General features: G+C 44.5%; 1 protein-coding gene across 3 annotated transcripts; it reads left to right on the top strand.

Moving 5' to 3' along the window:
- Nucleotides 1-17985: 17985 nt before the first annotated feature.
- On the top strand, nt 17986-66153 carry Chd1l (chromodomain helicase DNA binding protein 1 like). Of its 3 annotated transcripts, XM_029537424.1 has the most exons (24): nt 17986-18120; nt 23025-23137; nt 23907-24013; nt 24535-24649; nt 25593-25624; nt 29871-29952; nt 33576-33738; nt 36447-36602; nt 37114-37206; nt 37749-37845; nt 39896-39969; nt 41028-41138; nt 44308-44422; nt 45078-45191; nt 45295-45448; nt 46969-47140; nt 54473-54621; nt 56031-56194; nt 56693-56895; nt 57907-58005; nt 60326-60396; nt 63488-63602; nt 64350-64458; nt 65802-66153. In XM_029537424.1, exons 1-24 carry the CDS (start codon nt 18012-18014, stop codon nt 65878-65880), a joined length of 2796 nt encoding a protein of 931 aa, XP_029393284.1. In that variant the 5' UTR covers nt 17986-18011; the 3' UTR covers nt 65881-66153. The 3 variants fall into 3 exon arrangements, with proteins under 3 accessions (XP_029393284.1, XP_021051660.1, XP_029393285.1); XM_021196001.2 differs by lacking the exon at nt 45078-45191; XM_029537425.1 differs by lacking the exons at nt 17986-18120; nt 29871-29952; nt 45078-45191 and having other exon boundaries at nt 33583-33738.
- The last annotated feature ends 5535 nt before the right edge of the window (nt 66154-71688 follow it).

Genomic DNA, 71688 nt, shown 5'->3' with positions numbered 1-71688 from the left:
GTTCTGAGTTGCCATTTGGTTGCTGGCAACCTGAACCCAGGTCTCCTGCAAGAGCAGCCGGTGTTTTCAACTTCTGAGTCATCTCCCTGGCTCCCAGTATGCTTTCTTAGTTCCTAATTCTTTTTTGCTAAGTCTGCATTTTGCTTACCTACATTCGGTAACTGCACCCCTGAGGAGGCCACTTCTTGTAAGTTGGTCCGAGTCTTGACTGAAGGATAGCAGTGGAAGCCAGCTGCCCCACATGTAAACCGATTGTGCTATGACCCTGACTTACCATTGGGAAACTTATTTGCTACAATAGTAAGGTTTGTAACAGTTTTGAGTAATTCAGGGGTCACATACACAGTACAATACCTATTGCATGTCTGCCATGTTGTAGGTACCTAGTTCCACAGTGACGGGGGAGGGAAAATTCGTAAGTAAAGGACACAGGAAGATAAGTCATGGACACTGAAAAAGCAAGAAAGTAATCTTTCAACAAACCCAAAAGGAGATAGCCACACAAACATAATTCAAACCCTAACGAGAATAAAAGGAACAATCACTTTTCCTTAATAGCTCTTAACATCAATGGACTCAATTCCCCCCAAAAGACATAAACTAACATACTGGATACATAAACAGGCCCCAGCGTGTTGCTGCATAAAGGAAACCCATCTCAGTGACAAAGGCAGACAGTACCTCAGAGTAAACAGTTGGAAAACAATTTTTCAAGAAAATGGTCCCAAGAAATGATCCAAGCTGGAGTAGCCATTCTAATATCGAATAAAATCAACTCTCAACCAAAAGTTACCAAAAAAAGATAAGGAAGGACACTTCGTACTCGTCAAAGGAAAAATCTAGCAAGATGAACTCTAAATTCTGAACATCTATGCTCCAGATGCAAGGGCACCCACATTCATGAAAGAAACTTTACTAAGGCTCAAAGCACACATCACACCCCACACAATAACAGTGGGAGACTTCAACACCCCACTCTCAGCAATGGACAGATCATGGAGACAGAAACTAAACAGAGACACAGTGAAACTAACAGAAGTTATGAACCAAATGGATCTAACAGATATTTGTAGAACATTTCATCCTAAAGCAAAAGAATATACCTTTCTCTGCACCTCATGGTACCTTCTCCAAAACTGACCATATAATTGATCACAAAACAGGCCTCAACAGATACAAGAAAACTGAAATAATCCCATGCCCCTTTTAGATCACCACGGACTAAGGCTGGTCTTAAATACCAACAGGAACAACAGAAAGCACACATACACCTGGAAGCTGAACAACGCTCTACTCAATGATAACTTGGTCAAGGAAGAAATAAGGAAAGAAATTAAAGGCCTTTTAGAATGTAATGAAAATGAAGACACATCATATCAAAACTTACGGGACACAATGAAAGCAGTGGTAGGAAGAAAACTCATAGCTCTAAGTGCCTCCAAAAAGAAACCGAAGAGAGCTTACACTAGCAGCTTGACAGCACACCCGAAAACTCTAGAACAAAAAGAAGCAAATACACCCAAGAGGAGTAGAAGGCAGGAAATAATCAAACTCAGGGCTGAAATCAACCAAGTGGAAACAAAAAGAACTATACAGAGAATCAACAAAACCAGGAGCTGGTTCTTTGAGAAAATCAACAAGATAGATAAACCCTTAGCCAGACTAACCAGAGGGCACAGAGACAAAATCCAAATTAATAAAATCAGAAATGGAAAGGGAGACATAACAATGAAGTATATCTTAAAATAACTATTGTTTGTTGAATATCAAGAGGTGAAAATATTAAAATCATGTTCTACAAACATTATGGAAATATTATTGATAATTTTTCTCACTGCCTGAAAGTAGCATTTTCTTAATATTTAACTTCAAAGAGTTTTTTGCTATCTTGAAATTTTAAAAATATACTTACTGATAAAATAACTTCTCTCCTAGAAACACTGATAATATTTTTTAAGCGAACTGACTGTTAGATAATGTACACAGATATATAATGTGTGTTAAATACTCTCTCACTATGACAAGTGGTATCATATAAGGGCTTTTGAATATATCTCTTAATGATTCACTTTTAATATTTTATGCTCTTTTACTATACTTAACTCCCAAAGAATATTCTGTATGTTTTGAAACAATTTAGTATTCAACATTAGATATAATATCCTCAGTTATGGGTAGCATTAAATATTCATTAATGATATTTTTAGGGTATGAAAGGATATGAATATAAAAGTTGAACAAATATTTTATCTATTATTTGATTATCAAAATACTCATTATTATTAATATGTTTGATGTATAAAATGCATTTAAATAATATAAAAATTAGAAAAAAGAGAGTTCAAAGTGCTCTCTTTGAGGCAGATAATCTAAAGTTATTGATTAAACTTATTTTTTTCCCTCTCAGGTAAGAATTCTATTCAAGAGTGGCAAAATGAAGATACTTCCAGAAATTCAAACAGAGCAAATGTTCACTCAGGCAAACCCTGGTACACTCTGAACCCTCCCGTCCGTGCTTGAAGAAGAGACATGGCAGCTTTGTTTTGTTTCGCTTTGTTCTTCTTTCCCACAGGATCATGAGCCCATTGTTCACATCTTAGTTACAGGAACAGCACCACTCCCTAAATTCACCAAGCTGTTCCAGCGATCTCAAAGGACTGCAGCCTGCATGAAAGAATAGTTAGAGAACCCCAGCAAGGTTGAAGCATATTGATTATCATTGCAACTCCTGCTCTGGGAGACTAATGTCAGGCCCCTTCACTTCCTGATCCTGGTTGCTACACAAGGGGAGCAGTTCTTCAAGCTATCCATCATTTCTCCAGAATGAGCTCGGGTCGCAGAGAGAAGTGGAGGCAGCAATGCAAATGTGCAGCTTATTAAAAGTGGGTCACACAAAGCCGTCAGGAAACCATTTACTGGCAAAGCTCTTGCCCTTCTCTCTTCTGTTTGGCAGTCAGCAAAGGGATCCGAGTAATCAGTCTCCCAAGGATGTTGCTGAAGGACTCATTCTGTTAGCTTGTCCAGGGAACTAAGCACCAAGAGAATGCAGAGCAGCCATCGGCCAGCAGAGTGATGGGGTCTATGGGCTGCTCTTTCTCCTGGCCATCTGCCCTCATGGTAGCTTCCTCTGTCCCTTTCTTCTTCCTCTTTCTCTCCTCGATTAAACCTATTTTTAAAAGATGAATACTCAGGATGGAGAGATGGCTTAGCGGTTAAGAGCACTGACTGCTCTTCCAGAGGTCCTGAGTTCAAATCCTAGCAACCATATGGTGGCTTAAAACCATCTGTAGTAACATCTGATGCCCTCTTCTGATGTGTCTGAAGACAGCTACAGTGTAGTCACATATATAAAATAAATAAATAAATCATTTTTTTTTTTTTTTAGAAAAAGATGAGAAGTCTATGGCTGAAATTTTTATTTTTTAAGTGTATTTTTATATTATGAGATGAACAATAGGAACTTTTATTGGAAATGGCTTATATTTTAGGTTTTTATTTTTTCATGTTGTGTGGTGTGAATATTTACATGTAAGTTCGTGTGTGTGTGTGTGTGTGTCTGTATGTGTGTATCTGTGTATGTGCTGGCACTTGGGTGTGTGTGCATGTGGAGTGGGAGATTCACCTCTCCTGATCAGTGCTAGGGAAACTGGCGTGGAAAAGCAGGGAATCCAAGGCGGCCAAACACTTGAGTGGAATTAGCACGGCATGGCTCATTTTCATTATTGTAGTTCTTTAATAACAGAGCTAGGAAGTTACAGTTCAGCAGAGAAACCAAGGTTATATAAACACAACAATGTTATCTGTCTTTAGGAAGAGTCTGAGGTACAGGAACAGCCTTTACCCTGACTATTCTCTAGAACCTGATGGACGCTGCAGGCATTCCTGTGTTCCTCCTTATGTTTGTTGCTATTCCAAATTCCCGGAGAAATATCAACATCCGAGGATCCATACCCATCACAAATACATTATATCCTCAATTCAAACCCCAACGGCAGAGGCCTGAGGCGAATGCTGACAATCACCCTTGGTTACTCTTCTACCTTATCCAATGGGGCAGGGTCTCTCAGTGGAACCCCAGTTTGCTGGTATGGCTAGTGTTGCTAATCGCTTTCTCTGGGCATAACATCTCTGCCTTCCGTGGTTGGAAATACAGGCAGGCCACCATGCCATCCTGGCATCTACATGGCTTCCGGTCCTCTGACTTTTTGCCAAGGGTTTAACCGCTAAACCATCTCCCCAGCCATTTAAAGTTGTTTTAAAGGCATGGTGTTTTTATTTTGGAGCTGGTATTGTTTTGTTACAGAGTTAAGGGGAGCAGCCTGTTCCCAGACAAGGGGCCTTGGAGGACACTTTGATACAAACACGTTTGAGTCTCAAATGGGAGTTGGGGACCATGTTTTTGGAGGAAGATAGCTTTTTAGTTTAATAATATATATTACTATAAATAATATATTATAACAAGTATTATATTTGGCCCTTAAATTGCTCATGCATTCTTATGCTGTATTCTTATCCCTATTACTATTTATTCAATTACTTGGTGCCATAAAGAACACTCTGCACTGTTTTCGACTCTATCAGGAATGACAGCTAAATGCCTTAATGGAGCATGCCCAGTCAGTTTCTGCTAGATGTCTGTAAGCCTCCAATTTGATGATGTTAACTGTCTTCCATTATTTGCACTCTACTTAAGAGCCTTTCCCTACTGAAAACCCCAGTTAAATGATTTAATGGGCCTTCCCCAGTTGATTTCTGCTAGAAATTTTGAGCATGGGATTCGACAATGATTTACTATCTTTATACCTCTCACTTACTCGTCATTCTTTCCCTTCAGCCTGCTATTGTGAAATTTGGAATTAGAATGCCCCCCATGGGCTCATGTGTTTGAATATTTGGTCTGTAGTTGGTAGAACAGTTTTGGGAGGGATTAAGTGGTGTGACCTGTTTGAAGGAGGTGTGTCACTGGGGGTGGCCTCAAGTTTCACAAAGCCCAGCTCTAGATCCAGTCTCATTCTCTCTCTGTCTCTCTCTGTCTCTCTGTCTGTCTCTCTATCTCTCTGTCTGTCTCTCTGTCTCTCTGTCTCTCTGTCTCTCTCTGTCTCTGTCTCTGTCTCTGTCTCTGTCTCTCTCTCTCTCTCTCTCTCTCTCTCTCATTCTGCTTTATGCTTGTGGATCAGATGTAAGGTCTCGGCTACTGCTCTAGTGCCATACCTACCTGCCTGCTGCCATGTTCCAATTAAATGCTTTCTTATATAAGTTGCCTTGGTCATGCTCTTCCCAACAATAGAACAGTAGCTACATCAGTTATGTATTTGAGAAACTCATTCAAAACCAAAACATCTATCACATATCAATCTATCATTTATCATATCAAAACCAAAATGACTATCATAAATCATTCTTCAGACCACTCAGAACATAACTGGCAGAGTCTCATTTATGAGATGCCAAAGATCTTTAAATGTTACCCCGTAATTGCAGTTTTAGACACTTAAGACATTTACCTTCCTAATTCTTGCGGTGAACATGCGGGGCACCAGGTGTCTATGGGTACACCTCTGCTTCTTCATCACCAGCTTCACCATCGCCCCCAAGCGGCCCCTTACATTTTTAGAAAACATTTTATTTATTTTATGTATGTGAGTGCTCTGTCTGCATGTACACCTGCATGCTATCTGATCACACTATAGATGGTTATGAGCCACCATGTGGGTGCTGGGGATTGAACTCACTATCTCGGGGGGAATAGTCAGTGCTCTTAATCACTGAGCTAGATTTCCAGCACCCTCCCACTTTTTATGAGTTACTTCTTTAAATCAGACAGAGAATCTTATAGATGTACAGATATTCTAAATTTGCTACATTGTGCCATGTATATAATTTAGAATCAACCTCTCTTTACAAAAAAATAAAAACAGTAAGTAGGCAAGAGAGATATTGAAGAGTATTATAGAAGATTATACTTTCGATGAAAAGGGCAAATATTTTAAGTAAATATACATTTTACATAGGATTTTTGTCTTAAAAGTTAGAAATAAAAACAGTTCCCCCCAAAGTATAAAGCCAATTCACAGGAAATCCAAGTTATACAAGGTTTATAGAGGATGAAACTTAAAGATAAAATATGGTTAATGATTAAAGGATATTAACGTTCCTAAGGTTATATTGATCTATTCATGGTAACGTTTACAAAAACTGACTTAAAGATATAAAAATGTATACCCAGTAAAGATAATTTCTTGTGTTTTTGCTAAATGTGTTAGGCTTTTTGGCCACTTGAGAAAACAGTCCAAGAGCAACAACAACAAACAAATAAAGATTTTTTTAAATCAAAGCTTTATTTAAATATTACATACAAGTTAAAGTACAAACTGATAGGAAAATCTGCTAAAGATTACAGGCTTACCCCATGGAGATGAGTCACTCAAAAAGGATAGCCGATAGACTGACCCTTGATCTCTGGGATCAATCAAGACCCAGGGAACTACGGAGCCTCTCTGGTAAGTCACATGTCCTATTAGCCAGGAAGGCCATGGAGTCTCCAAAGACTGGACTTACATCAGTACACAAAGTATAGGGAGAATTGTCGATAGAGGGGGAAATAAATGCCTCTGAATTGTGGTCCTAACTCACCTACGCATGATCCAACAAGTACCTAAGAGTCTGTAACTACTTGAGAGTGCTAAGAATACTTAAGTACTTGAGAGTGACCCTCAAAAGTCTCTACTTAACTGACTTTTCAAAAGTTCATCTGTGGCCATCTATATGGTCCTAACCCCTACCCAAACAACCAAACGATAGCTGTCTTTCAGGTAACCACCTTTAGTCAATTGAAAGAGACAATCTGTCAAAGTCCATAAAGTTATTACCTGGATTCACTCGTCCAAAATTAAACCCCGTTCTTCAAAATCCACTCAAAAACCAACCAACCAACCAACCAACCAACCAACCAGCCAGCCAGCCAACCAGCCAACCAAAAACAAATAAAGACCTACAGAACCAACAGAGCAGTTAAACACACGTTCTCTGCAGAAGTCACTCTCCCAAAAAGTGTGTTGCTTGGGACCCTCTGTTGCCGACTAACTTTTAGTCTCCGCGGCAGCCTCGGCTGGTTTCCACTAAATGGTGCAAGTGTCTAATCTGATGCACCACTGTCTTCCTGCCACTTGCTGTAGACTCAATAAACTCCTGCCAATCCCCCATCCACAGCCATCACAGAAAACACCACCACACGTGACTCTAGGACTTTCATCTATACCAACCAGAAAGTGTAAGAAAAGATGAGGCTCGTTGACAATAGCAAGCAAAACTAAAAAGTTCCTGTAGATATTCCAAAAACAAATAGTCAAAAACTATATGAGGAAAATGGAAACTCTGAAAGTCACAGAATAGGATATACTTATTGCATTTCCAATCAGGAACTTTAAACTGTGAAGATAATCAAGTCTCCCTTTCTTCTAACATTACTTGGTAATGTCAAGTTAGCCTTATTAAAATTCCAGTGGGATTTTTAAAACGTACCTTAATGATTATCAAATTTATACTGAAGATTTGATAAAAATGTATTAAAATATTTTTTAAGCAAAAACTGAAAAAAAAAGTGTCTTAAAAGAAATCACACCATTATAATGTTTGAAACAGTGTGATATTGGTGTGGAGAAAGTAAAGCAGATATAAAACTATTGACAACATACTCATACCTAAGGGAGTTGAGACAGCAGTAAAGGTGCTTTAAGTTTCTGGGATATAAGATGACTGCTCCCTACTAGGGAAATAAATTAGATTTTGATTTTATAAAAAATAAAAACAAACCTGAAATACAAATGTTTAAAGCAAAAGCCCTAGATAAATTAACTAAGAAAATACTGATGTAATAAAAATCTTTTATTACTAAAAGATAAAAACTATAAAAAGATTAAAAATAGAAATAACTATGAAAACATTTTTATACATAGAAATCCAAACTTCTACACATAAGAAACGCTTAATAAGGGATAAATCAAAGCAATATCGCAATTTTCTACATGGAAACATTGATAACATATTCACCAAAGGAATGAGATCTAAAATGTTTGATCATAACAAGAAACAAAGTATGTGGATAACCATTTTTTTAAAACAAAAAAAGTTTGGCCAACCAGTTTATCAAATGGTTTTCAATTAGATAAGTAGCCAAAGAAATTTTATACCATGAGATATGTTTCCCTCATAAGCCTGCAAAACAAAAGGTTAGTTTATTCAGAGCTGGAGAAGTGAACCAGAACGCTCCTGCACCGTAAGTGGAGAGAAATGGGTGTTTTCCTGGAGAACATCTTGCCAGCTTATATCCCAAGTGTAAGCTCCGTCTGCCCATAGATTCCTTTGCAAGATCCCTGCAGAAACAGCTGCATGTACCTGTGAGCAAAACTACATATGGAAACTTGCGAGTGAGCTAGAGTTTAGATGCAATTGTCAGACCACAAGGACTCTATCACTAAGTCAACATTTTTCATTAATTTTAATCACTTCTGAAATGAGACATAGAGCCCAATGAGATGGCTCAGTGCAGTAGAGGCTCTCACAGACAAGCCTGACAACCTGAGATCAATTGATCGCTGGGACACATGTGGTAGATGGTGAGAACAGATTCCTGTAAGCTGTCCTCTTACCTCCACATGCACTGTGGCATGTGCACATAAATCAATCAATCAAAACCAAAACCCAACAGCCTTGTAAATGAGGAGGAGGGTATTACCTACTGGAAGTGAATATATGAGCTGGCATGTACCCAGATTGGCATTAGCAGTGAAAATTTTGAGACTGTTCCCTATATACTCAACATGGGAAAGGACTCTATTATTGTGTGATAACCATACTAATTTCAGAGTTATATGTATATGCATTTATACCTTTTTAGTGAGGTGAATTTCTACTGGCAAAGGAAAGTTCTGTCAGCACAGCCCTTATTGCTTTGGATAGTTTTTCATCTAAGTTAGCATATTTAAAACGTCAACTCATGCTACAGTAAAACTACTGCATCCAGCATGGCTCCAGAGATAGACCTGACAGAGGATGATGAAGGAATGAGGAATCAACAGACAAATGGACATAGAACAGCTGGGTTTCAGTCGACTGGGCTTTCTCATGGAGAAAGCTCACCATGTTTGTTATATAGAGTTAAATAGAAAGGTTACTGCCTGCTGCACACAAGGAGGCGGGACTTGTGATACACAGTTGGATGGAGCAGACAGGTGTATCGAGCTAATCTTGTGGGAGCAGTTTCTGTGAGGTAGCAGTTGTCAAGCCATAAATATCCAGAGGGAGGAATCTCTGTGAGCTTTTTCTGCAGGCATGGTTAACATCCATACATGGACAATAAGGGAAGGTTTTGCCATTTCCCTGAGTCTAGCCCAAGGAAGGCTCTGCCATTTTCCCACGGGTCTGAGGCTAGGGGTCTTGACATGATTGTGCCTACGTCAACAGCACATACTGACTCAAGACTTCATTCACTCACTCCATTCCTCTGCTCCCTATATACAACATATCCATCCATTCACAGTACAAAGAAAAAATCCACAGGCTCTTCCCACCGGAAAACACTTGAAGTCATCAAAGTCACATAGGTGAGGGCTTTGGTACTCAACCATATTACAGAGGAGAACGTGGACACTTGAAAATAAGTAATGTGCCAAATCTGGCTATCCATGACCACATTGGTACGTGTGCATGCGTGCATGTGTGTGTGTGTCTTCTTCAGTGTTCACACCTATAGGCTATAAAAATAGGGGAACTACTATCTCTGTGGACCACCCCCCCCCCCAGCTAATGAGATTCCCATTGAACCTCAACAATAAGGTTTAACTTTCTTTTCTTTCTTTCTTTTTTTTTTTGGTTTTTCGAGACAGGGTTTCTCTGTATAGCCCTAGCTGTTCTGGAACTCACTTTGTAGACCAGGCTGGCCTTGAACTCAGAAATCTGCCTGCCTCTGCCTCCCGAGTGCTGAAGGTTTAACTTTCAATTTCATTGTCTTCACTGGTGAAATTCAGACACTGTGATTCTCAGCTAAAGTCTTTGGGTTCTTCACAATACCCTTGGTCATTCAAATTCACTTTTAGTTTCTTGTAAAACAAATGTTCACCTGATATGATAGATAACATTATTTCTCATTTAAATGACTATGTCACATGGGCTTTTTGAAGCCTTTTCTAATTATTGAAACTGCCTGATTATAAAGATTATTGTACACAGTATTTCTGGACAGTTTGGGAGTGAATTGGGGGTATCCCTGGGCTCGACATTCTAGTTGTGTCTTAGGAACGTAAGCACATATGAACCAGGTGTGTCCATTTTTGAACCTACAACTCAGGCTCTATGGAGTGAAGGCATAGGACATCTCGGGGTTCCTGCTGATTAGGAAAAAGAAGGCTGGAAGAGTCCTTAGGGTTGTAGTCTTGGTTAGAGAAAAGTGTCCAAGGACATTTGGGGACCATTTTGCCTTCGTGGGACCTTATTATTTAGATAACCTGCTATTTACAAGGAAATACGCTTGAAAAGCTAAGTTCCAAAGTCAACAAACTCAGACTTTTCAGTGGCTAGTAAAGTGGACCGCACAGACCACTTATTGCTCAACAAAGAACAGAAAGCGTGCAAACGTAAAGAACTAGTTTGATGGCAAGGAATGACAGTCAAAGGCATAAAGGGAAAAAAGGAAACCAGGCAAATCAAAGTCCCAAGGGTAGGTCTCAGTTCAGAGAGAACTACAGACATCTAGGCTATGTCTTCAAACATTTACTTGATGACATTGCAGTGCAGTGTCCTTACTAAAGAGGGTAGATTCTCTGAAGTGACTGACATTTTAATGTAGTATGTGCTGTTTTCTACAACAGACAAGATTTGGTCACTGATGCAATAGTGGTATGAAGGTTGCCAGGGTAACCAACTGATTTTTTTTTTTTTTTTTGGATTGGATTTGAGGCCTGCTTTACAGGAGGGGATTAACACTTGGTCAAAAGTCTGCGGTTTGGGATGTCAAAAGACCCCAGTGGGTAATCTAGCAAACTGTCACCCTGCTAAATAGTCACATTGTGAAACAGCCTTCTGACTACCTAATAGGCAAGGGTGCTGTGAAATGCTGTCTTTTGGATATGATATGGGCCCTGCACTCATGAGCTCACTGCACAAGACCAGCACAAGATGAAGCCAACAGGATCACTGCGTCCCATCAGGAAACACTAACTGGACTCAGTGGATTTCAAAAGGAAGAAGAGGAAGGGCAGGAAGTAGAGAGGCGGATGTCTGGGTGTATGAGAGGGGATATGATTAAGATGCATTGTTTACATGTGTGAAACTATCATAGGATAAATAAAAGACAGCCTATTAAAATAAAGTATTTATCAGCTGGATGTGGTGGGGCATGCCTTTAATCCCAGCACCCAGAAGGCAGAGGATCTCTGTGAGTTTGAGACCAGCCTGGTTTATAGAGTGAGTTCCAGGACAATCAGAACTATGTAGAGAGACCCAGCACTTGGGAGGCAGAGGCAGAGGCAGGTGGATTTCTGAGTTGAGGCCAGCCTGGTCTACAGAGTGAGTTCCAGGACAGCCAAGGCTACACAGAGAAACCCTGTCCATAAAACAATAAAACAAAAACAAACAAACAAACAAAAAACACCCTGTCTCAAAAAAACAAAATAGAGTCAAACAAAAAAAACAAAATAAAAACAACAAAAGCAAACAAACAAACAAAAACCAAACAAAACCCCCAGACAACCAGATAACCAAACACCCCCAAAATATATTATATATTATTTGATGCCAAAAATGTATAATCACGTTAAAGGTAGAATGTAGTTTTTCCTCTTTTGAGAAGGAAAACTGAAGTCTCTTTCATTCCCTGTAGGGGACTGACATCATCTTCAGTCCAAAAGTAAAGGTCTGTACAAACTTTTCTCTGTGGTTGCAGCCTTTACAGCCGTGTGTCTGCCTCACTAGATGCTGCCAGTGAACTACTGCTACCCCACAGGGCAAGGACACAGAGAGCAAACATAACCTGCAGGTGACCTGTGCTTAATCATGCTTGCTTTGGTAGGAGCTACAAAATGCTGTGGTTATCAAAGGGGTAATTTAATGACTGCTAATCTCACTGAGTTGCTGTTGCCAGATGCTTGTCTTCATCTGTGGAGGAATAACAGGAAGAATTAAAACGAATATGATTGTATAACCTGGGTTAGGACTCGACTTTAGCTAGCAGTTAAGGGTGACTTGTGAGAATCATCATTGCGTTCCTTAAGCTTTCTGTGCTGTGACTTGCCGAGGAATATCTTCCCTGTGTGTCAAAGTTTTAACAAATTCAGGTCTTAAATGTGAAATTGCTTCCAGGCACCTGGCTCAAACATTTGGGTACCTACTCTGGGGAAGGCACTGTTTAGTAACCATAATGCACACATAACCAATATGTTGAGACATTTCAGTAGTGTGTACAATGTCTAATGGTAGAAACTTGCATTTCCGGCACATCAAACATCTACTCTTTCTGTTGGAAACATTTAGAATTATTCCTACTAGTTCATTTTAAATCTTCAATTAATTTTTGGCAAGCACTGGCACCTTACTGTGCAAAAGAACATTAAAGATTATTCTTCCTATGCATCTGTACCCCGTTCCTCTAACTGCCCCACCTTCATCCTTACTCCATTACTTCCCTACCTGCCCACTGGAATGGGATATCCCCTACAGGCTCCCAACTGGCAGCACTGTTTGGGGAGTGTAGTGGCTATTCCTGGTTGTCAACTTGACTATATTTGAAATGAACTACAATCCAGAATTGGAAGGCTCACCAGTGAACCTAATCTGGAGACTGGGAGATAGAAATTTCTGATCTGGATCTTGGTATGGAGATCTTGAGACGCAGTGGTGATTGAATCCAGAAGATTAAGACAGGGAGATCTCCGAGTCCAAGATCATCTGGGATTAAAGGTGTGGTGGCACACACCTTTAATCTGGGCTACACCTTCTGCTGGGGACCATATAAGGACATTGGAAGAAGGGAGTCGGTCTCTTGCTCTTTCGCCTTCTTGCGGTGTGGGACTTGGCAACTGCTAGATCCTTGGACTTCCATTCACAGCTACTACTGAACCATTGTTGGGATTTGGACTGCAGACTGTAAGTCATCAATACATTCCTTTACTATATAGAGACTATCTGCAAGTTCTGTGACTCTAGAGAACCCTGACTAATACAGGGAGGTTTAGGAGGCATGGCCTTGCTGCAGGAAGCAAGTCATTGGAGAAGACTTTGAGAACTTAAAGACTCACATTTCTAGTTTGATGGCTCACTTGTGCTCTCAGTTTAAGCCCCGAGTGACATGTGATTGTTATTTCTCTGGAACCAGAATCTCAAATAAAGCCTTCCTTCTGTATGCTGCCTTGGTCTTAGTGTTTTATCACAGCAACAGAAAAGTAATTAAGACACTATTATCCACTATTCTACCCTCTGTATCTATGATACCAAGATTTTTGGTGTCTGATTTAACTGAGAATGTTCAGTATTTGTCTTTCTGTGATGGATTTATTTTATTTAACATGAGCCTTATGGGCTCATTCACGTTGTAAAGGACAGAATTTCATTTCTTTAATGACTGAATGATAGTCCATCATGTGTGTGGTGGCACATGCCCTCAATCCTGGCACTCAGAAAGCTGAGAAGTAGCCGGGCAGTGGTGGCGCACGTCTTTAATCCCAGCACTTGGGAGGCAGAGGCAGGCGGATTTCTGAGTTCAAGCCCAGCCTGGTCTACAAAGTGAGTTCCAGGACAGCCAGGACTATACATAGAAACCCTGTCTCAAAAACAAAACAAAACAAAACAAAAACAAAAACAAAAACAAAAAAAGAAAGCTGAGAAGTGAGATCATGAGTTCAAAGCCACCTTAGGCTACACAGCAAGACTCAAAAGGCCACATACATATATGTACATATATGTGTATGTGCACACATATCTATATTTGTATGCTATATATGTAGGCACATGTATTACAATATGTATGTATATATGCCACACATACTACATAATACACACACACACACACACACACACACACACACACACTCAGTGGATAAAGCAAGCTTTAAAAGGTCTAACAACTTCATTATACACACACACACACTCCAACCATTTTACATACATACATATAACCTGCATTTGGTGGATGGGGCAAGCTTCAACAAGCAGGCTTCAACAAATTTATTTTTTCTCTTAGACTTTTTACACCATTTAACACAAAAATTCTCCATGTAAGAAAAAAGATGACCTCATAGCTGTAAGGTACACTCTCTAAAAACAATCACCATGAGAGCGTATTCTTCAAGAACAGCTTAAACTCATTACACAAAAGGAATTTACAACAGGATTACTAATGTATTCTTTTGCAACTCATAATTAAACATCTCCCATCTATCTTTCTCTCTATAGGTTCTATAACCCCAAAGCAATAACTCTTTTGTCATTGATTAACCAAGTTTAAGCAAGCCAGACTACAGTAGCAAGTTTTTTCTTATGTTTAGCTGACGACAATTTGTATTTAATAAGAAACAGCTCATCATCTATCTTATGTCTTAGTTTTGAAGACTTGTTCAGCTAAAACGACTAATAATATATCCTCTATTCTTATACTCATTATAGAATTATTTATTCTTTGTTCATAACCCCATCCTTTCACGGTGCACACCAAAATCTGTGGCCACATCCCTAGATCACAAGCTCCAGGAACTCAGAACCAACCTGGGAATGACAGTTTTCTTTGATTAGCTGTTGCAAGCCTGCGTTTCCCTTCCTAGTACAATTCTGTGCTTGCAATGCATGAATGCTCGCTCCCCGTGCTCTCTCACCTATGCAGCTCTTACTTCTCTACAAGGGAGGGGGCACGGTCTATTCTTAATTCTAACTTTAATCTATCTTTCTGGAAAAGCCACAGAAAGCATCTCCTTAAACTTTCTATCAACTACTCTAACTTCCTAAAACTATTTAAATCAAATCAGGAATTCTCTAAAATCATTAATTCATCTAAACAATATTATTTTATGAAAGTTCATCTTCATACTGATCTGTAGGGAAGTTGCCCAATAGAGTGGGCTGTCTCCAAGAGGCAACCACATCAGACTATAGGCAGTGAGGGTCTTCCAAGACCCACTCACACCACATTAGATACATGAGAAAGACAGCAATGGCAAACACCAGCTAGAAGCAAGCCAGAGATAAAGTCCCCGGGGCTGTGCCTCTCTACTTGCCCACTGCTGTCCCTCCTGCATGATGTCCACTAATTCTGCATTTTGGCTGTTGTTAGAAAACCAGCTGCAGTAAGCATGGAGGTATAGATAGCACTCTGAAACAGATTATTGCTTTTTAAAGATATATACGCAGTAGGGGAACTGCTTGGTCATATTACTGTTCTAGTCCTAGATGTATGAGAAACTTGTTGTTTTCATGATTGTGCTAGCTTGTGTTCCCACCAATAGTGAATGGGGAGTCCCTCTGTCTTCATGCACTTCCAGGACACATGGGGATTCTTGACAGTCTGGGAATCCCTCATCCTGTCTTCTTTCCTTCATGTGACATTTTCCACCATGTATGCAGGCTGACTTCCAAAAGCAAGCCTCCTCCATTCCATTTCTCTCTAGGTGACTCCTACTGGCTTGACCTGTTCAGTATATCCACTCCTCATAGCTACCCTGCATCACGCTGACCATTAACCACTTCCTGCCCATGCTTTTGTAATGGCCTCTGAACCGTCTCTCTGCTTCCATCTCGTCCTCTATAGATTCATTTCATATAAGATCCAGAGTAAAACTTTCATGCTACTCATGTGCAGACCTGGAATTTTCCAGCTACTCATTTTCTTCTCAGCTGTGTTTTAAGTGCCAGATTCAATGTGTCAGCAGTCTGCTTCGTCTAAAGCTAGATTCTTATCTCTGGATTACTTTAAGTAAGAAAAAAATAGGAATGCTTCTGAATAAGTGGCGAGAGGTTGACAGCATTGCTTTAGCAGATTAGAACCTGGGGAAAGAAGGAAGTGAGACAGAGAGACTAGGTGCAAAATCACTCCAGAGAAGCCCTTGAAAGTCACACATTCCTCTCAGGCAGTTGAGGAAGCCTTGCCACAGACAAGCTGGCCTACAGGGTCAGTCCAGCCCCACTACTCCACACCCATGGCTTTGGTCAGCATCAATCACTTTCTTTCGAATTTAATTTTATTATTAGATGGAGGGGAAGAAAGCAAGACACTGTGTGAGAGAGAGGGAGAGGGAGAGGGAAGAGGGAGAGGGAGAGGGAGAGGGATGCGCAGCATTTTTATTCTCTGAGCCATCTCAGGGGAGCTACATCAAATGACTAATTAAATCATGCTTAAAGCCAAAATATCTTAACCTTAGATCGATACTCTTCTCTCATCCGTGTTCTCAAAAAAAAAAAAAAAAAAAAAAAGTCTCAAACTTCGCTTCATACAGACGGTCAGACGGTTCCTGAAACTGTTTTCTGTAGTTAAGTAAAGACAAGAATTCAGTTACATGTGAGTGGAGAGCACTTCAGGAGAACCGGAGTGCCTCAGGCTACAGTTTTAGCATCCTCTGCCAGGGTTGTTAACTGAATTCTGTCTTCCCAGTACAGGGGAGACCTGGCACACGATGGCAGTATCAGGAACAACTGATACTCAAAGCCAAGCCTTGGTGAGCATTGCAGGTGACTTGGAGATTCAAGAGCATGGCCAGAAGTGCTGCCAGGGTTTTCATTTGGGGGGACACTCAACAAACCAGGTCCAGCCATTTGCCCCTTCCCTGCAAAATCAAATGGAAAAACTACTAGTGAAAAAAGGAATGTATTCAATACAGCTCTATTGGAAATCAGGGGCAGGCGTGTTCAGTTCCACTGGGAAGGGACAGATAACACACTATGTTCTTGTAAGAGCCCACTAGCAGTTCATATTATAAACAAGAAACTTCAAGTACTCACTGAAAACTGTTTTTTTTTCTTTTTCTTTTGTTTTGAGTTAATCTTTAACCCCGACATAATTGATGTAATACTAATGGTGACTTGATCAAAGAGGGGTGCGGTGACCTTGGTGTCTCTGACACCTCCCCTCTTGATCTGGTTGATAAGTACCTCAGGTCTGGTTCTGTGTGTTCCTGGAGAAGTCTGTATGCATAACGGGATGGGTAAAGTCCCTTAGTTGGCCATTAAATGTTTTTTTTTTTCTCCACACATAGATGTTCTGTTTGAATGGCTACTCTTGGAATCTTGAGGGGGTGGGGGGAAGCTCTCTCGCACTTTATTTTTAAGACAAGGTTTAATGCACCCTAGGCTGGTTTCAAACTTGTATAGCTGAGGCTGACTGTGAGCTTCCGGTCCTCCTGCTGACACCTCACCCTCGTGCCCCACCCGAGGGCTTGGTACATTCGAGGCAAGCATTCTGCTAACTGAGCTTTGATCTTTATTATTTATTGACACCTTCCTGCTCTGCAGCCCGGGCTAGACTGAACTCACAAATTCTCCTGCCTCAGCCTCCCCAGTGCTGAGATTACAGGAATGTACCACCAGGGTCTTTTCTTTGAATGTATCTTGTCACTAACACATTTTAAGAGATAAAGCTAATCTTATTTTGGTGTTTTCAGACATAAATGAAGAAAATGGTTAGATAAATATGAGACTTAGTGACCTTGTACCAGTTTTTAGGCATGTGCATCTTAACTGAAAACATGGAAGGCTGCTCAGGAATCTGATCCAAAGTTTAAAGGAGACAGCTAAGAGATTAAGGGGGGGGGGGGGCTTGCCAAGTTTTGAGCCTGCTGCTAGCCACCCAAGCAACCCATGTTAGGAGTCAGAGCTTTTAGCAAAGGCGGCCTCTAGGTGCTAGTCGCAGACGCACACTTAGACCAGAGTCTTCCGCGCCTGCGTGCTAAGGAAGCGTGGGAAGGCGCGCGAGCTGCGCCCTCCGGCGGCGGCGCGCTGTACCCCGCGCGCACGGGAGCGGAGGCGCGGGGCCTCTCGGGATGGCGGGCGCCTTGCCGCGCTTCCTGCAGGCGCTGCCGCCCGTGCACGGGCCGGAGCCGGTGCGGACGCGGGTGCAGGAACAGGACTTACAGCAGTGGGGCTTGACTGGTGAGCGGGCCGGGGACGCCCGGGGGCGGGCGGGAGCCGGGAAGGCGCGCGGCAGCGCAGGCCTACGCGGGGACAGCGGGACAACCAGCAGCTTCCCGGCCGCTCTAGCTCCTCCCAGTCTCCGTTTCCCTGTCGACTGGGCATGCGCACTCACTTGTTGCGGCTCCCTAATGAACTCTCAAAGCTGCGCTGAAAGCCTTGCCCAGCGAAGTTTGTCTTGTCCTGTGCCTCTTGTGCTTTCGTGTTAAGCCCACTTGCCATTACGAGTCCCATGTGAGGGGACCCCAGGTGTGTAGGTTCCAGATGTGGAGACCGTAGGCGTGCAGACCCCAGTGGACCTGGAGCCACCGCATCCCGCGGCGATCTCTCTGTTCAACATCCCTAGACTCCTTTCCTTGTATGTCTGCTGGGAATGTAGTGCTGGTTTAACGGAAAGTCATAATCGCTCACCAGTTGTCACCCCGTGGTCGTTATTTGTTGCTGTCGAGAGGATACTGTGGGGTATGGGGAGCAGATAAGCAAAATAAATAGCGGCCCTAGGACCCAGTTTCTTTACTAGCGGATAAGTGCTTTTGAAAGTATAAGGAAACTCTTGACTTACACGTGCCAAGTACCACCAAAAGGTGAGGGTTTGGAAAGGCAACAAAATGTGCATTTCTGCCAGGCGGTGGCGCACCCTTTAACCCAGCGCTTGGGAGGCAGTGGCAGGTGGATCTCTGAGTTCAAGGCCAGTCTGCTCTACATAGCTAGTTCCATGACAGTCAGGGCTATGTAATAGAGAGGCTCTTTCTTTTTTTTTAAAAAAAAAAAAGTTCCGTTAGCTTAGAGGAGGGACAGGTGACGATGAGGTTGAAGAGAAAGACAAGCAGTTCATATCAACATTTTCCATTTATATTCAACTTTAAAATTGTATTTTTGAGATTATAGTTACACCTCCTCTTTACTTCTTCCAAACACTCTCGTAAACCCTCCCCTTCTCTCCTTCAAATCCATGTCCCCTCCCCCACTTAATCGTTATCGTATGCATATACCTATAAATGCTCATAGATATACTTGTTCAGTGTGTTTAATGTCACTTGTGTGTATGTTTCAGGGCTGAGTGTTTGACATTGGACAGCCAGTTGGTGTGCTCTTCCCTCGAGAAGACCCCCCCCCCCTTTTTTTTTTTGCTCTTAGCTTTTCTTAGTCTCCTGTACTTCTTTGTGTAGGATTGAGGCCTCAAGGGCTCCTCTCTGTTCATTTTGGCATGCTCACTGGTACTATCCACATGTGTGGGCAGTCATGTTGGTGACAGTGTCAACAAAGCGTCTAGTGTTACTTGGAGACACAGTTTCACAGCAAAGTCTTTGAACTTGCTTTCTGTCCCCTCTTCCACAATACCCTTTAAACCTCAGGTGTGGATGCATCCATTGGGACTGAGTTCCACACTCTGCGTCCTAATTGGCTGTGGTTTCCTCCCCTGCTCTCCATGTCTGTCAAAGGAGAGTCTCCTTGATGAGGGATGAGGACCGCACTTCTCTGTGGGTACAAGGACAAGTGTTAGTAGAAGGCGGCATTACAGCTCAGGCGTCTCTGATTCCTGTTTCTCAAATCCATGGTGTTTCCACAATACGGACTTCAGCTTCCACCTCTGGCCATGCAACCTAGGTCAGTAGCAATGGACTGTCTGTTTTGGGGATCTCCTGGACAGCCCTGACAGCACGGTACAGTTGCCCTTTCTGTTCACTAGAATAAATGCAGGATTCAGAGATGTCAATCCATTGAAAACCTTCTGGCCTTTCTTCCCAGTATGTGCTCATGAAGTAATTTATGCCTACAGAAAACAAGATTTTAGTCTACAATCCTAACAACTCAGAAGAGGGCTTCTCATGTCTTCTACTTGGGTTTTTATTGGGTGGTCTTTGGCTCTGGGAGGGAGCATTGTCAGGCCAGATGAGAAGAGTTTGTTAAAGCTACATATGCATATTTATACACAGATTTTCATTATTGTAGGTTTGTTTTGGCTTTAGATAGGTAATAGTGTGATGCTCTGTGGCTTTTTTAGATACCCGCACTGTTATTTTACCTTTTTTAGACATCCACACTGTTATTTGACCTTCCTTTTTCCTTCTGAGTAGTTAGCGAGGCTCCCAGTACAGGGCAGACATGTTTTCCCTCTTGTTGAGCCGGTCTTTCCCCTCCCTCCTTCCCAGGACAGTGCCCCCCTCCCCTTTACCATTCTCCCTATCTGTACCTGATTTAAATCTGGCCTTGTGGCCTTAGTGTATTAAGCGTATCTTGATTGATGTTTGTCTGCCTATATGCTTGCCAGTGGCCTTGGGATTGATTCTTTACAATATGCAGAAGGACCAGAACTGTATGCAGATCAAATCCAGCGGCATGTAATGGCCCAGGAGGAGCCTGTATGTGCAGGGACATTCTTGATAAAAGAAATGAGCAGACAAGAGGTTGCAGGTTTGAATGCATGGGATAGATATGAAATGTAGATATTATCACAGCCAAATACTTATTACAGTTATGAATTTAATATTTTAGATTTATTATTTTATGTGTGAGTATTTTGCCTGCATGCAGGTGTATGTATTACATGAGCTCCTGGCTCCTGTGGCGGTCAGAAGAGGGTATCGGATTCTCTGGGACTAGAGTTACAGATAGTTGTGAGCTTCCACGTGGTACTGGGAGTCTCGAGTCCCCTGCAAGAGTAACAAGTGTTCTTAACCCCTGAGCCAACTCTCCAAGCCATAGCTGTGGATTCTTCAATCCTCTTCACAGTATATCTAGAATACAGAGTGCAAAATGTATATTTCTTTACACTGAGCAACACTGGTAATTTCTAATTTGAGAAGTTAAAAATAGCTTTCTTTATGGTTTACCAGACTGTTTATATGACTGTTAGTAATGGTGGAAACTTGATTATGCATCTTTGGATTAAAAAGCACCTTCTGACTTTTTTGGTTTGTGTGTTTGTTTGCCCTGTCACTTTGGTCCTTTGCCTGAGAGCGAGATGCTAACGGGGACCCTAGAGGTTAGAAAACAGAATGCATTTCCCAGATCCCCGTGGTTCTGTTATGACTTGGCTGTACGAAAGGAAGTATGTAATTTGGAGCAGGAGAGCCACAGCCAGTCTGGAGTGGAGGTGGATGTGTGTTTCCAGTTTTCCTCTTGGCCTCGTGGCGTTTACCTGTGGGCTTTGGCTAGGATGCGGAACATCTGTTGGCGTGGATTGAGGGGAAAGGTACCAGTGTCTGGAGCTGACTGTACAGTGGCCTGTTCTGTTCTGTTTTGGGTTTGTTTGTTTTCTGTTTTTCTGGATTCCTGTTCATGGAGGCGGGCATGGTGGCCCAGTTCTGCGGCACTAACACAGGTGCTAGCCTTGAGGCCACTCCGCCAGCCTTTCCAACAACTTCACAGTGACCTAATTCTCTGTATTAAACTCTTTCTCTGTCTAAACTACTTAGGGTAATTTCTATCTCTGCATTTGACTCTTAAATGTTAGTGTTGTTATCTCTACTGATAATTTTATTCATTTTTGAAAATTAAACTTTTAGGGGCTGGGAAGATCGACTACAGATAGAGTAGGTACACCTTTGCTGAGGGCCCAAGTTCTCCACTGGTGATCTTCTGGCCTCTGTGGGCATCTGCACTCACGTGCACATAACCAGACACAGCCACACAAGATACACACGTAATTCAAAATAAATCTTTTTTTAAATAAGAAAATTAAACTTTTCTAATATAGCAGTCACAGATTCATAGGCAGTTACAGGAAGTAGTATAGAGAGCTTTCTGTAGGCTCTATCCGCTTTCTCCCAATGATACCAACTTGCAAAATAAGATGTCAGTTAGGAGTTCACATTGTCTACACAGCCAAGATGGAGAACATTTCCAGTGCTGTAAGCCCCTCCCATCGCCAGTTAATTTACCAGCATGCACCAGGTTGAATCTTCTCCCCCTGAAACATCCATTCCCCCATCCATACTCCTGAATTCCTGTTGGCATTCTGGTTTTCTAAATGCCAGGCAGCATCCAATTTGCAGGATATTGGGGTGTCTTTAGCCTGCAGCTCTAGGCTCCTAACCCCCCTCTTGCAAACCAGTTCTATACACCACATGGCCAGATTAATCACAGCAGTGACTCCATTTCTTGGTACCAATTTCCAGTGACAAAATATCTGACGAAAGTGATTTAAGGAGGGATTTATTCAGACGTGTGATGTGGAGAAAAAGTCCATGGCAGGATGCTTGGTAGTTGGAGCTGGTCCCAGAGATGGCGGCATAGAGGAGGCAGCTCGAGGTATTGTGGCACCGTTGAGCTTGGGTGAAAGGTGAAGCCAGGCTGGAGCCCGAAGGTCTGCTCTCTAGGGCCTTCCTCCACTTCCTCCAGCTAAGCCCCACCCCTTAAAGCTTCCACCACCCACCCAAATTGTGTCTCTTGCTGGGGCCCAAGAGTTGACATAAATGAGCCAGTGGAAGACATTTCACATCCAAGCTTTGTGAACTACTCCTTATGACAATGCACTGTTCCATGTTGAAGCGTGGTGTGAAGTAGTCCTGTCGGCATCTCTTCCTTAGCATGCACAGCCCGTGGGCTGCTTGCTGATGAGCTGCTTCAGTAACGCTCGTTTCCAGGGCTACCACATCCAGTTGTAGGGATGTGAGTCTCTGTAAACTTTCTGTCAGGTGGATTAGGTGACGAAGATATAGGTGCTTTAGGAGTTTGAATGAGTGACAGCTGGTGACGGAGTCTGCATAGAAAGTATCGGGGAGGTGAGTACTGTGACTGGCCAGATTGGGAGCGTGGGCAGTGAGGAGGCCGCCATAGAACCTGAAGCTTGCTGGAATGTCTGCTCCTCAGACCGCTTCTGTATGGTTTTTATTTTTTATTTATTTATTTTTTATTTCTAGGGATTCATCTACGCTCTTACCAACTGGAAGGAGTCAATTGGCTAGTCCAGTGCTTCCACTGCCAGAATGGCTGCATCCTGGGAGATGAGATGGGGCTCGGGAAGACCTGCCAGGTATCTGCTGTGCAACGAGCCCAGCTCACCTCCACACAGCTCACGGCTGTCGCTGCATGCTCACTGCAGCAGTGTGCTCCTTACGGGGATGTAAAATATGTAAAGTAGCACGTTAAGGAATTCTCAGCTCTGAGCTGTGTTCTCTAGTTTGAGTTTTTAAAATTGTACCACTGCCCTTGTTTGATCTGTTGTTTGTTTGTTTGTTTTGTTTTGTTTTTTAACGTGTTTGGGAGAAGGCATGCCTTAATTAGAGCAGCCAGTGGCCCTGGTCCCGGACTTTTCTCTATAAAAAAATTTACCTGTCTTAGCATCAAGTTGATATGACTTCCTTAGCGATGTTTCCTGTGGTATCTGCTTTCTGGGTCTCTCAGGATAGCTCCGTGTGAATGTAGTGCCCTGTGGTTTCTAAACTCAGTAGCTAACTAGTGGGGTTAAAGGAAGCAGCCGACAGACCTGGAGAGTCTGGTTGTTAGGACGAGGTTAGGCAGGCAGAGTACTGATGTAGACTCTTCAGCCAGGACGGCGAGCAAAGCTGCCTTGGGTTGACAATGCCATTTGTGGGTTTGGGTTGATAGACAGTCCAGTCACATCATACCACATGAGTTAGTCACATGGGGGGGGGATCCTAATCTATAGAATATTAAAGTCAGGGTAGTCAGGATACACAAGCAAATGCCATAGTGATAGCATTTCACAGTGCTGACAGTCAGGGCTGTGCACGTGTTCCAGTGAGAAATGTGATCAGAACTGATCTTTCCCTTTGTTTTAGACTATTGCTCTCCTCATTTACTTGGTGGGGAAACTGAACGATGAAGGGCCGTTTCTGATTCTCTGTCCCTTGTCTGTTTTGAGCAACTGGAAAGAAGAGATGGAGAGGTACGGAGTAAATTAGATGAACTTTTATTCTTTGCCTTGCTTAAGATAATCTGGCTGGTGTAAGAAATATGATAAAATAATAGTGTCTTATACAGTTACTAAGTTTATTCTAGAAAGGTCCAAATTGAAGCAAGGTAGGTAGACACTGGGGGTCCAGGATAGGAGGGTCCAGGTCTTATCACTTATGTTTGGCAGCTTAAAGGTATTCATTTTTAATGAAGTTTTATTGCCCTGAAGAAAGGCTATCCTTGTCACATTGATGTAGGGAATGGTTAATGTGAAAAAGGTTTCCTTTTAAAAGCCAACACAATGCCTTTAGACCTAACTCTAATGCCTAAACATTACATCAGGGCCTTACCTGAGGCTCAGCCACGGTTTGGAGGCCCCAGGACTTTCTGAGTACCAGGCCTCCTAGGGTCTGCACGTGGTACTGTCTCATGGAGTGTGGCTTGCTTGGTAACCCACACTGTTCCCTGGGTCACTCTGACATTTGCCTTGTCCGCCTCTTTTCTTTGCTCCAGATTTGCTCCAGGTCTTTCCTGTGTGACATACACAGGTGACAAGGAAGAGAGAGCCCGTCTTCAGCAGAGCCTAAGACAGGAGTCAGGTTTTCACGTGCTGCTGACGACCTATGAGGTAGCCATCTACTTCTCTACAAGACCTCCTAACCCGGGCCAAAGATGTGGTTAAAACCACCGTGATTCTGTTTGCACAGAGCATACTTTAGGGGTCTGGAGGGAAGGAAGTGACCCTTCACCACATTTACAAAGGGACTTTGCGACTGTAGAAGTGAAGGATCATGGGGCTTTGTGTGGGTTAGTTTCCTTCTCTGCCATCCCTGCTGCTTCATGGGGAGTGGTTTCTTTCAGAGGCGGCACTTGAGCTGCCTCTTGTTGGATGAACAGAAGTGGCGAGGGAAAGGGGCTCGTGTTTGGTAACTGGAGCACGGGAATGGGGGACACTCAGTGTCTTAGTTATGGTTTCCCTTGCTCTGATGACAGCAGTACCAAAGGCAGCACCATCATTGAGGGGAGTCAGGTCAGGAAGCCAAGGCCAGAGCTGATGCAGAGGCCACGGGGCAGTGCTGCTCACTAGGTTCCTTCTTGTGGCTTGCTCAGCTTGCTTTCTCACAGAACCCAGGACCACCAGCCCAGGGGTGGCCCCACCCACAGTGAGCTAGGCACCCCATATCAATCATCAATCAATAAAACACCTCACAGACTTGGCCACAGGCCACTCTGGTGGGGCACTTTCTCAACTCAGGGTCTCTCCTTCCAGTGACTCTGGCTTGTGTGCAGTTGACTCAAAGCTAGCCAGCACACTTAGCGACAGTCTCATCGTTAGTCCTTGTTAGATGAAGACTTGGTCCTTGTAAGTGAGATCTTCCCCTTAGCCAGGCTCCCTTTTGTTTGGACTTAGAAAGGACACTCGGAGCTTTGTGTCTCACGAGGGAAGGAAAAGCAGAACTGTTGTAATTGGAGCGAGTCCCTGAGACAGGAGAGTGGCTTGTCAGCCCGGGAATTTCTCAGCTCCAACCTTTTTTTTTTTTTTTTTTAACTTGTCTTCCTTACTTTTTCAGATTTGCTTGAAAGATGCCTCATTTCTAAAATCGTGAGTAGATTCTGCCACCCCAGGACCTGTTGCATGAGCCATGAAAGTCACGTGTTCCCTTCACACTGTGGAATTCTGCCCTCTCCCGAGTTTGTCTTATTTTGAAGTCTTGATACCTACTATAGATTTTATAGCTTCTGTTTAACGGTTTCTTTTATTTAAGTGAGCATAGTATCTTTTCCATGAGATGAATGTATGCTTTGTGCTGTTTTCCCTGTCTATTTTAAGAGTTTTGCTTGGAGAGGAGAGTCCTAGAGATTGAGGCCAGGGATTTCCCATGCTAGGCAAGTGTGCTGCTCGTGTGTCCTCAGCGTCCCACCCTTCTTTGTTTTCCAGTGGTCCCTCTGCCTGCTCGCCTGCCCTCCCCTCCCCCCCACGTGTGTCTGGGTCTGTGTGCTTGCCTGTGTGTGTGAGCTGATTCTGTATCTTCCACTGTTTTGTGGCAGGGTCTCTTCTTTCTATCATTGTGCAGTACACTCCAGACTTGCTGACCCTTGAGTTTCTGTCTGAGTCTCGTCTCTGTGTCCCATTTTGCTGTAGGTGTGTTGGGACACAGATGCACTACCACATCCAGCTTGTTTACTTGGGTTGCACAGACCTAACTTAGCCAACAGGCTTGCACATGAAGAACTTTTACCTGCTGAGCCAGCTCCCTGACCCCTTTAATGGTCTGTCACCGGAAAGGAGCTACAAGAATGCTCAGCAGTGCCAGGAAACTTAGGCAGAGAGCAAACCTACAGAGACAGAGTCCAATTAGGAGTGAGAAATGTATGGAGGGACTAGAGAGGTGGCTCAGTGGTGAGCGCGCTTGCTGCCTTTTCAGCAGACCTGAGTGAGCACCCACAGCCCACACCACTGGCTGTCCACTAGCTCACAGCTGCCTGTAACTCTAACTCTAGGTGCAGAGAATCTGATGCTCTAGGCCTCTGCAGGCCCTTGTACTCATGTGCATATACATGTAATTAAAAAACAGGCAATAAGTGTGAAATCTTAAAGGACAGTAAACTAGGCCATAAATGTTGAGTATTAGACCTTCATAGGTGTACTGTGGTGTGCATTTGCTTGCACATAATCTTTCTCTATCTCTCACACACATACATACACACACACACACACACACACACACACACACGAGTCTATGGGGGCCATACTTATTCTCTCACACATACATTTCTCTCCCATCCCTCATCTTAGTATTTCTATTGCTGTGAACAGACACCATGACCATGACAACTCTTATAAAAGAAAACATTTAACTTAACTGGGACTGGCATATAGTTTCAGAGGTTCAGTCCATTATCAACATGACAGGAAACAGGGCAGTGTGCAGGGAGATTTGGTGCTGGAGGAGCCAAGAGTTCTACATCTTGATCTAAAGGCAGCAGGAGGGGACTGGATTCCACAGAGTGGAGCATGAGCGTATGTATGACCTCACTTTCTCCAAGGCCACACCTACTCGAAAAAGGCCACACCTCCTAATAGTGCTACTCCCTATGGCCAGCTTCCAAAAACATAAGAGTCTATAGGAGCCATACCCATTCAAACCACCCCTTGCTTGTGAGCACACACGTGTGTATACACACACACACACACACACACACACACACACACACTACAAATTTAAGAACTCATAAAACCTCTCTCAGGCAGGTTCTTCTACATTATAGATAAAAACGATGAAGCTTAGGTAACCCCCAGAGGCTAAGGTCCTAGTTTGGTTTCTGTTGCTGTGATAAGCACAGAACCAAAGGCCACCTGGAGAGGGAAGGGCTTATTTCACCTTACAGCTTACCGCTCATCGTAGAGAAAATAGAAGGCAGGAGCTGAAGCAGAGGTACTGAAGGGACTATGCTTATGGCCTGTTCTTCCTGGCTTCCTCAGGCAGCTTTTTTATATAGCAGGCCTAGGGTTGGCACCACCCACAGTGGGCTGGGCCTTCCTATATCAACTAGCAATTAAGAAATGCATCACAGATGTGGCCACAGGCAAATCTGATGGGGGCAGTGGCTCAGTTGAGGTTCTCCCTTCTTGGATGTATCAAGTTGACCACCAAGATTAGCTGTTTTTACAGCTAATGTTAATAAATGTCGAAGCAGGGCTTCAACGACAGCACTCAGCTGTCAACCCTCCTTTTACATATGTAGCTGCACCAAGTGTCGCAGTTCTCAGGAGAAGTGCTGTCTTTCTGTCTCAGATCATTTGCTCTAAGCACATTGATAGGAGGGTTTAAGAACATAATGAATGAGGGCCATTTATAACCGACTCCCGCAGCATAGATGTACCCTTTCAGTGTTAGCTAAGATTACTTTTCCTGTTGCTGTGTTGTTCACAGGGAACTGTATAATGCCTGTACTACAGGGATGCAGCTGGGACATAAGAGGTGCTCATGGCAGCAGCATTAGCTGCTTGGAAACTTTCGGATTACAGACTTACACAGTCTTTGAATCAAGCGAATTGACTTTACTGTACTGGGTGCTGGGATTCTCTGTACTCTCTCTTTTCTCCAGGAGCCTCTTGAGAGCTTCCTTTGATGGTCATTTGACTGTCTCTTCCTTAATGTGTCCACCTTCACCACCCCGTAGCCTTGTTTCATTTAATAAGCATTTTTGGATATTTGCATGCATGAAAAGGGAACTGGGCCACTTGTTTGTAGTGACACTGTCTTATGGGCAGTGGCACACCTTCTCTCATGGCCACTGTGCAACTGTGGAAATGCTCACACTTTATGGACCATGAGTGCACCCTGGTCCTGGGCTCCTGGGCTCTTGTGCTCTCCCTGGGCCCCTAGTCCTTCCTCCATCTGCACAAGATGAATGAGATGAAGGACACAGGCCCCTGCGCTCCTTCTCCATCTGTTGTTGCAGAATTTTCTTTCCATCTCCATGTCTGTCAGTTTTTGGTATAGACTTGTCCTATGCGGGCCAAACCTGAGGATCTGAGCTCTGTCCCAGAACCCACATGGGAAAGAAAAGAATCAACTCCTGCAAATTGTCCTTTGACCACATGCACCATGGCCCCCAGATAAATACATCTAAAAATGTAAAATATAATGTGATATTCTGTGATGCTTCAAAGCAAAATTAACAGTCTTAATATGTTTTGCATTTTACATTATGTTTGACTTATCTTTTTGCAATTTTCAAGGGCGTACAATATTCATGCCTTTTTTTTGTTTGTTTGTTTTTGTTTGGAGACTGTTTTGTATGGAGCCCTGGCTGGCCTTACTGTGTACCTAAGGCTAGCCTCACAGTTGGGGTATCCTTGTGCAAGCTACCTCCAAAGTGTTAGGTTATAGATGTGTCTCACCACACCCAGCTAACATTTGTATTACAGTGACCATATATGCTTTTTTCATATAGCCACATGCTTTATCACCTATTAATATATGTTTATTTTCAACTTTGGCAGTTTTAAATATTCTAGAACATACTCATGAATATATATTTACCATATTTGGGGAAGACTGCAACAGATTTCCAGAAGTATTTGTCAAAATGTGCTTTTATAGCCAAAGTGTAGTAGTGATCTATGCCTGTGATCTAAGCATTTGGGAGGCCAAGGCAGGAGGATTGCAAATTTGAGGCCTGTTGGAGCTGCATAGTAAGACACATGCAGTATAGAAATATACACATGCATGTTGTATATGTATGTGCTTTTTGTCTGGAACTTACTGATATATTGTTCTAGCTACATATATGCAGCAAATAACACCTTGTAGTAGTCACTGGAGACCTCAGGGTCAATGAAGGAGGAGACGATAGGGCCATCTCTGCAGTGCCTGGTTCTGTTCAGGATTGATTTAAATCCCGCTTTTTTGTCTTCTGTGGCACAGCTGTCTCTTTAATGTTTTAATGGGTTTGGCTCTGAGTTCTGCTCTGGCGAGCAGACCAACTTGCCTAACCTTTCTCAGCCTTCGTCTCCCCATTGACCCCGTCCCGTCTGTTCATTGTGTTCTTTTGTACTAAACACACAGAGTTCCGAGTTCAGTACCTGGAACTTGGTTATAAATGTTTCTTCTCTCTCTCTGGCTTTGGCTCCTTCCTTCCCGCCATCTTTTCTGTCTTGTGGGGAAGCTCCTTGCCTGCACCACCTCGTGTAGCGGCTGTCGTCCGGTCGGTAGGGAGGTGACTCGGATGTGTTTCCAGGGCCAGGCTTGTGGTAGTCTTTCTAACAGTAGGTGCAGTTCTGTAGCAGCTGTGAGATGGGTCTGAGTTGCACACAGCTGAAAGCGGATTCTCTCTCACAGCTTCTCTTGGAGCGTTCTTGCTGTGGATGAAGCTCACAGATTGAAAAACCAGAGCTCCCTGCTGCACAGGACACTTTCAGAGGTAAATTCACAGGGTAGCCTGCTGCTATTTAGGATAATCTTTTAAAGAGTGGTTTTAGTTTCACAGCAAAGTCGAGCAGCAGATGCAGAGATGCCCTCCACCCCATCTATTCATATCTTCCCTCATTACCAACATCCCCGGTCAGATGGTGAATTTGTTGCAAATGCTGGAACAGTTTTGAGATTATCACTCAGAATCTGTAGCTCTCAGACTCACTTTTGATATTGTAGATGCTGCTTGGTTGGGAGAAATATATAATGATGTCTACCCACCATTGCGGTATCATGCATGGTGATGTCACTGCCCTGACAATACTCTGGGGCCCTGCTTCCTCAGCCCTCCCCTAACGTTACCCTGGCGCGTGCCTGTAATGGTGTAACGGCTCAGGAGGGTGATGGAGGAGGGCTGCCAAGTCAGGCCTTAGTAAAGAATAGTTAGACCTGAACAGTGCAGACTTAATTGAAACTTTTTCTCTCAGTCAGATTTCGGCGGGACTGAGTGATCATTTGGGGGTGGGCAGGGCAGACAGACTCTTTTGTAAGGCACTGTTTGTTAAAATCCGGTTATCAAACATGACCCCAGTCGAGGAAAGTGCATTGTACTTTTGGAAGCATTTCACCTCTCTTTGATCATCTTGGCTTCTTTGCAGAAATGACCTCACTATCCATCTGTTTACTTAGCAGATGCAGTGGGCATGTCATTCGTCTTTCCCACTGTACCTGTTCCAAGAATTTAGTAGCCCACATGAAGACCAGTTCCATCCCGTTGAGTATCACCTTTGTCCTCTGCAGTCTTTGTTATAAAGTATGATGATGCATTGCTCTCATCTCTCGGCCTCTCATGCCATTCGGGAAACACGGGGCTGATTGACCTGGGAAAGGTGGACTGTCTTTCTCCTAGTTGAAAGGCTTGCTCATTCACGCTCATTCATAAATCCCGTCCAGAGAGACGTTTGAAAGAAAACCTTTGATCATCATCCTGCAGTTCCTGGCCTAGAAGTTGCAGCTTTGAATGTTCAAAAGCAGATACATTCTGTGAGGATTGCTGCCCTTGGTAGGGCATCCTCTTGCTCTCTGGTACCATTGCCTTCATTTTAGGGACCCTTACCAGTGTCTCTTTCCCAAGAGGTTTCCACCTTAGTCCATTTGTGCTGCTTCAACACAGTACCACAGGCCGGGTCAGAACAGGCTGGGAAGTCAGATCAAGGGGTTGGGGACTTTGTACTTCGTTCCCATATGGCTGAAGGGCAAGAGAGAGAAGAGGAAGCTAGCTTAATGATTCTTTTAAAAGGGCTTTGATCCCATTCAAAAGGAGCTGCTATGGCCTAATTACCTCTTGGAGGTAATTACGCCTCCTAATACTGCCTGCCACATTGTGACATGAGCCCAGTGAGTGATAGCTGTTGTCATATTCTATGTCTCTATCCTTGTAAGAGAATGCGTCATAAACTCCTGTGCCAGTTTGCTGGCATATGGTGAGAGGAGACAGGACTGTAAGGGACCCGGGGCTTGTGGAATTGACATGGGGAGATCAGTCTTGCTGTGTCTTCGGAGCCTGCACTTGGTATTCATCAGGAAGCTAAGGCTCAGAGGATGGAGTGAGAAAAGCAGGCTGGGATGTGTTAGGTCCTTTTAGGTGAGATTTGGATTGCAGACCATTGGATGGTTGAAAAGAAAATAGGATTATTTAGGTGGCACATGATGGCACTTGGGAGGAGGGGTGGGCAGATCTCTTAGTTTGGGGCCAGCCTGGTCTACAGAGGGAGTTCTAGGATAGCCAGAGTTCCATAGTCAGACCCCATCTTAAAAAAAAAAAAAAAAAAAAAAAAAAGCTAAACAAACAGAACCATGTATTTGTTGGACTGCAAGGTGGGAAAGGGATGCTGTCTGTTTTCCTATCTGTCTACTTAATACTGTTGTCAGTTTGTTTACGAAAGTCAGAAGTGATCTAAATGTGAAAACAGAGTCGGTGCCAGAATTTATATGTCATGCCTACAGTGCATTTACCAACCAGAGTGGCCATTATGTGAAGAAATACTTAATATTTGATAAGGAATGTACTTACATACTACTTTATACACAGACCTTGTAAAGTACTATAAAGCCAGATTGTTTCTGATTTTTATTTCCCAGCTGTAAGTTTTGATGCAGAAAAAGGATTCTACTTTAAATCAAAATTTTCACTCATGTCCTAGGAAAAGCTAAATATCGTGACTAGTGTGACCTGTGTGAGCCTACGGTTTTTGAACTTAACTCTTTACTGAAATACACCTTTTGACTTCTGGTTACTGTTCTTAAAAAAAGAAACCTCGGGCTGGTGAGATGGCTCAGCGGGTAAGAGCACCCAACTGCTCTTCTAAAGGTGCAGAGTTCAAATCCCAGCAACCACATGGTGGCTCACAACCATCCTTAACAAGATCTGTCGCCCTCTTCTGGAGTGTCTGAAGACAGCTACAGTGTACTTACATATAATAAATAAATAAATCTTTAAAAAATAAAAAAGAAACCTCAGTCCAGATAGTTGAAGTACTTTAAAAATACTGTCCAACAAGCAGAATGGGGGCAGATGGGTAGATAGTGAATGGGCATTTCAAAAAGAGCAAAAGGAGGTTGCCAAGACTTCTGTAGTAAGTTTAAATCAGTCATGTCACGTCATCTTTTCTTACTGCAAAAACAGCTTGTCCTCTTATGATCTCCCCCCACCCACCTCTGAGCCAAAATCTAGAAAGATAAGGTCGTGGCATCTTACCCTCTCCTACATTAACACTTCGGTATATCTTGTATGTGCATGTGTGTATGTGTGAATATCTGTATAGTGCCGACTGTATTTTGACATTTAAGATATCAGACATGGTGCATGACTTGTCTATCTTGTTTCACTAATTTTGATAGCTCCTGTTATGTCAGCTCAGGGGTTTTTCTTTCTCTTTTTGAGCAAAGCGAACTGATCTACTGAGGGATTGTGAAAAAGAGCTCCCAGGAGTGGGAGGTGTCCCAAGGGAGGACTACTCTGCTGTTACTGTTTCTCTTGACTTTTAAGTTCATCACTAATTACTAGTATTTAATTACTGATAAGGATTTTTTTTTTTTTTTTTTGGCTTTCTCGTTTGTTCCTGACTGTTGGGGAATGTCATGTGGCATAGAGTCTGGAAGCATCCAGAAGTTTTGATATATTATTAAGGATTACAAAAGGCATCGTTTTAGTATTGATCTTGCTTCTTTCCCATAGTGAAGGGCCCGATGTGTTATCTTTTTGCTTCTCCATCTCCATGTGCACATATATACACGTCTCACTTATCTCAGTAAGCTCCCCCATGTAGTGTGCAGTCCATAATTTAACTCTCTAAGACTGAGTAATACCAGTGTATCCCGTACTCTGTAACATTTGAGCAGGAAGTAATGTAAACTTGCATCCTTACAATGCTGTCTTCTCTGTAGGACTATTTTCTTCCTCTTCTAGTTGAAATTGGAGTCACTTCCTTTGTCAAGTAAAACACGCAGCCTGACCCGAGCCTGCCCTTGTCATATACCTTGGTCATTCCCACGAATACGTGCTACTCTTTGCTGGGTATCCTGGTCTTTCCTCCAGTGTGGGGTTTAATCTCGCTGCTTTGTGTGTTTGAGTTCTCAGTGGTCTTCCGTCTCCTGCTCACCGGAACACCCATCCAGAACAGCCTCCGGGAGCTCTACTCCCTCCTCTGTGTCGTGGAGCCTGATCTCTTCTGCAGAGAGCAGGTGGAAGATTTCGTTCAGCGTTACCAGGACATCGAGAAAGAGTCGGAATCAGGCAGGTCTCTCTCTTCCTAATCGTCCTCAAGAGGGTTTAGTGTAGAAGCCGCCCGCATGTCTAACAGTTAGAAAAGAAGAGAGACAGCCAGAAGACCCGGGAGGCAAGGAGCCACAAACAGAAGGCCAGTGCTACATGCCTCGCTGTCTTCATTTGTCACTTATGCTTGGCTCTCCGGGGCTCGTTTAGTTCATTTTTGGAAGAGGTTGGAGGGTGCCCACCACAGGCCATACCGTCATTCAGTGTCCTGTAGCACTCGCTGGCGTTTCTTTTTAACCATGCAACAAACCCACAAGTTTAAGAGAGATGGAATGTGGAAGCGTGTGTTTGTGTGTGTTGGGATTGGGTCATGCTTTATCCTTCATGCAGATGGCAGCTTTCTCTTGTACCTTTGTCCCTCTGTCCAATGGAATTATCTGAATGTCCCCGTGATATTACCCTAGGATGCTTGTACGCTGTAATGATTTTGTGTGTATTGGTTAAGTATGAGTTGGAGGGGCTTTTCCCAGCAGAAATCCCGGACTACAGGCTGGAGATTTCTCCTATGTAACTCCCATGCTTAGAGTTGCCATATAAGTTTTAGACATCCTGTCAAATACTACATGGGCATACTGTATTACAGTGTTGCTTATTGTTCTGTGAGATTCCAGTTTAGCTGGTTGCTTATCCTGTGTCCAGCAATCCTATGTGTCCTGCGATTCTGATTTAGGATGGCTTTTGAAGTTCAGGATACCCAGTGAGGGTACAAAGAATTTGATGACAAAAGAAACAGATTTGAATGCTGATGACACTGGCAGTCAGCTCTGTGGCCTTGAATAAGGGGCTTGGCCCTTGGAGCCATACCTGACTATGATATTAAAACAGGCACAGCTGCTTGCCACCTTTCTAAGCTATAATGCTGACCAATAGGATTAGATGCAAAACACCCTCCAACTAGGAGAGCCTCCCAAACCCAGGATCATTAGTAAGAATAGAGTTCTTAAGTGTTCCCAGTTCCTGGGTTAAGAGCTAATGACAGTTCAAGGGGCCAAGAGCTGGAGGAGAGGTAGTGCAGTCAGTCCTCCCCGTGTGGTGAGGCATAGAGTTTTTATGTTGTGAAACAGTGCACACTCAGTGGAAAATGTATGCAAATTGTGACTGGATGTTGACACCAGCATTTGTACGGATTTATGCGGCATAGTGTAGTGTGCTGATTCACGGATACATTGGGTAGCGATCAGCCCAGGTAACTGGCGTATCATCATCTCTTTATGATGAATGCTTTCAAATGCTGTCTCCTGCCAGAGTACATTGTATCTGTGCATGAAGTTGTCAAAGGAGAAAATCAGTAAAGGTTTATATAAAAATGCTTTCTTCTTACTACTTTGAGCTATATAACACATTATTGTTAGATGTATTTAAGTGCTCAGTGTCAGTAGTTGTTAGGGAAGTGTAAATCAAAGCCACAGTGAGGGCTGGAGATTGGGCCCAGTGCTTAACATCCCTGGCTGCTTTTCCAGAGGGCCTAGGTTGGCTTCCCAGCACCCACAGGAAGGCTCACAACATCTGTAACTCCAATTCCAGGGGATCTGACACCCTCATCTGACCTTTGTAGGTACTAAACAACATCTGGTACCTTTACATACATACAGGCAAAATGTTAATACACACAAAATTCAAATAAATATTAAAATAAAAAAAACACAATAAAGTACCATTTACCCTCTCCCCCACCAAAAAAAAAAAAAAAAAAAAAAAAATCACAAATACCAGTAAGGTCATGGGGAAATAGAAATCAGGGTTAACAATACAGTCCTGGGGTGCCAAAGAGAGCTAAAAATGCAACTACCATCATAGAACAATCCACATCATGCCCACGTCATGTCTAAAGGAAACGAAACTATGCCCACACACAGGCTACTCCTCAGAATAGGCAAGCTAGAACTAAGCTAAGTGCCCGCCACAAATGACTAGATATAGATCACAGGGCACAAACATGCATCAGGATACTGCTTAGCCGTAAAAACCATCAAAGATTCCGTCTTTTCCTGGGGGAGTGACTTAAGATTTCCTCCAGTCAGGCTGGGCAGGCATCAGCTTCCCAGTCAGCCATGAGACTGAGGCTTCGTGGTGCATCGCCAGAGCGGCTGGAGTAGAGCTGACAGGGAATTATATGAAATGCTCAGCTTTTAAAATTATATCTTTACATTTACATTTATTTATTTATTCATTCTCTCTCTCTCTCTCTCTCTCTCTCTCTCTCTCTCTCTCTGTGTGTGTGTGTGTGTGTGTGTGTGTGTGTGTACAGTGTAGCACACATGTGGAGATCAGAAGACAACTTGTGGAAGTTAGTGTTTTCTTCCTACCACGTGGATTCTGGGATCAAGCTGTGGTCATCACACTTGACAGCAGACGCCTTTACCTGTTGGCTGGCTTGCTGGCTCTCAGCACTGTATTTATTAATTTTATTTTGCCTAAATGAAGACTTTTTAAAGCATTTTTAAGGTAGACTAGGATAAACCACGATGTTTGGTAGATTCAGAATATTAAAGGCATTTTCAACTTAGGGTATTTCAAACTTGGGATGGATTTACTGGGTCATAACTGCATTGTAAGTCTAGGAGCATCTGCGGTATGAAAAATGACCGCCCCGACTCAGAACTCAGAGTGTTTTCAGTTGTGAAACGCCTCGATTCTCCACTCTTACACATTTATCTTTCCTTCTGCAGCAAGCGAGCTGCACAGGCTCCTGCAGCCATTTCTCCTGAGGCGTGTAAAAGCTCAGGTGGCCACAGAGCTTCCCAAGAAGACAGAGGTGGTGGTGTACCATGGCATGTCCGCACTGCAGAAAAAGTACTACAAGGCCATCCTGATGAAAGACCTGGGTATGTGGTTGGCTGTGGCTGTCAGAAGCTGAGAGAATGTGGCATCTCAGACTGAGAGGGATTCTCAGGTGGGCTGGGCTTGCAGTGAGTGTGGCTGTGGCTCTAAGAGCAGCTCAGACTTGGTTGTTAGAGTTTGTTCTTTCCTCTGGCCCCATTTCCCTTACTGCCTTGAAGCAAGCACTTGTGAGCGCCCTCTGTCTTTCCAGCTTGTTGGATGCTTAACGAGCTGCAAAATGCTGTTGACTCAAACACATCGGGAGGTTTGGGAGTGAGGAGGGGAAGAGGCAGAAGTGGAGCATCTCTTGATTTCCCTGACTCCGGAGCAGTTCCAGTGGGAAGTGTAAAGGTTGGAAAAGGGATAGACAAGGTGTCCAATTCATCTCACGGCTTAGTGTTCCTTCTTAAACGCAAGGGATGGCTAAGCAAGCATCACACACGTTCAGTCCAGTGGAGGTTACACAGAACTGAGGCATGCATGATCAGATATGTTTCCATGTCCTTATGATTTCAGATGCATTTGAGAACGAGACAGCAAAGAAAGTCAAACTCCAGAATATCCTAACGCAGCTTCGGAAGTGTGTGGACCACCCATATCTGTTTGATGGTGAGTGGGGTAGTGCACTCCCTCCACCGTTTTGTTAATAGTCTGTTGCTAAAATCACAGCAAGGTGTGCCCTTGATCGAGGTGTGCCCCTCAGCAAGTTGTGCTGTTCTTGTCTTTGGCTGCAGTGAGGGTAGCAGGTTTATGCTCAGTTTGTTGTATCAGTATTACCTGGCACATCTATGCAGATTTCCCTCCATTCTTCCTAATATTCTCTTAGATTATGCTTTTCTTTTTCTTTTTAACTCCAAGATCCAGATCCTATAGTGTGTTTGTCCTGTCTATTCAGTGAGAAGGTAGACATGTTCTTAAGCTTTTTATCCTGCTGACTTCTCTCTCTGTGTCTCTCTCTCTCCCCTGCTCTCTCTGTCTCTCTCTGTGTCTCTCTGACTCTCTCATGGTATTGATATTGGAGAATCGATTCCAGTGGTTCTCCAGAGCTGTAGTTTGGGTTTACCAGAGTGTCCCCCGAAGTTTACTTCTCCTTGTCAGGGAGTCTGCTCCTAGCCGGGTACATTACTGGAAATGTGTTCTTTCCTTCCTAGGTGTAGAACCAGAGCCCTTTGAAGTTGGAGAGCACCTGATTGAGTCCAGTGGGAAGCTTCACCTGCTGGACAGGCTACTGGCGTTTCTGTATTCTGGGTAGGCAGTGGGTTTACCCTGGACGGGCTGCTGACTTTTCTGAGTTTATGTTTATTACTTTGAGCTAGTAACTATTAAAACCTAACCGGTGAAGAGCCATTTCTTGAGATTGGTCCAGGTTTCCTTTCTTCAGGGCCTTGGTTAGGCGTCCACCTTCCCTGACTGCTGTTGGCCCTGCCATCCGATCCCTCCTCACCCCTGCTCGGTCATCCTCTGGTTAGGATTCCTGGAACCATTAGGGTCCTAATTCAGCACTGGCAGTGTCCTGATGTCTGTGTGACTCACCAGTGTGTGGTGTCCATATCACTGTGACCTTGCTGTCCCACCTGGACAGAGGCAGCACTGATCTTTTCTTCCATGATCGCCTGTTGACAGCTTGTGTTGAATCAATATAAATCACAGCGTCTCAGTTAATATTCTTTCCAGGTACTCTTGGGGTCTTGGTTCAAACTCAAGGGGAACTCGGGGGACATTTTCTCAGAGATAAGCATTGGACATCAAAAGATGTTTGTAGTAGAGTCTGGCTGCTTGGCTTTCAGCTTGTTCTCCATTAAAAAAGGGGTAGCTTTAGGTGTCATCAGAAACACTGCCTGTGTCCTTTGAGACATGGTCTCTTCCTGGCCTGGAGCTCAGCAATTAGGGTAGACTAGCTCCAGCAAGCTCCTCTGCCTCCGTGGTGCTGGGATGCTGTGCTGGGATGCTGTGCTGGGATGCTGTGCGTGCCACCACTCCCAACAGTTTTTACATGGGTTCTGAGAGTGCAAGCTCAGCCCTGGTACTTGTGAGGCAGGCACTTTACTGACTGAGCCATCCCTCCCACCCCCAACCCACCCCCAGCCTGTGACTTCATCCTCCTTATGTATGTATGTATGTATGTATGTATTTAGACCTATTTATTTTATGTGTTGGCACTTCTGCCTGCATGTATGTTACAGCTGTCAGTGCACCATACACAGGCCAAAAGAGGGTGTTGAACCCCTGGAGTTGGAGTTACTGAGGTTGTCAGCTGCTTTATGGGTTCTTGGACTCAAACCCAGGTCCTCTCGAACAGGGCAGATAGCCCTCTTAACTGCTGAGCCATCTCTCCAGCCCCTGACTTCATTCCTAATCCACTCTTTACCTTTTTTCTTCTTTTGTCATGTATCTTGGGAGATGAGATGTTGTTTGCCCATTTCTAAAGGAATCATCTCAGAATTCCTTCCTTCCTTCCTTCCTTCCTTCCTTCCTTCCTTCCTTCCTTCCTTCCTTCCTTCCTTCCTTCCTTCCTTTTTATTTGATCTTTTCTTCATTTACATTTCAAATGTTTTCCCCCTTCCAGGTCTCCCCTTTGGAAACCCCTCATCCCCTCCCCTCCCCTGCCTCTATGAGGGTCATCTCTGAAATTTTTTTGGGGGGAGGGATGTTTGAGACAGGGCTTCTCTATGTAGCCCTGGCTGTCATGGAACTCACTCTGTAGACCAGGCTGGCCTCGAACTTAGAAATCCGCCTTCTCTGCCTCCCAAGTGCTGGGATTAAAGGGGGTGTGTCACCACTGCCTGGCTCATCTCTGAATTTTTAACCAAAATAACTAAACACAAGTGACTTTCTCCCCAGGTAAGATTAGTGATAGATGGCTGGCCATGATTTTCAAGATCTTAGAGTGTGTGTATGGGTTTGAATTTTACACTTTGCTCCTTATAGATAACGTGTTTTATCTTGCTTTTGACATGAAAGCTTGTATTTCTTTCGGTTGAACGAGTTGACATTCCAGTGAGGTCCCTGGTTCATCTGGGGCTCCCATAGCCTGTGATGCATCGACAGATGTCCCTGGGGATTTCTCCACAATAGTTTAAGAACTGCCACTTTGCAGGGGACAGTGCCAGGTTTACTTATATTCTTTACATAAAGCACTTAAAGAGTTTCTGAAGAAGGCTTTAAATTGTGCTTCTACCTTAGTATTCCATTTATTTATAAACTTGGATTCTTTCATACCAAAGTGTTTTGCTTGAGGGAAATGCACCTTAAATATTACTAGAATTGTCACCTTTTTTTTTTTCTTTCTTCTTGCCAGGGGCCATCGGGTTTTACTTTTCTCCCAAATGACCCACATGTTGGATATTCTGCAGGACTATATGGATTACAGAGGTGACTCTCCTTGCCCACTACAGTACCTGAATGTAACAGCACATATGCAACAGTCATATTGGGGCGTGGGAGTTACCGAGAGAAAATGGCAACATGTTATTCAATATCAAAAGCAGAGGAGACATTGTGGAGTAAACCCTGCGGCCTGTGGAGATGTGTGGCCAGAAATCAGCGGCCACGTTGGCACTGGTTGTGTGGTTTGCGGTGATGGGCGCTGGGGCGAATGCTGGGGGAAGTGTTCCATGTATAATAGACAAGTTTCAGAGGCTGTAACTCAGGGTCATGAAACATTCATTTCAGCAGCTGAGCACTTACTCAGAACCACTAGACAGATGTAAATACAGACATCCCACAAATCAACAGGGGAGAGGCTGTGCCAGTACCTACTATTTAACACCGAGGGATGGGGTTATTGCCTGAGTATTCTGCTTAATGTATAATATATGAATGTGAGATAATGGGAAACAGCGTTGACTTTGAACTCAAGCCCCTGGTGAAGAAGGATCAGCTCCAGACCTTGCAGTTTGAGTTGAACTGCAGTTAAGTCCTCTGACTATACATGATGCTCCTCAAATACCATGGGGCACCTAGGGCAGGGCACTCTTAGGGATCCCTGGTGTACAAGCAAAGCTCATGTTCAGAGTGCTCTCTGGGTGTGGAGCTTGATGACAGGAGGAGACCCCTCCTCTAGCTTCAAAGAAAGGCAAACCCTGAGCCGCCAGTCACATCCCCTCCCCTGCTCCCCATACTTATCAAGCCCAGGCTGCCATGGAGCAAACGTTCAGGATTACTTGGGGATGGTCAAAACTACATATTTATGCCACTTCAACTGTATTTAAAAGAACACAAATAGGTTATGATGTGTTCTCTTGTAAAATGATAGTATTATTTTCCTAAATTTAGACTTTCTCCCCCATGGGAATTATTAGAATTAGGGCTTCTGTATATATATGAAAAGGGTGAAACTGATGTCTGCTTTTGAATTGACTGGTTTTTTTGTTTCCCTGAGTCCTTGAAGAAGAATTAATAGGTTGCCCCATTTTCTCCTCTTTGTCAAGGCTATAGCTATGAGCGTGTGGATGGCTCCGTGAGAGGAGAGGAGAGACACCTGGCCATTAAGAACTTTGGAAACCAGCCCATTTTTGTTTTTCTCCTGAGCACCCGGGCAGGTAGGCCATACAGGTCTTGAAAGCAGGCAACTGACCTGGTAAGGACCTTTGTATCCCAACCATTAGTACACTTCCCTGCGTCTCTGAAAGGTGAGGCCATTACTAAGGGGTGGAAAGGATGGAATTGAGGCCCTTGCTACGGTTGATAGAGGGGCTGTACTTCTAGCATGGGACCTTATACCCAAGCTGTGGCCCCATCAAAGAGTGGGACTAAAGCCTGAGTCCTTAGAAATCATTCTAGCCTTCTTTGACTCCTGCCCTGGGAGTGTCCAGAAAGATTTCTGTGGGAAGTTTTATTCGCAGGCATGGATGCGGATTTTCTTCCCAGCTGTGACTGGGGGGTGAGAGCCTCTGCTAGTTCTCTTCCTCTAACAGCAGAAGCTTAAAATGCGGTTATAGCAAAATTGCTAGCCACTTAGAATTATGACAATGTTGGTATACACACACACACACACATATACACATATATATAACTTCAGTCATAAATATTATTTATCATATTTGTGGTATGTTATCAAGAAGAGGTTGCATTCTCTGTGTTATTAAATAATTTGGCATTAGCTTTCGGAAGCGATTTTTTTTCACACTTTGGATCGTTTTTAAATAACTTTAACTCATAGTCTTAGTTTCGTTATTTCTTTAAGAAAACTTTTTGCTTATGTGTACATGCCTGCCTGTCTCCGTGAGCATCATCGACATGCAGGTGCACTTGGAAGTAAGAAGACAGTGTCAGGCCCCCGGGACTGGAGTGACAGATACGTGCATGAGCAGGAGCGTGCTCTCTGCAAGAGCAGTGCACACTCCTACCCACCTCTCCAGCCCCTCATTACCTTATTTCTGATAAACTGAAATTCTCCTGGAGTAGACGTGGTGAATACAGAGATGCGTGTCCCTCTATTAGAGAGAGATCCGTATCTCAGTGAAAAGGTTCAGTCTTACTAGGAAGCATTCACTGAGTGATTAGCGTAATAAGGGCATATTGAAGAAGCACTAGATAGACTCCGTGGAGAAGAGATTATTTTGCCAGAGTATGCCTTATCTGTCTAATAAAGATAATAATGCATGATGTAATCAGATCCTCAGGGCCTCCCTTTCCCCCAAGGCCACAGCCTGCATCTCAGTCCTTTGTCTCTATCATCATCTGTCTCTAGTAGTCTGAGGAGAAACCTAAAGCATCAGTCAGGTCAACCATAGTGGGAACATAGTTCCGTTTGTGATATTTAAAGATCATCCCCCTGTTCAGAGAACAGCTTTCTGTTGGAAATGTCTGAGGTTACAAAGGACGAGCTGAATGCACTGTAGTTGATTTCCTTGGAGGCCAGTGGGAGCAGAAGCACCTGAACATTCCTTTTGCAGAAGCAGACTGTGGGACGCGCTGTCATGGTTTTGCTGCGGGTCTGCAGCATTTTTTGTCTAGTGGTTCACCTTCCAGTGTTCAAGGGTCTCTGTGAATGAGTCATGTGGCCACCAGGGGGCAGTGATAGCTCATGAATATGCCTCACACAATTATGAGCAGACCTACTAAAAAACTATCACTCATGGGCTTGAGTGTAGTGTGCATGCTTGTGTGGTGGGTACAGAGCCCTAGGCACCTTCCCTGGCACTGCAGAGGAAGGGGAACTCACCCCTTGTTGAGGAGAACTGCATTTGATAGCCTTAACCCAGGAAAGATGGCGCACACCTTAGTATCCAATCACCAAACCTCTAGTGGTGATGTTGCAAATTTTTAAATGAGCCGAGTACCTGGGAGGTGTTCAAGGTGTTCAAAGAACAAGAACTGGCTCTGGAGCTAGTGTGGTGGAACAGCCTGCAGCACTGGGTGCTCAGGAAGCTTAGAGTTAAGGACTGCCTCAGCCAGAAGCTAGAGGTAACCCTGGTCTCACAAAATGAATGAAAAGAAAAGAAACAAAAAAGGAAGGAAGGAAAGAAAAGAAAAGAAAAGAAACGAAAAGAAAAGAAAAACTCCAATGGCAACCACAAAAGCCCAGAAGATGGTTCAAGAGCCACACTTGGAAGACTCAGTCTTAGCTCTTTTATCTTCTAGCTGTGCAACTTTGAATAAGTGTTTTGACTTCCCTGTGCTTCCACCTCCATATCAACAGAAGGTGATGATGAAAGGCCGGAGCCCATAGGTTGTTGTGTGGGGTATAAGAGAGGGTCTGAGCACATGGCTCAAAAGTAGCAAATGATGTCTATTGTACAAGCCCCGCTAGGTAACCTGGCACGGCTCAGTAATCAGTCATTATTGGCCCTTTATTCCAGGTTTCGTTTCATATGAAAGCTTAATTAAAGTATTCCTGCCCGGCTTGTCTTGTGCCCCAGCTGGGAGTCGGTAGTCCTTCTGAGAAGCAGCCTTTAATTCAAGCTCTCAGAATAAGCCCCATCAGGCTCCCTTGTTTCAGCTGTGATCTCTAATGACCCTGACAAGAGCTGGTCCATTTTGTATTAGTTTTCACATTAATCAAAGAGAAAAGGCTGTAATGTGCTTTCACGGTCCTTTTAATTCCCAGAACCCATCGTCGCTCCTCACCCCTTTCCCTGCAGCACCAAAGAAAACCCAGAAAGTGACCGTGGTTCTGTCACACTGCGTCTGGTCAGAGTGAACACGGTTACAGAATGCCTGTCGAAGGTTTTCTGTAGGGAGTGGGGACACGACACAGGATGTGGGGGGACCGGACACTGTACACGGTCTCTCGTTCTGCCCAGGAGCAGCAACACCCCTCCTCCTCAGCATATCAGGGATCCTGCTACCTAGCCTGGCTTGTGACTGTGAGCTAAGGGCTCTCCCCTTATGAACACCCACACAGGTTGGCCCGTGCTCACAGCTCCTTTCAGAAGGAGCAAATGTCCTTTTCTCTGCCGACTGTCCTAGGCAAAATGCAGCCAAGTGTTTTAAATGGGGGGCCGGGGCAGCTGATATAAAACTGCTTCCCTTTCCTGACTTGAGCATCTTCCTTTGTTGCTTGTCACTACTACCCATTCTGCTGTATGTGATGATGATTCAGTCCTCTCCAGTCAGGCCATAGGGGAGCAAGTGCGACCGTGCCAGGCTCTGGAACAGTGGTGAGCATCTGTCCGACCGATCTTGGGTCATTAGTGAGAGCCTGTCTGGATGTCCTATTCTCCCGTCCTTGTCTGCCTTGGGTGACACTTTCCCACCCTGTTCCAGGTGGAGTGGGCATGAACTTAACAGCAGCAGATACTGTTATTTTCGTCGACAGCGACTTCAATCCTCAGAATGACTTGCAGGCGGCTGCCAGAGCTCACCGAATTGGCCAGAACAAGTGAGTGAGTTGGGCATCAGTGGTTTTCCACTTGCTCGGTCTATTAGACACTCCCAGGCTGGGAAGGAGGGAGACATAGTCCTTGGTGACAGCACCAAATGGGGAATGGAGAGACCCCAGTGTGAGCCACTGCAGCTGCATCGGCTGGGTCACACCACAGTCCAGACTCATTTTGTTGAACAAAAAGTCAGATCATGAAAGGATTATAAGGAATCTTTAGAAGTTATTTATTCAGTGAGCTAAGAACCACTTCACAAGAAAGAAAGAAAGAAAGAAAGAAAGAAAGAAAGAAAGAAAGAAAGAAAGAAAGAAAAACAGATCAAGGTCAACACAAAATGAACTCAATAGTGTTTTCGTAGATTTGTCTCATATTGCTTAATTTGGGCATTTTTTCATCTTATTAGTCGTTTGCTTATATATTATGGTTTCCAATATTGAGTTTTTATGGGTTTTATTTGTGTGTGTCTGTGTGCATGCGCACATATGTACTTGTTTCTTGTGGTTTTTTTCTGGTTTGTTTTTGTTCCCCCCCCCCTCTCTTTTTTATTAAGAGAGAAAGACGGCCTGGAGTTGGACGGGTGGGGAGGAGCTGGGAGGAGGCAGGACCTTGGCCCCGAGGATGATAACGTACCTGAGAGGTTTTCCTTGGTCACAGATGGCGTACCTTCCTCCCTGCCTCCATCCTTGCCTGCAGTATTTGGAAAGGTACAGAGGTAACTGAAGGCCAGCTGTGTCTTGCAAGTCCTCAGGGCCCAATCAAAGCGTCCTTGTAAGAATGCCCTGTGTACAGGGCTTGCTTTTGCTTCCTTTCAGGTGTCTTTTCCTGACTTTGTATATGCTGATCACACTGCTGTTGTTTGACTCGTTCACAGGTCTGTTAAAGTCATCCGGCTGATCGGCCGCGACACTGTGGAAGAAATCGTGTATAGGAAGGCAGCCTCCAAGCTGCAGCTTACCAACACGGTCATAGAAGGAGGTCATTTCACATCAGGAGCCCAGAAACCTTCCGCTGAGGCCGACTTCCAGGTTAGGACCTCTCCTTATCCGAAGGCCCATCAGGACTTGGCGGCTGGCTAAGTCGTGCCTGCATTGGTGCCTGTTATGTGCAGGGGGGGCTGTGGGGGTAAAAATGAGCATGATATGCATATATATATGTGTGTGTGCGCAGTGTGTGTGTGTGTGCAGTATATACACACACACTGCACACACACACACACACACACACACACGGGGGGGTGGGGGGTGCCGGGATGTCTAGCCTGGATTTAAACCCAAGCCTCATCAGTTGTTGATTGCATGGTGTGAAGCAGATACCATAACCTCAGGGATCTACTTTCTTTGCTTTTCTCAAAGTGAGGGTTCTATTAGTTATGTCTGAGGACACTGAAAATTGGAGGATTACACACAAAACCCAAGATAATCACAGCAGTCAATTCTGTAACTCTGTCTGTCTTAGTTCTTTTTCTTCTTGCTTTGACAAAACACCAGACAAAAATCAACTTCACAGGTTTATTTTAGCTCACGTTTCAAATTCAGCATGGCAGGGAAGTCAAATCCTCAGGAGCCCAAAGCAGCTGGTGACATCATAGCCACAGCAAAAAGGCAGGAGCCATGATGTGTGTGCATAACCCCTTTCTGTACAGTCCAGGATACAAACACAGGAAGTGCTGTGCCCACTCCTGGTGCAGCTCCTCCCACCTCAGGGAACCTAACCACCATGAGCTCTTCCAGTGTGGCTGGACAACTCGAGTGCAGATTCTTTCCTCCGAGTCCTATCACAAGTAGTTGGCTTTTTAGTGCCAAATGCAAAGCCAGTTGCGTTGGTTATGTATAGCAATATTAAATATAAATATATCCAGATCTTGGTGTGTCAACAAACTGTCTAAGGCATTTACAAGCTATTATAGTATACCTTAAAGGTTTCCAAGTTACAGATACAGTGAGCTAGAGATAAACCGTCCGGTCATAAAGGCAAGATGCAAGTGAGCCTGAGTTACTGTTTGAGAATATGCAGAGTTGGGAGCTAGGAGATCTGAGCCTTGTGTGGATGTCACAGCGAGTGGATGAGGGGACTCAAGGAACAGCGAAGGAAGGAAGCAGAAGAGAGTCTCTGACCAGGCGTTGGAACTGGCCTTTGCCACAGTGGTGTCCGTGGAGCACTGGGGTAGGAAAGCAGGTCGCCAGAGGAGCCAGCTGATGGTGAGATCCGGAGCGTTAGCGGAGAGAGTCCAGCCGAGTCTGACTTCTCCTGAGCTCTCTAGGAAGTGTTCAAATGGCCGTTATTCTTACGAAGAGCATCGGAAGCTATCCTAAGTATATCATTATGGAGGCTGAGAAAGTCAGTCACTCTGATAATCCCGTGTCACCCGTCTGCTTACCCGTCACCCAGCTGTTAAAGCCTGCCTGGCGTGTTTCACCCGTGACGGACAGGAAACGCTGGCTGTCCATCAGTGAAGGAACGTGTCACAGCTGTGAGCAAGTCACCCGCATCTCCATAGCTCTTTTCATCAGAATTAACTAGACTTTTTTTGTCTTCTCTGTCCAAGTTAAGTGAGATTCTCAAATTCGGCTTGGATAAGCTGCTGTCCTCGGAGGGGAGCTCCATGGAGGATATAGACCTCCAGTCCATCCTGGGAGAAACCAAAGATGGCCAGTGGATCCCTGATATTCTACCCGCAGCAGCAGCTGCAACAGGAAGCCGAGAACCAGAGGAAGGAAGTGAGTTGGAATCCAGGTCTTACAGTGTGCGATCCATTCTGAGTTGACTTGTGTGTGGGGTGGGAGATGTGGGCCTCTCAGGCCTCTCGTGGCGCTCTGGTCTTCCCAGCAGTCTGTTACGGAGGTGGGTGTTTCTCAGAGTGCTTTTGTCCTTTGTAGCTGTCCCGGCTTAGTTCTGAGCCCTCGGCTGTGGTCTGTGCCATGCTGTGTGTATAACTGTGGCTCTGCTGTAAGATTTGAATATTCTGACACCTTTAACATTCTTTCTGCTAAGGATTGCCTCAGGCCTTTGGGGTTTGTATGCTTTCCTATACATTTTAGAACTATTTTGCTAGTTCTGGGAGAAATGTTGTTGAAATTTTGGTAGGGATTGCAGGGAATATGTTGATTGCCAATGTAGCCAGTTTTTACAATATTAATTTCACCAGTCTATGAGCACAAGAGGTTTCCACCTTCTGGTGTTTCTTCAGTTTCATTCTTTAATGTCTGTACATTTCCAGAATTCTTCCACCTCCTTTACTAGATTTGTTCTTTTCCTTATTTCTATGTATGTGTATAGTTTATTTTTCTAGCTTTTGAGTTCTAGTTTTCTCAAACTGTGATCTCATAAGATGCAAGACATAAGTATTCATTTTTTACATTTGATAAGATGTAAAAGCTTAACTGGGGGTGGTAGCACACACACCTTTAATCCCAGCACTGGGAGGCAGAGGCAGGTGGGTCTCTGAGATAGAGGCCAGCCTGGGCTACAGAGCAAGGCCGTGTCTCAGAAACAACCACGGACAAGCAGGGGGGTTTGATTGGTGGCCTAGGATGGATCGGTTTTAGAGACCGTCCTGTGGGCTGCAGAGGCTGTATCCTGCTCCTGTTGGAGGGACTCTTCCATTTGTTCTGTGCAGCAGTTTATCTCTGAGGTCACTTTGCTGTTTCTTAGCTTGGTCGACCTCTCTGGAGATGAGAGTGGGTTACTGAAATCTCTACTGTTATCAGATCAGATCCTGTCTGACCTGTATGTCTGGTACTGTTTGTTTTTATTAAACTGGGAGCCCCAGTGTTGGTGTCTGTATTTAAATCATCCTATCTTTCTAATGAACAGCTCCCCTCAGTGTACAGTGGGCCTCTTTCCTGACTTTCTGTTCGTTTCCCTGACAGATGTCTTCCACACTCTACCCGTAGGTGTGGTATCTCAGCCTGGTGTATTTCTTGGAGGCAATGGATAGTTAAGATTTATTTTATTTTAATATGTTTTTTTGCCAGCTAGCTCATCTGTGACTCTTAGTTTATTTGCATTTCGGTTGTTATTGAGATCATTACCATACTGTAATTTTGTTGGCTCTTTGTTCTTTGTTCTTTCCTGTCTCCTGTTAGTATTGGGGTTTGCTTGTTCATGTGAGGGATTCCTTCTGTGCTCTCCTTCATTCCTCTTCTCAGGACTTTTATTCTTTCCTGTGTGTTCATGACAGACTCTCTTCCTCCCCCTCTGTGTAGAGTATTCCTGTAAGTACCTTCTGCACTGCTGGCTTGGTGGTCACGAACTGCCTTTGAGCTTGCCTTGAAATGTCCTCCTTACACGCTCCCTATTCCCCCACCCCTCTGTGTGTGTGTGTGTGTGTGTGTTTATGTGTGTGTGTGTGGTTATGTGTGTGTGGTGCAGGTGCATGTTTGTATATGGATGCATGGATGCACGTGTGGATGCTAGAAGAGGGCGTTGTGTATCTCGCTGACTCACCCTCAGCCTTATTCCTTCAAGGCAGGGGCTCTCTCTGAACTTGGATCTCACCTTTCTGTCTAGGCTAGCAGCCAGCAAGGCCCAGCAGTTCTCTTCTCTCTGACCCCAACAGTGTGAGGGTGACAGGCGGGCGGGGGTGACAGGTGTGTGAGGGTGACAGGTGTGCAGGGGAACATGCCCAGCATGTCTATAAGTGCGAGGATCAAACTCAGTGCTCCGTGCTTGAATGTAGTTTTTGTTTGTTTGTTTGTTTTTTAAGATTTACTTATTTTTATGTGCTTGGGTTTCTGTGTACCACATGCCTGAGGAGGCCAGAAAAGGGTATAGGATCTCCTGGGATTGGAGTTACAGATGGCTGTGAGCTGTCATGTGGGTGCTGGGGAACAAACCTGGGTCTGCTGGAAGAACAGCAGCTGCTTTTAACCCCTGGGCCATCTCCGCAGACCCTGGGTATCATGGCCGTTGACCCTGGCTGCCATCTTTGAGAGTTTTTAGCGTTTTGGTGACTCCTCTGTTTCATTATTTGATTCATTGAATTTCTCATTCTCAACATTTCTTTGTTTCTTTTTTTTTTTTTCTTGTTCAAAATCTCTTTCCTCAATTTTATCCCTTTAATCCTCATTGCTGCTGTTCTCGTCCGTTTTGAAACCTTCCTCTGTGTTACTGACTCTCCTCCGGTCCTGGATTCATCTATTTGAATGTAGCCTCGGGTCGTTGATCGTCTGCAGTCTTTCTCTGGCACAGTTCTTAGTTTAGTGTCTTTGAGTTCATTAGCTGATGTGATTGTTGGGAGATTCATGCTGCCTTGCTTGTTCTGTTTCTTGTTTCTGTGTTCCGATATCTTGGGCCACAGCGTAGTAGATGACTAATAAGTAGCTTGAGAGTTTGATCTGCCAGCTGGCCGCAGAGCTGTCAATTTGAGGTAAGCTCAGTTGATGAGATCTGTCCTGCCACCAGGGCAGGGCTGTCTCTCCCTGTGCATCTCCTAGATTACACCAGCCTTCTGCCACCTGCATGCATCCGCTTGTCAGTGGCTGGCCCTCCTGCTTGCCATAGCTGCCTCTCAGGACCTTTCCTAACCTGGGTTAGGGCAAGCCAACTTGAAGCTCCCCACCTGTGCGTGCCCCTTCATCTCAGACCCATGGAGTAGGTTTTTGGTTTGTTTGTTTGTTTGTTTGTTTATCAATAGAGTCTCAAGATGGCATTCAGATTGCTGCCTTCCAAGTGTGATAAAGTGGTTTGTCTCTGAGGCTGACCTGTGGCTAGAGGAGTTAAAGGCCAGAGCTGTGGGCTTGTCGGGAGGGTCAGCTCGCTTATCTCTGTGCAGAGGTTTCTGCCCTTCCTACTTCCTTCCACCCCTCACCTGCTGGGGGCTTTGCTTCTCTTCCATGCAGCTGTCTTCTCTTGGTGCCTCTTTGCTGGAAGGCTTTCTCCTCCTTCCTGAATTTCCAAAGCCCCTCCTCTAGTTCTGTCTTTGGGATAAAGTCTTTTTCTATGACTGTTGTCACACAGAGACAGCCTTTAGTCTGCCATCTTACCCCAAACTGAATGGGGTAAATTGAACCCCAATACTTTTTTAGTTTATCTTCAAGATTTATTTTTATTTTATGTGTGTGAGTGTCCTGCCTGCATGTGTGTCTGTGCACCTCATGTGTGTACCGCCTGAGGAGGTCACAAGGTCCCCTGGGACTGGAGTTATGGACAGTAATTAGCTGCCATGTGAATGCTGGGACTGAAGCAGGCCCTCTGCGAGAACAGCAGGCGTTCTCAAGTGCCAAGCCATCTCTCAGTCCTGAGTAGTAAATCAGTAATTAGGCTGATGAGCAGCACAGACTGTGTTGTGCATGAGATTCATGTGTGTACATGGTTCTCTCTGCACACCCCACTGTGGTCAGTGTTCCAAATTTTTGGATTTGAAGTGTTTGTCTATTCATTTGTTGGGGTGTTGTGCATCCCAGACTGGCCTCAAACCACCATTGGATCTTTAGGTTTGAAATTCTGATGCTCCGATACCCACCTCCGTGCTGGGATGACAGGCACGTCCCACCATGCAGGTTGTTGGGGTGCTAGGGCTTGTATGCAGAGTTTTGTGCATGCTGGGTAAGTACTCTGCCAACTGAGCTACATTTCTAGCCCACTGGAGTGTGTCTGCGTGAAGAATGCTCCCCGATGTCTCATGGCTGTTGTCAGTGACTGCTTTCCTGTACCAGCAGTGACTGGAAGTAAATGTTTCTAACTCAGGCCACCTTCTGCCTGAGAACTGGGCCCTTCTAAACGGGCGACAGGTAGGCTGGGCACTCCCTTGCCTTCTCTCTTCCTTTGCAGTAGCATGGTGAGAAGGGGACAGTCACCCCCACAGCCCCAACACACAGCATGGTGCTTTCCAAACTGCCTGCCTGCATTTACTTCCTAGTCTCTTACCTTTCCTTAGTGGCTATTGCTCTGGTGCCAGGTCTCAGCCCGTCTGCACTACCCCTCATGCTACTGGAGCCCCTCTGCTCGCTCGCCTGTTCAGTGTGTGTCTGGGCTCTGGACTTGTTGGCACTGGATTGAGTGCCCGTCTCTCTATTCACTTGCAAATGTGAGTCTATAGGACTTCCCAACTCCTTGTTTCCTAGCAGGCGTGGTCTAGTGGGGGATTCTTATGGGATGTCAGGCAGCTGGTCACTTCAGGGAACACTGCTCTTTGACCTTTGTCATGTTTGATCTTTAAAATTCGCACACTAGCATCCCATTTTTATTCTCTGAGACGCTTTCTTGTCCTCTGATTTAATTGTATCCTTCTGTCAGTTCAAGGCTGTGATACCGTCTCTTCCTTGAGAACAGTTGTTGCCGGTCTAGAACGTGTATTACCAGAAGGACATTTGTTGTATTTTGAAAAAGATCCCCTGCCCACTTATCTGTATTGCTTCTTTTTCTTCATGTTGTCTGTCTGTCTGTCTGTATCTATTTTGTTTTGGAATCTTTTCGTTCTTGCTCAGTCTCCTAGAAGATGCCTGGTGTCTGCTGGCAGTCTAGCCGGGGTGCCGGTATGGGGACAGGAGGCTAACAGGCAGCCCTGCCATGAACGCGTAGATGCTGCCAGGGCCCCGCTCCAACATGGGTGAGCAGATTTTGCACAGAGGGAGCCGTCCTGCACGTTCATATTTGAAGTGTTTAATTGGCCAGTGTAAAGACAAATTCTCTAATATTATCCATGAAGAGTGAGGGTTGACATAGCTCTTTGGTTTAAGCTGAAATGGAGGGTGTATCCGTGGCTGAGCGTGTCTGTGTTTGGGGCATGCAGATGTTCCCATCAGGCCCCACCTCTGATACTCTGCACTTGTGAATTCTAGGCTTTTGGAGGGTGGAGAGGGTCTGTCCTCACGGTTAATCTCGGCTGAGCACTGCCCCTCTGCTTCCGTGGCTCGTGTTGATCTGTTGTTCCCTTCAGCCACTGCATGTTCTCCAGAGAGTGCTGAGCTTTTCCGTTTACCATCGTCTCATATGTCTTTCTTAAAACCCCGTTACTGTCATTTAGAGGTCTCAGGTGAAGGGAGAAATAGATGCATGTGGCCGTATTTTTAAGTTACATTTGATTACCTTAAATGCCAAAGCTTACATCCATTTCTTCACCCACTTAGATTAATTTCAGCTTATTCTTCCAACATTTGCCAGAACAAAATAAAATTGCCATGTTTTCAGAAAGATCATTACACTTCTAAGTCAATCTGACTGCTAAAAAATTATATATTTTTAGGCAGGCCAACTGCTAAGGAAAAAAAAATCCCCCTAGAATTAACATTTGGAAGCTTCTCTTTGATGCATGGGTCTAGTCTCCCTGTGTGGTAGGTAGCTGAACTGGCAGAGTATATATGAGGGTCTAGGGCAGAGGTCTGCTAACGCTGTGACCCCTTAATACAACTCCTCGTGTTGTGGTGACCACCAACCATAGTTATTTTTGTTGCTACTTCATAACTTTAATCTTTGCCGTTATGAGTTGTAACATGCATATCTGATGGTAACATGCATATCTGATGGTAACATGCATATCTGATGGTAACATGCATATCTGATGGTAAGGATATCTGATAGGCAACCCCTGTGAAAGGTTCGTTCAACCCCCAAAAGGGTTGAGACTCAGGCTGAGGACTGATGGTCTGGGGTGTGGTTTCAGCCTCTCTTGGCTGCAGTTTGAGGGTGCAGGATATAAAACAGCATCAGTGGATATGAAAGACTAGTCAATAAAGCAGCCCCAGCAGAAAATCCCAAATATGATTGGTTTATCATGAATGCCAGGGTTTTTCAAAGGCACATTTATTTACGTTAGAAGTTAGCATTTCATGCTGTATGTGGCTACATATGTTGACTCTGTTTTGACACTTCTCAGGTTTTTATTTTCTCCTCTTCCACTTGCTGATGGAGCATCTCACTGAAAGCCCCCTGCTGATTTAATTAGCAAATGCCAATTAGAATTACAGCTGGTTAGAGTTTGGTACAAGTGTGAAGCAATTGATCTCCTGGGAATGAAAATGTTTTGCTTTTGTACTCTCCAGGGAAAACATACTTATAGCTGACTTCCCAACGCTCTGAAAATACACGGCTTGGTAACGTGTGCTGTTAAGTGTGCCTTGGTTTCTTGTCCTCACCTGTGTGTGGGTGCCGATCACGGATGATTCTCGCTTGATTCCTGATCTTGACTGTTCACCCCTCCTCACCAAGCCTCTGTCTGTAAAACAGCCTTACAAATGCGTGCTTCATCCTTTTACACAGTTACAAACTCAGATGTTAAGAGCACTTGCTGCTCGTCTAATTCAGTTTCTGCTTCCTGTGCTGGGTAACTCACCACTGCCTGAAGCCCCAGCTCTGGGGGATCTGACACTCTTCTAGCCCCCACAGGCACAATACTCGTGTACACACCCACGCATGCAGGGATGCACATGATTAAAAATAAAACAGAGACCTCACAGAATGAGTGCCGCTCAGGAATGTCTTCTCTGTATAGTTACTAGCACTCAGGCCTCAGAATCAGCTCATCCCTCCTTCAGTATTCAGCCGTGGGAACTGAGGGAGCCCTCCATCCCTGCGCAAGCCTGTGTTAGCCAGGGTGCAGATGCAAGGCAGGAAGGTACAGTGTGGGGGCTTCAGAGCTGTAAATGCAGGGGTCATTTCTGCAGTGCTTCATCTTCTCCAGTGATATGCTGTTTGTTCTTTCAATATTATTGGGAGTGGGCAGGGTGTTAAATGTGTGCTTGGCATTAAGATGGGGGTTCACTAGGGAACGAACCTTCCTTTTAGTGAGATTCGTGCTGGGGAGCAGAATGGCGTATTCATCCCATTCTGCGTGGAGGCCTGGCAGGTGAAGGGATTCCCCAGTCCTTGGCCATCGAGGATGGACCAATGGGGCCAGGAACTGTGTTCTGTCCTATGTAAAGAGAACACACAGGATTTCCATGCAGGACCCAAAGGTGTTCATGACAGGAAAGGAAGCGGTGTGGTCATAAGCTGGTCTTGTCTCATTTTTAGAATATGGTCCATTTCCTTGTTCCCCTGAGTAACTACTTTGACTAGTATTAATCTGTTTCCCTCTGCCTAACATCCATTTCTTTCTTTTGTGTTCTTAGAAAACCATATGTACTTATTTGAAGGTAGAGACTATTCTAAGGAGCCCAGTAAGGAAGACAGAAAGTCATTTGAACAGCTGGTGAATCTTCAGAAAACTCTTCTGGAGAAAGCAAGTCATGGGGGCCGGACCCTCCGGAACAAAGGCAGCGTAAGAGCTGTTACTTTTCTATGAAACCATAGATTCTTCCAAACTGTTACCCTAAGAAAGCAAAGGGTGCTGCTGAGTCAGTTTGTTCTCTTAGGATGGGTTGTTAAGGAACAAGCTTGTGTTGACTGAATGTAGTAAATGAACTGCACTCTGGTATAATTACTATAAAATGTTGTAAAAGCATTGGTCAGGCAGGGGAAGGCTGGAAAGATGGCACACTGGCTCAGAGCCAGTGCTGTTCTCAGGAGGGCCCAGATTCCCAGCATCTACAGTCCTAGGGGATCCTCCACAGGCTCCTGCAACACACATGGTTCACACACATAGATGCAAGGGAAGCACTCATACATATAAAATATAAAGTAAATAAATCTTTAAGAGACATTAAGAACTGGCAGGATGGTTCTGCAGTCAGAGCACTTGCTGTGCTAGCCTGACCATCTAAGTGGGACTTCCAGAACCATGGGAGAAGAGAGACCTGACTCCCAAAAGGTGTCCTCTGACCTCCACAATCGTGCCATACACACACATTCACCCATGTGCACACACATGCATAAACACTCTTTCTCATACATATATACATAAGTAATAAAATAAACATTTATTTTAAAAAAGAGTAAAGAAATTGAGCATTGTGGTGCATGCCTATACTCCCAGCACTTGGGAACTGGAGGCAAGAGGGATCAGGAGTTCAAGGATAGCCTGGGCTACATGAGACCCTGCCTCCAAATAGACATTAGGATGGTGTGTATATTTTATGACTTCATGCAAGTAAAAGCAGCTCTTGGTCCTCTAAGCCACCCCTTAGGGACCACTTTGTTACAAGAAGATGCCATGCCTGCTGTTGGCCTTTGTGACCCTAAGTCATCATTCATTCATTCACTCATTCATTCATTCATTGATTCATAGTATGGCAGTCATAAACGACATGTGATTTTCTAGTGTCTGGTACTTTATGTATGTTCTGTAGAGCAGTCACTAAATAATGAGGTTGCTGAAATGACCTGGTTCAAAAGGAATCATATAATGATTTGTAGAAAGTTGCACTAATATTGTTTAAGCTAGGGCTGGCATCCTGTAAGCCATGGTCTCAGCCGAGAAGGAAAGTTACTTGGAGGTGCTTTGTTCCCCATAAAGTGACTGTGACAGCCACCTCAGTGCTTTGGCAGAGTTTGGTGCCCCATGGCCACGGTGTCTGTGAAGTGCCATGTTTAGCACAGTGACCCACGGAGCACCCACCGCGCAGGCAGTGTGGCGAGGTGGGCAGCGTGGAGAGGCGGGCAGTGTGGAGAGGCGGGCAGTGTGGAGAGGCGCTGTTCCTGTTGCTCCCATGCAGGGTGAGTTCTTTAGATGGAGCTTGCAGAGGAGCAGGCAGGCCTTGAGCTTCCTGACCGTGGGTCTCCATCTCTCAGGTTCTTATCCCAGGCCTTGCAGAAGGGCCCATCAAAAGGAAGAAGATCCTTAGCCCAGAGGAGCTGGAGGACAGACGGAAGAAAAGACAGGAAGCAGCGGCCAAGAGGAAGAGACTAATGGAGGAGAAGAAGAAGGAGAAGGAGGAGGCTGAACACAGGAAGAAGTTTGTCTGCATTAGATCAGAATGGGGGTCCCTGTTGCTAAGCGGGGAGGGTCTTGTGTAGTGAGCCCACAGCTGACATGGTTTTAAGGCCGGGATACCTTGATCGCTCTGCAGCGATTACTGGAGTCAGAGTACAGTTTTTAAGATTAGATCTTTACATTTAGTCCTCAGTGCCGAGGTGAAGATGCATTCTGTCCAACAAGTCTGTCTGTCCATCTATCTGTGTGTCAATTTAGTGTGTGTGTGTGTGTGTGTGTGTGTGTGTGTGTGTGTGTACATGCGTATGCACACACGTTCATGAGCCGCAGCACACAGGAGAGATCAGAGGACAGCTTGCAGGCAGTTCTCCTTTCCCTTCACCCTATTGGTTCCTGGGATTGAGCCCAGGTTACTTACACGTGGGGAGAACACTTCAGTCAGGGGGAGTTCACTTGTCACCTCCTGTGAGGAGGTGACCCGAGGGATCATTAATCCCCCTCTCTCTCTGGTCTGGTGAAGGATGGCCTGGTGGGAATCCAGTGGCTATCAGTCCTTCTGCCTGCCCTCGGAGGACAGCGAGCTTGAGGACCTGGAGGACGGAGACGAGTCTTCTGCTGAGCTAGCTTATGAAGATCTAGACTCAACCTCCATTAACTACGTTAGTGGTGATGTCACCCACCCCCAGGCTGTCGAAGAAGATGCTGTCATTGTGCACTGCGTAGGTGAGAGTAGTGGGCTGGGACCCTGAGGATACCTTGTCTTTGGGATGCCAAGAAGCTGGAAGGGGAAGGTCAAATGGGACCTAAAACTGACCATCCCAGTGCAGCATTGTATGGTCAGGGGTGTGGCTCTTGGCAGTGAGTGGCTCTCTACTGGGTTGAGCTATCTACCCAACCTCCTTGGGCCCCAGCCTCCTAATACATGTGGGCTATTGGTGGCAGCTTTGTCCTGGTGATTAAGAGGGTGGAATGAGGTGACACTGGGAAGTAAATCCAGCCTATGAGGAACAGCAAAACTCCAAGTGTGCTCCTCTCGCGGCCGGCCGGCACACTTAACTCCCTCCACCCGGAATCCTCTTTCCCTAGTGACCACACTGAGCATGTGCAAGCGCCTGCATCCCTGGCCCCATAAGCAGAGAGGTCTCTATCATTGCCTTTTGTCTTATTCTGTCCTGTTCTCTGTCATGCATTTGGTCACCTGACATGGTGACATCCATTGGTTTATTTGACTGTCTGATTGCATTAGACAGTGAGCTTTGTGGGGCTGGGACTTCCATTGTTGTTGTTCAGTGGTATGAGAGCCTGGTGCTTAGAACAGTTCCTGACATGGCAGATCTATGAGCCAGTGTGTAGAGTAAATGAGTATAAATATAAGGCTTAGCCAGCTGGACGAGTGCCAGCTTGAACTGAGTCCTTCTACTTTTCTTCCTCCTTACTGCATGGGCAGGTGTGCACTGCGGGCTTATCGGTGTCCACTCTGTCCGTCTGCTCTGTCGTCTGCATCCCGCCTCTTACCTCCCACAGTCATAGGCGCCAGACACTTCATTCCTGACATTCCCGTTTTGACCATTCTTGGCACAATATATTCTAGTAAACTTCCTAGAATGTGCCTAGAAGATTAGATATATTTCCTTGTCTAAGAAGCCGTTCGCCCACAGGCCTATCGTGTGCCTTTGGCTTCCCAGGCCCGCACTAGCCTTGCCTCCTGTTGATGGACATTTTCTCTCTCGTCAGATGATTCTGGCCGCTGGGGCAGAGGTGGCTTATTCACAGCTCTGGAAGCACGGTCAGCTGAACCAAGAAAAATATACGAGCTGGCTGGGAAAATGGAAGGTAAGAAGCAGAGACGAGGAGGAGAGGCTCAAAGGCAGAGAGGACACTTAAAGTAGTTCATCGGGGGCTTAGGGTGCACTGCAGAATAAGAAGCGCCAGCCATCGGTTGCCCTTGCGTGTGACTTTGAGGCAGATCCCCCTCAGTTTATTTTCTCATAATTTGCGTCTGACACCGTCGCCACCTTCCCTGGGGCTGTAATAAGGATAGGAGATGCACGTGTTCTGGAAGAAGGCCGGGTCCCTGCTCGCTGTCCTGACCATCTCCGTAGAAGAACATCAGACCTAGTAGAGAGAAATCGGCCACCCTTTTAAACTGTTCACGACAGCTCAGGCTCGGTGCTGTGGGGGATGGAGGGCTGTCACACTCCCTGAAGACAGGAGGGTGGGTGTGTGAGGACTGCAGGCCTTCATGGGCAGTGTCAGCCTTTGGTACCAGAGCTGGGAAAAGGCATGAGGACTGCAGACCTTCAGGGGAAGTGTCAGCCTTTGGTATCAGAGCCGGGAAAAGGCACCTGCTGTTATGTGCAGCAGTCACAGTGTGGAGGCAGGGATGAAGGCTTCCTTGTTCTTTCCTGAGGTGACTGTGGCAGGTAAGAGGCCTGGAAGGAGTTGGCTAGAGATTGCATTTAGCTCATGCTTCTGCCCTGTCTGGAGGGGTAAACAGACGGAGCGAATACTGGCTCTAGTGACAGATTGTTGAGAGAAGTCATTGCAGACCTGGATCCTGACTTACCGTCTGGAAAACTAGAGAGAGAGGAACTCGAGGTGTGGATGGAATCTGTGTAAAGTCCTGACTTATATGAGGGAGAAACGAGATCCCAGATGACAGAGCCTGGGAAATGTATCCACCTAGTCACTGAGGCAGGAAGAGGAAAGGGATTGTTAGAGAAAAGAGGGGACTCGAGAGGGGAGCGTTTGGAGTTAAATGTTGAGTAGCCCTCATCCAAAATGCTGGGGACCACAAATGTTTCAAATTGCAGATTTAAAAAGAAAAATTGGAATATTTGTGTGTACATTATGAGCCTGTGGTATTGGTATCCAAGTCTAAGTCCAAAATTCACATATGTTTCATATCTACTAAGCAATGTGAAGGTAATTTCCACAAGCAGTATTTTAATATACCTGCCACAGGCAGTCAAGTGGGCTACTTCCTGTTCTGATGCCATGTGAGAATCTGGATTCAGAACTCTGTATTGGCACACGTTGAATTTGGATTTCTAGATTAGAGATACCCACTTTGCAAAAATTAAAAGAGATGGTGATGAAGGCAAAGAGACAGAAGTGGAATCGGAATGGCCACTGGATTTCACCCTATCAGTGGCCATATTTCCTTGGAACATTGGGAGGAGTTTGGAGTCTGAAATGTGCTACACAGACTTAAAGAGTAATGGTCAGCGTAACTAGAGAGGAGCCGTGCATCATTCCTGAAGAGGGATTAAAGTAGGCAGCAGAGCAGAGGAGCTCAGCTAGAGCGACCAGAGACGGCTGGGAGTGCTGCCTTGGGTCGAAGAAGAGGAGGAGAGTTCGCATTGCTGGAGAGAGGTGACGGTAGGGTTTCCAGTGCCGTCTCACTCTTGTATCTTCTTCAGTCTTAGCATTCCCAGTACTTGATGACAGGAGGATCTAGGCAGGGACAGCCCCAGGCAGCCCAGGGTAGAGCCACTATCCAAGGGGGAGGGGCAGCTTAGCCACGTCATAGAGACCATTCACAGGTAGTCTGCTTACCTGGGAAGTCTGCTCCGGAGAGTGACTCAAAAGATCAGGGCTAGCGGGTTATTTATCATTTTTGTTTGAACAGAAAATTCATACTGGTCTATAAAGTCCAGATCTAATTGACCCATTTGCCTGGAGTGTCAGCTTGACTTGATTCAGAGAGAGGGAAATGTACAGGTGGAATGGTAGAGTGCAGTGTAAGGGTGATTTAAGACAGACAGAGACTCAGGCACCTTCATCCTTCTTCTCTGAATCACTGTGGTGGCCATAGGGGCACCAGGCTGGTAACGACGTGTGAGGACCAGAGTTTGGAGGGAACCAGCTGGGTACCTGCCGAAGATGATGGCAAGTCAGGGGAAAGGCTGTAAAGAATTCAGAGGGAGGTGTGATGCCACACCTAATCAGAGCAAGCCATGCTGGCCCATGCCTATAGTCCTGGAACCAGGGAAGTCAAGGCAGGAGGATTGCTGCAAGTTCAAGGATAGCTTGAGCAACAGAGGGAGGTCATATTTCAGAAGGCAAGAAAATAAGAAAAAAATATGATTGGAGTTAGAAAATGAACCCTTCAGAAACTTAATGTTCTTTTTACTCTCTCTTAAAACTTCAGACCTGAGTTTGGGCGATGTCCTTTTATTTCCTATCGATGATAAAGAGTCACGAGACAAGGGGCAAGATCTGGTAAGTAAAAAAACCTGTCACATGCCAGGACTAAAGCTTGGCTCATGACAGCTACTCTTGACACCTCTGTTGTCCAGCCTGTGCATGCTCACTGCCCAGCCTCTGCAGGAGCACAGTAGCTTGTTAGGTCTGCACATCTGTACCACCTACTGGGTGGCTTCAGCCTTAGAAACATATTGTGAGTGTTGCTGGAGACAGCATGACCACATGGGGTAGCAGTCTGTTCTGTTTTTATTCACTTTACACCTGGATCACAGCCCTCTCTCCTCCCACTCTCACCCTTACAAGTCCCTTCCTGCATTGCCCCCTCCCCTTGTGCCCAGAGAAGGGGAACACCCCCGTTACCACCTTACCCTGGAACATCTAGCCCTAACAGGACTGGGCACATCCTCTTCCACTGAGGCCCATCCGTGCAGTCCAGGAAGGGGAAGGGCATCCAGTGACAGGGAACAGAGACCGAGACAGCCCGGTTCCACTTGTTAGGGGTCTCACATGAAGACCAGGCTGCACATTTGCTACAAATGTGTAGGGGTCTAGGTCTAGCCCCTGCTGCTCCCTAGTTGGTGACTCTGTCTCTGAACTCCCATGGACCCACAGTTGACTCTGTAGGAGGTCTTCTTGTGGTGTCCTTGACCCCTCTGGTTTGCTCAAGATTACTCTTCCACAAGACTTCCTGATGTTTGTCTGTGGGTCTTTGCAACTGCCTCCATCTGCTGCTGGATAAAGCCACTCAGCTTCCTGTCTTCAAGCATACAAGATGTGCAAGGATAAAGATGGAGCAGAGACTTTGGGAACAGCCAACCAATGACTGTCCCAACTTGAGATCCATCCCACTTGAGAGACACTATTAATGCTCCTCTGCTATGCTTGCAGACAGGAGCCTAGGGGCCGATAGCATTACATGACCAGCCGCTACCTTCTCACCGTGCCCTCCCAGTCTGCTTCTATGTGTACATGTATTTATGCCTTTCTGCAAGTTCTAATTTCCGTGTGTGTGTGTGTGTGTGTGTGTGTGTGTGTGTGTGTGTGCAAGTGTGCAAGGATACATGTGTGCATGTAGAAGCCAGATACCAGCCTCACTTGTCAGTTTTCAGGCCACCCACCTTGTTGTGAGACTGGATCTCTATCCTGGAGCTTACGGCAAGCCCTGGGATCTACCTGTCTCCAGCTCCCCAGGTTGGGATTAAGAGCACCCTACTTCTTATGTGGGTTCAGAGGATGAACTCAGGAGGCAAGCACTCTACTGCCCGAGCCAGTTTCCCTTGCCTCTCAAGTTTTTCCCCAGCCTCCTAAAAGTACATGCATGAGCTTGGATTAAGGTTCAACCTTATTTAATCTCATAAGGATTTTGTCCATATGTAGTCACAGTTTAGGTCCCAAGGGCTTGGATCCCCAACATAGCAACTGGGGAAATGGCATGATCCATCCATAACAGGCAGGTGGGTCAGGCCACTGCACATCTCTTTCTATGCCTCAGGGCTCCTTCCTATTACAGTCCCTGGAACAGCTCCTTGCTCCTTCCCTGGCCTAAACATCAGACCCTTCATATATGGGGATCCTTATTTTCTTTGAGCCATTTGTGTAAATTTATTATTACATTTTTATTTATTTTGTGCCGTGTGTGTGTGTGTGTGTGTGTGTGTGTGTGTGTGTGTGTACTTGCGTGCATACTTACCTGTGCACTTGGGTGTTGGTTTTGAGGACAACTTGCAGTTGTCCATTGGAGGGTCTTTGGGATCAAGCTCGGGTCATAGGCTTTGCAGCCAGCCCTTTCTGTTCTTTTTATTGTTAGTACTCCATGGTGTGCTGGCTCATAGAATATGCCCCAAAGCATTTCCTGAGTAGAATATGAAAGTTTGATGTAAAATTCTCAGGGTTTCTCACTTTTGTTTATACAAAAATTCATGTGAAGGATTATGCTTTCTAGCCGGCAGAAGACAGGAAGCAACCCACACCTCCTCTGCTTTGCATCTTAAGTGCCTCTTCCTTGCTTGTCAGTTGGAGTATCTGTAGTGAGTTTTATTTTTTTAGTACATCTACCTGACTCTGTCTGAGGGCCAAATCCATGAAGTTTGAGCCAGATCATTGCTGATTTAGAAAAATAGTTAGAAAGTGAGGCCAAGAGACACACACAAAGACCTGTGTGGCTAACAGCAAAGTGTTTTTTTTTTTTTTTTTTTCCTTCACCCAGTAATTTCTACAGCACTGCATGAAGTGAGCAGAAAGGGGACCATAGTATTTGTGCATAAGAAACAGAGTCCAGGGCTGGAGAGATGGCTCAGTGGTTAAGAGCACTGACTGCTCTTCCAGAGGTCCTGAGATCAATTCCCAGCAACCACATGGTGACTCACAACCATCTGTAATGAGATCTGATGCCCTCTTCTGGTTTGTCTGAAGATAGCTACAGTGTACACATAAGCATAAAATAAACAGATCTTTAAAAAAGAAAGGAAGGAAGGAAGGGAGGGAGGGAGAGAGAGAGAGAGAGAGAGAGAGAGAGAGAGAGAGAGAGAGAGAGAGAGAGAGAGAGAGAGAGTGTCAGTCCAGTGGCTCAGGCTGGTGGCTGTGAATGTGGCAGTGGTCACATGCTTGCCTAGCCCCAGTTTGGTCTCACCCAGCACTGCATGTACAGCTGCATGTCTGGGTGGACTTCGTTGGAGTTTCCCCGGGGGTTCTCTGGGGTGGGGGGGTTGGCACTGTCTTCACAGTGGTTGTCAGAATGGAGATGGGGTGACTCTTGTCCTGGGGCTGTGGAGCTGATGGGCACCAGTCAGAGGCCCGCAGTACAGAACTCTGACAAAATATCAGCCTTGATTCCGCAGCTTCCCTTCCCTGGAGAACAGTTAGGAAAGTCCGTGTTTTGGACTCAGGCTTGACACTATCTTGAGTCAAGAAAGAAAAGCCTGCATAAGTTACCATGACATAAGACGGGCCAGTCATGCCATTGTAGGATATTGCTGTCCAGGCTGCAGGCAGCATCCAGAAGGGGTAGGGCTGAGCCCTGGTCCTCCGTAACAGTCTGTGCTCCTCGGTGGCCGCTCGGTGGCGGCTCACTTGCTGGCAGTGTGACTGCCCTGCCTTACTCTTACAGTTGGCCTTGGTTGTGGCTCAGCACCGTGATCGAACCAATGTCCTGTCTGGCATTAAGATGGCAGCCCTAGAAGAGGGCCTGAAGAAGATATTTTTAGCAGCAAAGAAAAAGAAAGGTAAGCCTTCCTTCTGGGCTGAGCTTGAGAGGAACTTCCGCCCAGACATGTGCTGTGACTTTGGAAGGGAGGCACGAAATGTCAAGACTCCCCTTGATGTGCCTGGTAAAATCAAACCAGAGGTCTCGCCCACATCATTTTGTTCTTACATAGCCCTTCCCTTTGTGGGCTGTGTGTAGCCACTGTGCATTGTTGTCATGGTTACGAAGCAGTCCTTCCCTTCCTCACCTGTCTGTCCAAGCCTAGTGAGTCTCAATGTTTGTGGACTTCCTTGACTTTTAGTCAGAATCTGTGCCATGCCTTCTGCTTACTTCGAGAACCTTGGGTTCTTGTGTTCAACAGAAAATCTTTCCCCCTCTTCCATGTCAATGTTAGAGCTGGTTCTTCCACCTGGTGCCATGCTCCAGAAGGCTCTGCCACATGGCTGGTCACCTGTGCTCAGGTACCATGTGTCACATCTCCTCACATATTCCCAGCGAATCTTTCCACCTGGCTCTGTCTCAGAATTCTCTCTCCTGTTTCCTGTCCAAGCCATCGGCCATCAGATGTATTATTGGCAGGCGCCATACCCTTACAGACATAAGATACTCTCTCTACACTTCCGTCTCCTACACAGAATTGTTTTAACATTATAATTGTATACTTTGTATGAAACCAATAATTATTTTCTCCTGTATATATTTTTATTTTATCATGTTATCTCTTCATAATTATCATATGATTATCATAATCTTTTCTTTTCAATAGCAAGCGTTCATCTTCCACGAATTGGACATGCTACAAAGGGTTTTAACTGGTATGGTACTGAAAGACTTATCCGGAAACATTTGGCTACACGAGGCATCCCAACCTACATGTATCCTTCTGTGATCTGATTATACATATTTCAAACAATGAGGAAAGTCATGCTGCATTTCCCAGTATTGCTATTTAATCCAAGGCTGTCTTCTGTCACGTCCTTCACTCTGTCCCTCTTCAATGAGACATAACTAAGAGACACTTTCTAGCTTGTATGATCCAGAGTATACACCCAACACCCAAGAAAATAAATATATCCAAGCATTTCTGGATGCATAGAAATAGATTAAGACAAAGCTCAGCAACATGCTTGCTTCAGAGCCTGAGGGCCTAAGCTCTGTCCCCAGCTGCATGGAAGAAGGAAGGAGAGAGCTGGCTCCTGTAAGTTGTCTTCTGACCTCCACACATACACCGCACACATACACACACACACACACACACACACACACACACACACACACAAATATACTTAATAAGTTGGGTTTTTTAAATGGTTTTTTTTTTTCTCAGTAAAATAAGATATATGGAAGCTGGGTATGGTGGCATTTGTCTTTAATTCCAGCACTTAGGAGGCAGAGATAGGCAACTCTGACTTTGGGAACAGCCAGTGGTACACAGAGAAAGTCTGTCTTGAAAAAAAATTAATAATTAATAATAATAATAATAATAATAATAATAATAATAATAATAATAATATACCGGGGAGAGTTAATAGTACATTTGATAACGTCTTGTCACTTCCCTCAAGACCCTTCAGGTCTGTAGTAGAGACTAATTAATTAATTCTAAGCGCCTAATTCATTCTGTTCACTGAAGTTAACTTAAACAAGTCAGCTCTTTTGGTTTAGACCCTTTCTGATATATTCTTCTTTGTGTTTTGTTTTAATTGCTAGAATTGAACCCAGAGTCTCACACATGCCAGGAAAGCTACATCACTACCCCTTTCTGATATACTCTTAAGAAGCATGGGGAATCCATTGTGAGCATTAAGTCTCCATCTATGTTCACTACAACAATTTTTTTTTTCTCAAGGCCTGGCTCTGTAGGCCAGCATTTTAAAACTATAAGCTATGTCCAAAAACTGGCTAGAGAAAACAGAATTAACCTCTAGGTTCTATATGCAGAAAGGCTATCTTTTTACCTAGATCCTTACTGTGCACTCCATGTGGTCCCTAAAGGATTTATGTCCCTATAAAGCCTTAATATAAAAGTCACATTTTATGTGCTTGTGCAGTGTCAGAAATTTACACCACATAACCATGACAGTCACGAGTTCTAACAATAGTAGATGAGTTTCTGACCTAAGGCGTGAAGTGTTTTGCAATGATTATCCAAGCACCAGTAGTTTGGGTAAAGTTGAGTTAAAGTAATGAGATATGTTTTCCTTAACCATCTCTGCAGATACTACTTTCCCAGAAGTAAGGCTGCTGCCCGCCATTCACAGCCTGCATCGCCCACCTCAGCATCACTAGTTCCTTAGCAACCAGCCCAGCATTGGGTCCAGTTTTCAGCAACCAGTTACTTTGATTCTTGCTCCCAGATTGATTGTTAGTTTTCAGGAAACAAATCTGTCTTTGGCCATATTCTCTGCTCTGGAATTTCTGGGCTAGTCTTTTCTGAATTCTAATTTTGTTCCTCTGGAAGTGTTAACTGTGATCTAGTACCTGTAATACAGGAACACACAGTGTACATGGGAAAGCCCCTTGGCTTCAGATTGCCTACATTGGAATAATAATAAATTGCCTATTGTTAATGGTTATGTTGCTTTTTTTCTTACCTGGTCTAGTTTTCTTACCCTCCACCAGACTGATGTACAGAATGCAGGACTGGCTGTGTGATTAGGGAGAGCTGAGGAAAGACAGGGCAGGGAGGCCTGGCGGGAAGGAACCTACTTCAGCCAACTCATGCCTTCAAATTGAGCCCAGGGCAGAGGCTGGGGACAGATTTTCCATCCATCCACTCCAGCGGGACCCCCTGCCCTTTACACTGCTCATGGGATCTTGCAGAAAGATGATTGGCCTGGAGGCCTGCCAAGTGTGACTTTAGAAAACTCTGAGAATATCCTTTCCTCCACCTAGAAATCCAGTTTAGTTTCAGTATGTAGCTCCTGGCTGGCACAGCATGACCTGTGAGCGGTCCTGGAGAAAGCCTACAACAGAACCACTGGAAAAGGAAGTCTTGGAGAGAAGGCCATATAAGCTGTCGTTCATCACACCTTGTATATGAAGCCTTGGCTTTCAACAGCTATCTTCAAGCTAAGAGTGGGCTCACACTAGGTGTCCATAAGTGGATGGGTGAAGAAAGTGCAGTACAGGAATACAACATTAATCAGCCATAGGGAAGAATGAAATTTTATCGTTTTCAGCAAAGTGGAAGGGACTGGAGGTTTACTTAATAAAGTAAGCAGTAACAAGAAGGTAAGCACATTATTCTCTGCCAGGGACAGAAGCTGCAAAACCCCACCCTAAAAGTGGAATAATGATTACAGACATGAGGGTATGTGCAGCTGAATTTGATCAGTGCACCCTATCTACATGTATGTAAAGGCACACGAGCTCTGGTTAACATGCCAGCTATTATGTGCTGCGGTAAAAAATAAATAGCTCTGTTAATCCCACAGAAGTGAGGAGAAAGACCACCAACCCAAATTATGTCCAAATCAAGTCAGGCTTTCTTTGTGTACATGGGAGCTGGCTGGCAGCTGTCTTTCCCTAGGGTGGGGCTCAAGAGATCAGCCCTGGGCCGGTTTCCTAAGCCTTCTTTATAGGGCAAAACTGCAGGGTTGGGGGTTCTGCATGCAAGCACCTTCTGGGAACATAAGGCCCCGGGGAGTGGACTTACAGATACACTGCCAGGTCTAAAAGTAGGAATCAGAAACTTAAGTTTTATAGTAAAGAGAAACCTAACTGAGCTAGCAAATCCAAATGTGTCCTGGTTACAGAATGGAGACAGGCTGGTCCCTCATGCCTTATAGATATCCAATAGGCATACTGGTTTATCTGTAAGTTCCTTAGGAACCAAGGACTTTGAGAAAGATCATTCCTTACTCCTTTTCCACATCATATGAAACAATTTGAGGCACACAGGTGCTAGTTGAAATGGTATGGAAACAACTAGCCCCTAGTTTGAGAAAAGCCTTAGGCCTCTGCCATCACTAATAAACTGGAAATGGATAACATACTTAAGTATAAAACCTGAAAGTAGAGAAACTTGTCATTTTTTGTGATCCTTGGCTAGCAATAGCCACTTAAAACTTCTCTCTATGTTTCATTAATATATCAATGCCATTAAGTACAGATTCATAATCATGCTAAAAATAGATGGCCAGACAACCCAATAGAAGTCACACCAGGAGACAGCGCTAGTTACAAGGTGGAGCTTAGCTGAAATCCCATTCCAGGAAGGAATGGCGGTTAAAGCTAAGAACATTCACCAGCCAGAAAGTGAGCTGCCGTCCCTTTATTTCTAAAGGTCTATATTCATAAGTTGTCTCTTTCATTAAAACTTTTTAATTACAGAGATAAAAAAATTAATTTCTCATTTTCTTTCCAGTAATACCTCAATATAAGTGTTCGTATATTCAGTTTTCATTTCACACACATGAAGACATACATACAGTCATATTCATAGACACACACTCCCACATGGATGCCTGCACACACTCGTGCACACGCATGCATAAAGACATTGACCTGCACCTACACACACACTCTTACACACACGTGCACTCACACACTCCTCATGCACGCAGGTTTTACTTTTGCTCCCCCGACAGGAGTCACAAAATCCAGAGAGTGTTTATTTTTTTGAGTTTCACCATGACCTCTCAGTAGAGTTCATTTCTGTGACTATTTCTTAACCGTTGAACCACTCTTGTTTTAGCTTCTATGATAAGATACTTTTCTGTGACAAAATAGTCTCAGTTTCTTACCATATTTACTTTTTTTTTTTTAATGTCACACTTTCCCTCCCCCCAACGTATTAGCTTCCGGGGGATCCTGTGATCAAATGTCACAGGCTAGATGGTTTAAACAACGGTCAGTCACAAGTCCAAGATCAAGATATTGGCAGATTTAGCTACTGAGTGACATTTGTCACACTGTAAGTGTTTCTGGTGTCCCTGTTCAATAAAATTATATCTGAGGATTTCTCAAACCTAAAGACATCCAAACATAGGATGAATCCGAATAGACAGGACCAGACAAGAACCTCTACATGATATGTTACAGTCAATATGTAAAAAATAAGCAAATAAACGCTACAGGGGCTATCAGAAGACAACGTCAACTCATACATAAGCAAACGTCAGAGTAACGTCAGATTTCTATCAACAACCCTAAAAACCAGGAAAGCATGAATTGGCATATTACAAACACTAAAAGTAAATAACCAACTCAATGAAGTTATCTTTTTTAATTGGTGGAGAAATAAAAATTAAAATATGTTAAAATAAGCGTAAGGGGCTTGAGTGGTGGTCTGGAGGTTACGAGCACTGCTCTAGTCTTCTGAACTAGGATTTATTTAATTCCCAGAACCTACATGATAGCTCGCATTTGTAACCCCAGTTCCAGGGGATCCAGTGTCCTTTTCTGGCCTCAGGCACCAAGCACATGTGAGGTGCATACAGACACGTATTCAGGCAAAACAGCATACACATTCAGTAATAATTGTGTAAATTGTATAAGTTAAGGCAATTACTAAAGGAGTACTGTGTACAGAAGAAAAAGACAATTTCATTGATAGGAACACAGAAAGAGAACGTATGTTACATGAGAAGAATGAACAGAGGATAGATGGAAAAGAAGCACCTTCAACACAGCAAGTGAGAAACCCCCAAAGCCAGAAGAAGAACCACTAATAAACCAGCCAGCTAGAACAGGCAACATGATCACCAGTAATGCAAACCTTTTCCAATAGTAACCTTGAGTGCAAACACCCATAACTCACAAAAGACACAGGTTGGCTCAAAACACTAAATCCCATAGCATCAGCGTCGATACTAAACTTGGGAAATGCACAAATACTTGGAGACTGAACAATATGCTTTTGAATGAACAGTGGGTCCTTGAGGAAATCAGGAGAGAATTTTTTAAATTCCTAAAATCAAATGAAGCAGTCTACGAGATGCAACCAAGTCAGTCCCAAGAGAGAAGTTTATAGCTGTAGGATGATCAGAGAGATGTCAGATAACCTAGTGATACACCTCAGGATGTAGTAAAGATTATGGCAGAAGTGAATGAAACAGGAAATGAATGCACAGAACGGATCAAAGAGCTATTTGAGAAGATAAATGAGTGACAGCCTGGGCTAAGCTAACCAAAAAGAAAGAGAAGATCCAAATGATTACATTTAGAAGTGAAAGGGCACTTGTAGGCTGCCTCCGGGACTCAGTGGGTGCTTGTTCTGTAAGTGGGAGAACTTGCTCTGAGCCTCACCACCCACGTAGAATGGTACCCAGAGCCGTGTATTCTGGCAACACCATTGGGCTGTAGAGACAAGCAGGTCCAGAGAGCTCATTGGTCAGCTGGTCTAGCTTAAAACGTTAACCATAGGATCAATGAGAAACCCTGTCTCAAGCCAGTAAGGTAGGGAGCAATAGGGGAAGCTACCCAGTGCTTGCTGTGTCCTTTGTGTGTGCATGGTCATCCATACCTTTATACCCCTCACATATTTTACTGAGATGTCTTCCCAGGGTGATGCAAACAATGTCTCACCTTCCTCCTAAGATTCCAATGACAAACAGGTACAGTTACTCTAAGATGCTAGTAAGTTTATTGGGCTTACAGAGCACAGTGGGGGGTTACTTACTTCCGGTACCCTCCCTGCCACACCAGGCAGTCTTAATCTAGGAGGAATAATGGCTTCTCCATAGCCACATAGATGGAGCCCTTCTCCCCTAGTCATCTCCAGCCTGTATACTCTAGCGACATGTAATTAGGGCAGAGTTACATACAACTGGTAGAAGGGGGCAGCTGGACACTCATTTGAGGTTCTATAAGGGGAGTCAACAGTCAGCAAGCCCAGTGGGGATAATCCTTTGCAAGTTAGCACAGCTGAAGTCCACGTGATGGCAGTTGTTTGTCTTGTAGAACAACTCTGCACAACATACACTGTGTATGAGAGAAGGGGTGGGGGAGAAAGAAAGGAAGGAGAAAGAAGAGGGAACATGGTTACAGACTAAGATTCCAAAGAGCTAGAAAAACCTAGAAACATAACATTTTAAACACATGACCAACTGTTCGAGTTTGTTTTCTATTGCCATAAAAAAAAGCCCATGACCAAAAACAACTTATGGAAGAAAGAAATTATTTGGGCTTACAGTTCCAGAAGGGTAAAAGTTCACCGTGTTCAGGAATCAGGGCAACAGGAAACAGGGCAGCTGAGAGCTTATGTCTCAAACTGCAAACAGTAAGTCATGAGCAAACTGTGAATGGCGCACAGCTGTTAAAACTTCAAAGCCTGTCTCCAGTGCCATTCTTCCTCCAGCAAGCCTATACAGCATCTAGCCAAACAGCATCACTAGGGGAATCCAAGCATTTAAACATCAAGGTCTGGGAGGAACATTCATGTTCAAACCACCACACCATTCAGAGCTAAAGGCAGAAAATTGAGACAGACTCCCAACTAGCAATGTGATTGGAGTAGTAGTTAAAAATCTCCCCACAAAAGGAACTCAGGGGTGAAGAGATTTCTTGTGGAATTTTTGGGAAAATATAAAACACATCTTGAAATGGTCTACAAAACAGAAACAAGAGTGAGCACTTCCACATTCATTCTATAAAGTCAGCGTTACCCTGACACCAAAACCAGGTATCACAACATAACAACAACAAAACCCTGCAGACCAATCTGATGATCACTTGAAGAAATGCCAACAGAATGCTTGAAAACTGAGCTCAAGAACGCATCAACATCATACGTCATGACCAGCTTTGTTTCATGCCAGCAGTGCCGTGCTGATTATGCAAGGTAATATTATGCAAGGTAATAAATGTAATACAGCATGCTAATAGACTTACAGCCAAAACTCTTATGATCGTCTTGATGGATGCAGAAAATGCATTTGACAAAGTTCAGGAGAGCCTTTGTGATATAAGTCATTGAAGAAAGTTGAAACTGATGGAGCATACCACAGCATAATAAAGGCTATATACAACAGGCATAGCCAACATTATACTAAAGAAAACATCTTTTTTTTTTTTCTAAACATCTAGAATGAGGCAAAGGTGCCCATTCTTTTTATTCTTATGCAAAATATGTTCGAACTCTGGTCAAAGCAATAAAATAA

Source organism: Mus pahari, chromosome 4 (genome assembly GCF_900095145.1).
Source record: "Mus pahari chromosome 4, PAHARI_EIJ_v1.1, whole genome shotgun sequence".
Taxonomy (NCBI): Eukaryota; Metazoa; Chordata; class Mammalia; order Rodentia; family Muridae; genus Mus; species Mus pahari.
This window is presented reverse-complemented; position numbering and strand designations above follow the sequence as displayed.

Excerpts from the sequence above, each read along its gene's own strand:
- Chd1l (XM_029537424.1), top strand. The coding sequence starts at position 18,012 with ATGGCGGGCGCCTTGCCGCGCTTCCTGCAGGCGCTGCCGCCCGTGCAC. Across the intron at positions 45,449-46,968 it reads CCGCTGAGGCCGACTTCCAG|TTAAGTGAGATTCTCAAATT; the intron begins GTTAGGACCTCT and ends TCTCTGTCCAAG. Across the intron at positions 56,896-57,906 it reads TGTCATTGTGCACTGCGTAG|ATGATTCTGGCCGCTGGGGC; the intron begins GTGAGAGTAGTG and ends CTCTCTCGTCAG.